This window comes from Zingiber officinale, chromosome 6A (genome assembly GCF_018446385.1).
Source record: "Zingiber officinale cultivar Zhangliang chromosome 6A, Zo_v1.1, whole genome shotgun sequence".
Lineage (NCBI taxonomy): Eukaryota > Viridiplantae > Streptophyta > Magnoliopsida > Zingiberales > Zingiberaceae > Zingiber > Zingiber officinale.
The window spans coordinates 39125720-39197808 of NC_055997.1; the positions used below are offsets into that span (position 1 = coordinate 39125720).

Consider the following 72089-nt stretch of genomic DNA (forward strand, 5'->3'; position numbering starts at 1 on the left):
TGTTGACTTTATTAGCACGGGTCTTCTGCTCTGGCTCATTTCGCCTCGGTCCGGGTCTTCCACTCGCTTGTGTGATCTCGGCCATCCGGAATAGGGCTCACCCGAACCCAACTTCCGACCTTCTCGAGCAGGCTTCCGTTCCGGCTTCTCATCCCTCGGAATCGTCACGTGCTTCTTCTCGTCCACCAGCGTACTCATCCACAGCTCTTCATCCCTCGGACGCACAGAGCCCGTCGACTCTCTCCTGTGCTGACCTTCTTGCTAGTTGTGTCTCTTGCTCCTTGAGCAATCTTCCGCTTCGGCTTCTCGTCCCTCGAAACCAGTGCACTCTTCCTTCTTATCCGCCGAGGTACTCTTCCGTGGCACCTCATTCCTCGGACACATCGAGCCTGTCGGCTCTCTCCTCGTGTCATCCTTCTCGCTAGCCACGTCTTCCACTCGACTTCCTGTGCTCCTAAGTTCCTGCACACTTAGACACAGGGTTAAAACACCATAGGGCCTAACTTAACTTGTTGATCACACCAAAACAACCTGGGGTTCCAACAGTTCCTACAAGAAAATACCCGGGTGTCGCTTGACATTAGCACCTTGACCCAAAAAATGAGTTGTTTCTACCTATGAAGAGATACCTACAGGAGATATTCCCCCTCCTCCAGAACTGGCTCTCTCTTCTTTATATCCTGCTCTTGTTTCTTTCTCCTCTCAATTACCAGAAGGACCTCCACTTCTGAATATTAGCTCCAATCCTATGTTTATGATGAATCTTTCTTAGCCAGTTTTCTTACCACCCTCAGTAACTAAGGGTTCTCCTATTCTTATTTTTTCCCCTCCTTCTCTACATAGTTCCTTATGATCCTCCTACACGTCTACTCCTACCTTCCCAATATTATTGGGAGGGGGGGGGGTTCTCTAACAACAGCTTGGGCAGAGGCTCATAAAGAAATTGAGAAACTTACTCCTGTTGAATGGGCTGATCAATCTTCTTTTGAGGAAACTAAGGTAACCTGCCTTTCATCCCTCTATTTTTATTGATGCATTCTAATAATAACTTTTGGATAGCGGTGGATCACTAATATGAATATGCATCAACACATGTATGAGCTAACCCAAAAAGTGGCTAGGCTAAAACTACAAGCTTCTGGAACTTCCTCCTCTCAAGCCTTTGAGGAATTATCTCGCTAGCTACAAGAAACTCGCTAGCTTCTCGAGGCAGAACTCCTACATTCAATCAAATGGAAAGCCTCTTCAGAAGATTTGAATCCAAAGTTAAGGTATAGACCCTTCTTCGCACTGAATTAGCGTCCAAACTGGATACATATGCTACCAAGAATGCCCAGTTGTTATCCCAACTACGTTGAAGGTGGAATTAACTGCTAGGGATGCTACTCTGGAATCTAAGAATTCTGAGTTAACTTTCCTAGGTTCATCCTTAGCTTCAATTAAAGTAGAGCTGGCTTCCAAGGAGCTTGAATCAAAAGCTTCCCAAGATGCTTTAGTAGCCTATTAGGCAGGGGAAGTTGAGCGATTTGAAAAGAGGACAAGAGTCCTCATGGAATCTTCTGAGTTTAATGCTCCTATTGCTACCTGCATCACTAAAGCTTTCACTCATGGGGCTGAGGGAGGTATAAGGAAACTAAAAAGGAAAGGACTTCTAGTTTCTGATCCTCCCACTAACTTTCTTGACCGTCGGGAACTACTCCCTACCATGCCTCCTGACACTTTCCCTAATTTGCTCTCAATCTGTGTTTTCAGTATAGAACAATCCTAAATGTTAATTTTTTCCGTATGATGTTATAACCATGGATTTCTCTTTCTCTTTATCTATGTTTAATGAATACCTAGTAATTTATATAGTTTTTAATATTGGCTTTGATTGGTGGGGTTTTATTGTTGGAGAGTTAAGTTGTTTGTTCAGAAATGTTTCATCATCTTTACAATTATCGTTTATTCATTTAACAACTTTTGCTTGGCCTTTTGTAACTAGACAAAATTATTCCTATGTTGAATTTCATCTGAACTTAATATTTAATCGACTATCAATGATCAATTAAACTTAGCTCTATATTTGATTTCACTTATGTTGGGTTTTTCGTGCCGCGGAAATCGCTTTTTCGCATCGCGGAAACCCCGAAACCCCCGCCACCGGATCCGTGCGAAGAAAAATAAAAACAAAATACGAGTACGAGTTTCTAAAGTCTAGATCTACACTAGATAAGAGCGTTACCCTCGACGCGATGCCCTTCGCTATCCCGCTAGTCCAACGGTTTGCTGGATCTCAAGATTGTCAAAGTAGACAACCCTCTAGAAGTATCCACACGAACAAAATTAGGTGGAGGGGACCAAACAAAGGTGTGTTAGCACCTAGGGTGTTCGGCCAAGAGAAGAGGGAGAGCAAGAAGAGAGAGCTCTAGGAGGAAGAAGATGAGAGTTACTTCACAAAAATGAAAACTCAATGGAATTCATGTGGCCGACCACATTAAGAGGAGTTGTAACCTCCATGGAATGCCAAGAGTCACAACTCTTGGTAACTCCCATGAGGTGGCATCCCACTTAAGCAACCATGATGATGTGGAGCATCATCATTGGCCCACTCAATGCCAACTCACCATTGAGGTGGCATAAAGTCAAGTCAAACTTGACTCTTCATCTTCCTCTCAAGTCAAGTCAAACTTGACTTAATCTCTCTCATAGTTGATCTAATCCAACCATTTAATTCAAGTCAATTTAATATAATGAATCTAATTCATTTAATTAAATTGATTCAATGAGTTATAATCTAAATTAGACTCATTAAACACATGAATCAACTTGAGCCCAACTCAATTAGCCCAATTAGGATTACTCTTAATCCAATTTGATTCATTACATGAATCTAATCCTCTTGGTTCATCATATGAACATAATCTTCATCTAATTGTCCTTAGTGTGTGAACCTATAGGTTCTTGTAACGTTGGTAATGCTCCTAAACCTATTTAGGAGCATAAGTAATGAGCGGTATCTAGCAACACATCATTACTACCCAAGTTACAAGAATATTGAGATCCAACATCACCTTGTGACTACTAATTGTGACTCCTCATAATATATGACAAGTGTCCTTCTATCCTAGACATCTAGATTGATCAATGTGAGGCATAGACCGTGTCATCCTCTGACCAATCTAAATCTTGATCTCCAAGTAGACTCACTAAATCCAATGAGCTCAATATCTCATATTGACTCATTTGGGCATGGCCATGCACTTCGTGGTCTCACTTTACAAGAATATCGATGTCGCTCCCGTCATATAGGAGGGATAGATCTCATCTACATCACTCACATCCCTCTGCATAATTCGTTATATACCCAGTAATCGCCTTTATAGTCCACCCAGTTACGGGTGACGTTTGACGAAACCAAAGTACATAACTCCTTATGTAGGGATCCATGGTGACTTCAGGTCTAAGGACTAGTAGTCATACTAATAGCTACATGATAAAGTATATGATACTCATATAACGATCCATGATACTTTCTCATGGCTGGGCATTCAGTATATATTCTCCAATGCATATCCATGTGTCAACTTGATATTTCTATATCCATGACTTGTGAGATCAAGTCATCGAGTTGACCTACATGCTAGTCTTATTGCATTAACATTGTCCCTGAATGTTAATACTCGACTATAAATGATTAAGAGTAGTGTTCCCTATATCATCTCACTATCGGTTCAACTAATCGATTGATATAGGTGAGAACCTTCTACTCAAGGACGCTATTATACTTAGTTTATTTGGCACCAATACAAGTAAGTATAATAACAAAAAACAAATGCCTTTATTTATATAAGAATATATGATACAACAAGTCCATAATACAATCATCAAAATGATTGGCTCTAGGGCTCTAACTAACAATCTCCCACTTGCACTAGTGCCAATCAGTGTAGGCTCTAAGCCCCAATGACCTAGTGTGACCATCATGCTTCCTCTGTGCCAAAGCCTTGGTCAAGGGATCTACAATGTTAGCCTCTATAGGTACTCTGCATATCTTCACATCTCCTCTCTCGATAATCTCTCGAATGAGATGGAAGCGCCGTAGTATGTGTTTGGTCCACTGGTGTGAGCGAGGTTCCTTCGTCTGTGCTATAGCTCCATTATTGCCACAATAGAGCTCAATAGGGTCAGCGATACTGGGAACCATCCCAAGTTTAGTGATGAACTTGCGAATCCAAACTGCCTCTTTTGCTGCCTCTGATGCAGCAATGTACTTGGCCTCTGTCGTAGAATCAGCTACTGTGTCCTGCTTCAAACTCTTCCAGCTCACAGCACCACCATTTATGCAAAATACGAACCCTAACTGCGATCGATAATCATCCTGATCGATCTGGAAGCTGGCATCACTGTAACCCTTTACAGCTAGCTCATCATTGCCTCCATATATCAAGAAATATTCTTTAGTTCTTCTTAAGTACTTAAGAATATTCTTGACCGTTATTCAGTGACTTTCACCTGGATCTGACTGGTATCTGCTCGTCATGCTCAAAGCATACGAGACATCAGGTCGAGTACATAGCATGGCGTACATGATAGATCCTATGGCCGAGGCATAAGGGATCTGATCCATGCGGTCTCTCTCCTCTCTAGAAGAGGGACCTTGAGTCTTCGAAAGACTCACGCCATGTGATATCGACAGAAATCCCTTCTTGGAGTTCTGCATGTCAAACCGAAGGAGTACCTTGTCAATATATGTACTCTGACTTAGGCCAAGCAATCTCTTAGATCTATCTCTATAGATCTGTATCCCTAGAATACGGGATGCCTCACCTAAGTCCTTCATTGAGAAGCAACTCCCTAGCCAGGTCTTGACAGACTGAAGCAAAGGGATGTCCTTCCCAATGAGTAGTATGTCATCCACATACAATATGAGGAAGACAACTATATCCCTTACAACCTTCTTGTAGACACAAGGCTCATCTTCGTTCTTGATGAAACCAAACTGTTTGATTGCATCATCGAATCAAAGATTCCAGCTCCGAGAAGCTTGCTTTAGTCCATAAATGGACCTATGCAGCTTGCATAGTCTGCTAGTATGCTGTGGATCTACAAAACCTTCAGATTGTGTCATGTACACATCCTCGAGCAGGTTTCCATTCAGAAACGCGGTTTTGACATCCATCTACCATATCTCATAGTCATGGTATGCTGCAATAGCAAGCATGATCCGAATGGACTTAAACATCGCTACTGGAGAAAAGGTTTCATCATAGTCAATACCATGAATCTGCTTGAAACCTTTAACTACCAAGCGACCCTTATAGATAAGTTCATCCATGTCAGTCTTTCTCTTAAAGACCCACTTACACCCAATGGGTTTTACCCCTTCAAGTGGATCAACCAAAGTCCATACTTGGTTGGTGTACATGGATTCCATCTCGGATCTCATGGCCTCTAGCCATTTCGTGGAATCTAGTCTCATCACAGCTTTCTGATAGGTGGTAGGCTCATCCTCTATGAGCACAACGTCATCATGGTCAGACAAGAGAAATGAGTATCTCTCAGGCTGACGACGTACCCTATCAGACCTGCGAAGAGGTATGTCTACTTGAACTGGTTGTTGTTCCTCAACTCCTTGTGGAACAACATCATCCACAACACTTTGTGGTTCCAGTTCAATTTCCATTGAGGCTTCAGTGCTATGGTCCGCATCTTGAACTTCTTTAAGATTGAACGTACTCTCACTAGTCTTTCTAGAAACAAAGTCTCTTTTTAGAAAGACCCCAGTCTTTGCCACAACTACCTTGTGCTGACTAGGAATGTAGAAGTAATATCCCTTAGTTTCCTTGGGATATCCAATAAAGTAGCACTTGTCGAATTTGGGTCCTAACTTGTTTGAGACTTGACGTCGAACGTAAACCTCACAACCCCAAATCCTCATGAAAGACACCTGGGCATCTCTCCCAGTCCATATCCTATATGGTGTCTTTATCACGGCCTTAGATGGAACTCAGTTGAGTATAAAAGCTGCCATGTCTAGAGCATAGCCCCAAAGGAATGTCGGAAGATCTGTGTGACTCATCATAGATCGTACCATATCTAATAGGGTACGATTCCTCCTTTCGGATACACCATTCCACTGTGGTGTTCCAGGAGGAGTGAGTTGGGATAGAATCACACACTCAGCTAGGTAGTCACGAAACTCATGGCTAAGGTATTCTCCACCTCGATCTGATCGAAGTATCTTAATACTCTTGCCAAGCTGGTTCTGTACTTCATTCTTGAATTCTTTGAACTTTTCAAAGGATTCAGACTTATGTGTCATCAAGTACACATAACCATATCTACTGAAGTCATCAGTAAATGTGATGAAGTACCTATAACCGCCTCTAGCAGCGACATTGAAAGGGCCACATACATCACTATGTATAAGACCTAACAAGTCAGTCGTTCTCTCACTGTGCCCACTAAAGGGAGTCTTGGTCATCTTGCCTAGTAGGCATGACTCGCACGTCTCATAAGATTCAAAATCAAATAAGTCCAGCAAACCATCCTTATGGAGCTGGGATAAGCGCTTGTCATTTATATGACCTAAGCGACAGTGCCAGAGATAAGTTTGGTTCATATCATTTGACTTGAACCTCTTGGTATTTATGTTATAGATAGGGCTTTCAAGGTCTAGAATGTAGAGTCCGTTCATCAGAGGTGCACTATAATAGAATATATCTTTTAAATAAACAGAACAATATTTGTCCTTAATTATAAAAGAGAAACCTTTCTTGTCCAAACAAGAAACTAAAATTATGTTCTTTGTTAATGCAGGCACATAACAACATTTATCTAATTCTAATACAAGCCCAGAGGGCAAAGATAGATGATAAGTTCCTACAGCAACAGCAGCAACCCGTGCTCCATTGCCTACTCGTAGGTCCACCTCGCCCTTCGCCAATGCCCTACTATTTCCCAGTGCCTGCACATTAGTACAAATGTGAGAAGCACATCCAGTATCTAATACCCATGATGAAGAAATAGATAGATTGACTTCTATAACATATATACCTGAAGTGGAAGTCTTACTTCGCTTCTTCTTAAGATCTTCCAGGTACACCTTGCAGTTCCTCTTCTGACCGCAGTGGAAGCAGGTAGCATCCTTGGCGACCCCTCCTTTAGGCTTCGGTGTCTTGCCTTTGCCCTTGGCTTGGGACTTTCCCTTGCCTTTGGGCTTGCCCTTGCCCTTGTGTTTCTGAACCATCAGAACAGAGTGGGGCTTAGCCTTCTTAAGGTTCATCTCAGTAGTTCTTAACATGCTAAGCAGCTCGAGCAGTGGCTTGTCAATTTCGTTCATATTGTAGTTTAGAACAAATTGACTATAGCTATCTGGCAAGGATTGCAAGATCAAGTCAGTGGTCAGCTCTTGGCCAAGCGAGAATCCCAACCTCTGTAGGTTTTCTATGTACCCAATCATTTTGAGTACATATGGGCTTATGGGAGCCCCATCTGATATCTTGCACTGAAATAGTGCCCTTGAGATCTCAAATCTCTCATGTTGCGCTTGTCCTTGATATAGTTGATGAAGATGTTCAACCATATCGTAAGCGCCCATCAACTCGTGTTGCTTCTGAAGCTCAGAGTTCATGGTCGCGAGCATTAGACAGGACACATCTAATGCGTCATCTTGATGCTTCTTGTAAGCATCTTTATCTTCTCGCGTGGCATTGGCAGGAGGAGCCACCGGAATGGACTGCTCCAGAACGTACAGTTTACATTCCTGGGTGAGAACTATTCTCATATTCCTGTACCAGTCCAGGAAATTTGCTCGGTTGAGCTTGTCCTTCTCAAGGACAGAACGCAGAGAGAAAGTGTTCGTATTCGACGTCATGGTTATCTACAACAGAAAAATGCAAAAAATAAATATCATATTCTTTTAAATCATTTAATTAGGCCTTTAACTAAATGATGCTCCCACTAAATTCTATAATTCATGTGGGACAAGATCCACATCATACTACGCCTTAAGTTAGCTTTGGCTAAATCGCCCAAGACTTAGTATGATCGGTAGGTAACAATTTACCAATTACATCTCTATGCAACTCTTGTTTATAGGATCATTATCCGCAGTTATATTAAAACTTGAGTTAGCTTTGGCTAATACGCCCAAGAATTAATATAAATGTAATTTATGTCCTATCTTTCCAACCATTGGAAGAATGCCTATAGTTGTACTCGATCCAACCGAGTTAACTAGGAATACTCAATCTAATTGAGTTTGTACTCGCCCATGAGTTGATAAGCGGGACCAAGATTGTCCCTTCGTACCTTACCAAGATAATATGTGTTGCTCTGCTTTGGCAGATTCAACAACACATGTGATCGAGGTAGTGATAGGTATCACGACACGGTAGGCATTAGAGTTGATGAGATTGAGATCTAATCTAATCGAGAGGGTGCATCTTGTACACGATTTAGATCTAATCTAATTATTAGGCACTAATTAATTACTAATCATGCATTACATACACACAAGCAATTAATTAAATTTATTTGTGATTAGTCATGGCCCTACTACGATCTTCTCAAGCCAATGAGAAGATCGGATGGTCAATCTAAGGTCAACAGCTTCTCAAGCTTCTCCCTTTGACCACCTTGTGTTGCTCGCGCCCTCCTCGTAACTCCGTCTCGTGTGGACTTTCCACGGCTCCAATTTTGTACATTACAATTTTGAAACTCGAGTTACATTCGAGTCTAAACTAATTTTACAACAAGAATAAATGGAGAAAGGCACGACGCGCAGGTCGCGTATCAAATATACAACACGCACAACACAAATGACGGTGCGCAGGCCGTAATATGAATTACAACACATTTCCAATCAGATTGGGTCGTTTTGGGCCATGACCATCACAAATTATACATAATTCTAAATTATGTAATTTTCATAATTTTCTGTAATTTTAATACTAATTTTTACAATATTTACGAGTAAAATTTCCCGATGGTCCCGTTTAGCGGTTTTCGGGCGCAATCGCGGAACGAATCCCCTTGCGGGGCCAGGGGCAGCGCCCCTACCCATGATCTAACCATCGCGAGTGTCCCTAAGCGATCCTACAGCGCCTTAGTCCGCTATCCCAAAAAGTTTTGGGGCGAAACCCTGCCGTTTCGGAAAAATCTTCTCGGTAGTCGAAGCCTACAAGTGTCGAAACACTTGTGCTTCGCTTCTACGAGAAAAATACCCATAAAAACTCTAAAAATCAGAAATTTACATAATGTTACAGTACTGAATTTTTGTCATACAAATAAAAACTAAACTCGTACAAGCTTCGCACGTGGCTCTGATACCACTGTTGGGTTTTTCGGGCCGCGAAAATCACTTTTTCGCATCGCGGAAACCCCGAAACCCCCGCCACCGGATCCGTGCGAAGAAAAATAAAAACAAAATATGAGTACGAGTTTCTAAAGTCTAGATCTACACTAGATAAGAGTGTTACCCTCGATGCGATGCCCTTGCTATCCCGCTAGTCCAACGGTTTGCCGGCTCTCAAGATTGTCAAAGTAGACAACCCTCTAGAAGTATCCACACGAACAAAATTAGGTGGAGGGGACCAAACAAATGTGTGCTAGCACCTAGGGTGTTCGGCCAAGAGAAGAGGGAGAGCAAGAAGAGAGAGCTCTAGGAGGAAGAAGATGAGAGTTACTTTACAAAAATGAAAACTCAATGCAATTCATGTGGCCGACCACATTAAGAGGAGTTGTAACCTCCATGGAATGCCAAGAGTCACAACTCTTGGTAACTCCCATGAGGTGGCATCCCACTTAAGCAACCATGATGATGTGGAGCATCATCATTGGCCCACTCAATGCCAACTCACCAATGAGGTGGCATAAAGTCAAGTCAAACTTGACTCTTCATCTTCCTCTCAAGTCAAGTCAAATTTGACTTAATCTCTCTCATGGTTGATCTAATCCAACCATTTAATTCAAGTCAATTTAATATAATGAATCTAATTCATTTAATTAAATTGATTCAATGAGTCATAATCTAAATTAGACTCATTAAACACATGAATCAACTTGAGTCCAACTCAATTAGCCCAATTAGGATTACTCTTAATCCAATTTGATTCATTACATGAATCTAATCCTCTTGGTTCATCATATGAACCTAATCTCCATCTAATTATCCTTAGTGTGTGACCTTATAGGTTCTTGTAACGTTGGCAATGCCCCTAAACCTATTTAGGAGCATAAGTAATGAGCGGTATCTAGCAACACATCATTACTACCCAAGTTACAAGAATGTTGAGATCCAACATCACCTTGTGACTACTAATTGTGACTCCTCATAATATATGACAAGTGTCCTTCTATCCTAGACATCTAGATTGATCAATGTGAGGCATAGACCGTGTCATCCTCTGACCAATCTAAATCTTGATCTCCAAGTATACTCACTAAATCAAATGAACTCAATATCTCATATTGACTCATTTGGGCATGGCCATGCACTTCGTGGTCTCACTCTCTCAAGAATATCGATGTTGCTCTCGTTATATACGAGGGATAGATCCCATCTACATCACTCACATCCCTCTGCATAATTTGTTATATACCCAGTAATCGCCTTTATAGTCCACCCAGTTACGGATGACGTTTGACGAAACCAAAGTACATAACTCCTTATGTAGGGATCCATGGTGACTTCAGGTCTAAGGACTAGTAGTCATACTAATAGCCACATGATAAAGTATATGACACTCATATAACGATCCATGATACTTTCTCATGGCGGGTCATTCAGTATACATTCTCCAATGCATACCCATGTGTCAACTTGATATCTCTATATCCATGACTTGTAAGATCAAGTCATCGAGTTGACCTACATGCTAGTCTTATTACATTAACATTGTCACTGAATGTTAATACTCGACTAGGAATGATTAAGAGTAGTGTTCCCTATATCATCTCACTATCGGTTCAACTAACCGATTGATATAGGTGAGAACTTTCTACTCAAGGACGCTATTATACTTAGTTTATTTGGCACTAATACAAGTAAGTATAATAACCAAAAACAAATGCCTTTATTTATATAAGAATATGATACAACAAGTGCATAATACAATCATCAAAATGATTGGCTCTAGGGCTCTAACTAACAACTTAGTGTCCTTCCGACTTGATATTCGGTCAATCGTTGACAATTGACCAAATTTACTTATATGTTTAATATTTTCTTAATTTAATACTTGGTTGGCTATTGATGACCGCTTGAGTCTTCTAAGATGTTTAATATTCCTCCACCTTAATATCCGATTGATCATTACTGAACGATCGAATTTACCCTTACTCATGCTTACTTTCAACCTTAACACCCGACCAGCCTTTAGTGACCTATCAAGTTTATATACGAATGTATTTTGAATTAACCCTAAACTTTGATCGACTAATATTAACCACCAGAACAAGGAATCCCTTTCGAGTTCCCTGAACTTTTTACCCTTACTTTAGTAATGATTTTAACGTCTTGGGAATACAACTTTTCATATCAGCTACCCATGCTATTTTCTTATTGGTAACACGCCTGCCTATGACGTTTGGCATGTACCTGTTTTACTATATCTGCCACCTTACTATTCCATCCAACGACTCTCCTTCAATCCCATTTTTCTTATAATCTCAATCCAACATTCCTTCTTGAAACGCCTTTTTTGATGCCCTACCCCGGCTTCTAAATGGAAAATAGAGAAAAAAAATCTCTAATCACTTCGGCTTTTTCCTCTTGTCTGTGTATCTTTTGTTCTTTGCTCTCCGTTAGCTATTCTTGTTTCTCTTATCTCTTTCTGTTAACAATGTCGACCTCTTATGAATGGTACATCCAGTGTGTTTCTGAGTTTTCTGCATCAGAAGCCTATGAGCTTCAATGGAATTACAACTTCCCTTCATATGTAGTCACTTCTGAGCCTAGGGATTGTCCCCATCTTCCTCCTCCCGAAAGCGTGGCGGTTTTATAGGAACAGGTTCTGTGTGGTTTTAGGTTTCCTATTCATCCTTTCTTCATTGAAGTTAGTATATATTTTGACATTCCCCTAAACCAACTCATTCTCCAATTATTTTCTATAATGGTTGGTTTTGTTATTGTTTCCCCTTTACTGGACTTTCCTTTGTCTGCTCGACTTTTCCACCATTTTTTCATTCCTCACCAAGTGGAAGATAGTGTTTTTAAATTTCAATCTCGCCCTAAAACTCTCCTGTTTTATAGAATTCCTCCTCAAGGGGAATGATGGGATAAGTTTTTTTTTTTATGCATCTTCCTTCTCCACCTCCATACCTCATAACTTGGTGTCGAGAGCTTTCCTCTATTCCTACATTAGGCAATGTTTTGGAAGATCCTGCTCTCTGTTCTTCACTGGGGAAATTAAAGGGCACAAAGTTTAATTTACCTGCTCTAATTGTGGAAGTCTTATTATTTGCTTTTGGTATTAGCACAGCAGAAGCGACCTTGGATGTTCCCTTTGGTACGATTATTCTCCTTACTCATGTTTTGAACTATTTTTTGTGTTGTTGTTAACGCAAATTTCTCTTTTTTTTTCTTTAGCTAATGCTATTCTTCCTGCCCTCAAGTACAAAAGTACTCGCTTGACGAAAGTAGCTTTAGCTAGACTGGGTGAGGAACTATTGAGAGATCGTTCTCTTAATCATCCCCCTTCTTCTCTTGGCCTACTACCCCTCTCTAACAACCTCATGAGTCTTCCAACTCCTCAAAGTCAGAGGGTCCCTTCACCGTGAAACGCCAGCCACCTCGTACCTCAACTCCTTGTCTCTCTTGCATACCATAACTGATTTTGAACAAATTCCCATTGTCCCTATCGAAATCTCCTATTCTAAAGGTATAGAACTTGCTCCTCCTACACATGCTCGTTCTAATTTTGCATTACTTATGATGAGACTAGGACTCCTCATTCCTGCCTCTCCTGTTATTCCCCCAGATGTTTCTTTATTAGAGGAGGCACCTATTGCTCTTGAGGGTGCATTGCCCCTTCTTCCAGCTCTACCTTCCTCTTCCACTAGGCCTCATGCTAAGAGAACTCCTTACAGGAGATCAGTTACTTCTAGATCTGCTATACTGCTATAGCACCCATTTAGCAACATCCTCGGTAGCTAGCCTCCCATCTCCTAATGCTTCTTCACCAGCCTCTGAACATCCTCCTTCCTCTTCCTTACCATTTGCAAGTTCTCCTCGTCCTTCTATTATATTTCAACAAGGCCATAGTTTACGATCTTTGCTTGGTCAAGCTCCCACCTCTACTCCGTATGGATTGTTACAACTAAAGGAGGCATTGGGGGCATTGGCTGAGTCTTGGTTGTAGTCTCAGGCACTTCTGAGAAGAAGCACCTACATTGAGCATGCCGACGACCATAATCGTCAAGCCACTGTGGTAAAATGATCTAACTTCCTTGTTTTGTATTTTCAAAATGTAATATTACTATTATTTCCTCTAGCTATATGCTTTGAGTCTGAATTTAGGCAAAATGGTTGTGGATCTGGAGAGGACTAACCAAATCTTAAAGAACAAGGTAGAAGAATTACAAGCTGCCTGCAACCTCCCCAACAATGAACTCCTCCAGCTACGGGATAGGGTGAAATCACAAGGTGAGTTTACTGCTAGTTTAGAAAAGACTCTACAAGACACCCTCTAGATGTTACAATCTAAAGAGGAGGGAAAAAGGAACTTGGAATTACAGCTAGAGGAGCTTAATTCTACCCTTAGCGTTGAAAGGGCTTTAAAAGATAAAGCCCTCTCATATGTCACTCACAATACCAATCTGTTAAACTAGTTACAATAATCACATGGTTCAGTATCTTCCGAGTTAGCCCTAGAATTGGCTTCTAAAGACTTTGTCTTGTTCCAACAACAGAAAAAATTACGAGCCCAAGATCTACAAATATGCTCGCTCCTACAAGAACTAGCAGAGGTCAAGGAAGAGAAGACTACTTTGCATGGGGAGAAAGTTAACCTACAATATGAATTTCAAGCATACAGAGCAAGCGAGGAAGAGTGATGACACAACAAACGCAAAGCATATTTAACTTCCCCATAATTTGGTGAGTATGCTAGACTCATTATAGGAACTCTCACTCACTCAGTTGACGGAGTAATCCAACAACTGAAAGAGGTGGATTGTTTATCTGAAGTCCCTTCTCTCTTGTTCATAGATCGTCGATGACTTAACCGAGAACTCCCAGAAGACCTTTTGAGAGAATTTAAATAGACTTGGAATTTTGTATTTGCATTTTATCGCAACTTTATAACTAATGTATATTGTTTGCTATTTATAAAATGTTACTGAAAGTTCATACTTACTTGCTTTTCCTTGTGTGATTTGCTTTTCTTCAGAACCACCCAAGCGTATGTATGAATAACCTTATTCAATATGTATATTATATGTAGAGAAATCTCATGGAAAAATTATAATCAAAGGAAGTAGATCCTCTAGTTATCTTCTGAGTAATATGTAATGATGAATGAACTTCTTTCCTGATGCTCTTCAGGTTCATATAATAAATTAAGTGCCTTGTCCAGATATGAGGTACTCCTGACTTGCCCCAGGGATCAATCGAATTTATATACCTGGGCGAGATTAATTATCTGCTATATATGTGCTCCTTTAGGCTTTCCTGGCTGTGCAGAAGACCAGTCGGGTTTGTTCATCCGAGCGAAATTGAATATATGCTATATAAATGTTCCTTCAGGCTTTCCCGCTTGCATAGAAGATCGGTCGGGTTTGCATGCTCAAGCAAAATTGAATATATGTTACATAAATGTTCCTTCGGGCTTTCTCGCCTACATAGGAGACCGGTCGAGTTTGCACGCTGGAGCGAAATGAAATATATGTTATATAAATACTCCTTCCGGCTTTCCCGCCTGCATAGAAGACCGGTCGGGTTTGCACGCCTGAGCAAAATAGAATATATGTTATATAAATGTTTCTTAGGGATTTCCCGCCTGCATAGAAGACTAGTCGGGTTTATACGCCCGAGCGAAATGAAATATATGTTATAAATGTTCCTCAGGGCTTTCCCGCCTGCATAGAAGACTGGTCGGGTTTGCACGCCCAAGCGAAATGGAATATATGTTATATAAATGCTCCTTTGGGCTTTCTCATTTGCATAGATGACCGGTCGAGTTTGCACGCTCGAGCGAAATGAAATATATGTTATATAAATGTTCCTTGGGGCTTTCCCACTTGCATAGAAGACCGGTCGGGTTTGCATGCTCGAACGAAATTGAATATATGCTCAAGTACTGTTAATGTTCAAACTTATGATTGATCTTAGAGAAGGTTTATAGTCTCCGATTCCCCTTAAGGAAGTTAGGACGGTCACTCCTTAAGGTCCCTGATCGACTAGATGGAGGTTTAAAGTCTCGGGTTCCCCCTAAGGAAGTCAGGTCGGTCACTTCTTATGGTCCCCGATCGATTAGATGGAGGTTTAAAGTCTCTGGTTCCCCCTAAGGAAGCAAGGTCGGTCACTCCTTAGAGTCCCTGATCGACTAGATGGAGGTTTAAAGTCTTTAGTTCCCCCTAAGAAAGTCAGGTCGGTCACTCCTTAGGGTCCCCGATCGACTGCTATAGAAGTTTAAAATCTCCGGTTCCCCCTAAGGAAACCAAGCTAGTCACTCCTGAAGATCCCCGATCGACTGTTATGGAGGTTTAAAGTCTCTGGTTCTCCCTAAGAAAGCCAGGCTGATCATTCCTTAGGGTCCCCGATCGACTGCTATAAAGGTTTAAAGTCTCTGGTTCCCCCTAAGGAATCCAGGACGATCATTCCTTAGGGTCTCCGATCGAATGTTATGGAGGTTTAAAGTCTCCGGTTCCCCCTAAGGAAGCCAGACCGGTCACTACTTAGGGTCCCCGATCGACTGTTATGGAAGTTTAAAGTCTCCGGTTCCCCCTAAGGAAGCCAGGCTGGTCACTTCTTAGGGTCCCCGATCGACTGTTAGGGAGATTTAAAGAAAAGTATGTATCTCTCCCAAATAATATTGCCTGCATTTTATCTGCCATTTGTATTAAAAAATGTTCAAACAAAATACATAAATGACTTACAGGTATTTTTATTAAGTTCTATATGGTTGCAAATGATTAGCACTCTAAGGCTGCTCGAGTTTTCTCCCTTCTGCATCCTGAAGATAATAGGTGCCTGATACAAGTTTCTGTATAATTTTGTAAGGTCCTCCCCATTGAGGTTCTACTTTGTTAACATCTCCTACAGGCTTGATACGCTTCCATGCCAGATCACCTACCTGAAAGAACCTTGGAATAACTCTCTTGATGTAATTCTGTCTCATTCGTTGCCGATAAGAAATAAGTCAGGTTGCTACTTTGTCCTGCGCTTCCTTCTTTTCTTCATATATAAGAGTGGGCGGCTTTTCATGAATAACGTTGATATCCATCCTCTGAGTTTTTCAGGCGGTATTAGCTTCCGCCTTGACAATCTCCACATAATACTTATGTGCTGTTGTTTGGTCTCCTTTGACTTCTCCTACTTGATCATCCACCGAGAATTTTATCTTTTGATAGAAAGTAGAAACGGTCGTCCTGAATTCATTCAAAGCTGGTCGACCCAATATAACATTATAGGTTGATGGGGCATCCACAACTAACTTTAACATGGATTCTATATTTTGATTAAATCATTTTTCTATTGCTGATAACTTCACTTGAATGACCATTTACAATTGGAATTTACTAACATGGATTTCTAGCATGCACCTTTAATATTTATTCTGTGTTCTTTTTCTGTTTTAAATGCAAGAAGAAGACAAACTTAGAAAATGTCACTATCATGACTGATTAATATCCTATAATAGGGGGCTTAACATGACTTGATAATATGAGATGAAAAACTATTTATGCCATATATTAACAGCATAAAAAAGTAATAGGTTCTGTCTCATTAAGATTTCTTGTTTGTATATTTAGTCTCTAAAGAGAAATGCCATGGAAAGAATTATTGATTTTTCACCTGAAGCATGTTGTAATGGCCTAATCTATTCTAGATGTACCACACCTTAATGAATTACTAATTTTTTTCATAATCAATTCTAGAGTTCCATTGGTAATGGCCTAACCAATTTCTTTGGCTCGAATTTACAATTGCTTTGCCAATGCTTTTTTGCTATGTCTAACTTCCACAAAACCTGAATGTTTTACTTATTATTGTGAATGAGAATTGCATATATAATTCCATAATATCTTCAGTTGTACTCATTCATTAGTTTCTTAGGTTGTGTGAAAGAATGGTGCCTCGTGTGTGAACTTGAGCAATATGCTTTACTGTTGAGTGAAGAAGGTGGTCCTTTGTCTCCCATCAAGATCCTTTCAAACATGACAAATATTGGGTGCCCTAGTTGATATATGTTTTTCCTGTGTGAAATAATGGGCAAGTTACAAGACTTAGAAACTTTTATATGTTTACCCTAGTTGCTATAAGTTTTTTGTCCTATGCAATAGTATCACTTTTAATCATCTACTTAACTCATGGAGTTGAAGTGAAATGCATTAGTTTTCTTTCAATTGAAATCAATAGATTTTTTTATCTATCGAATTCATTATTTCTTTTGGGAGTTAAATATCAAATACTGAGGTTGAGTATCCTTTATTATTTTCATTCTATTTTTTGTTTGTTTATTCTCTTCACTAGGCCTTGTTGAATAGTATTTTTCTTTATAGAAATTCTAGTAATTTATTATTTTGAAGCGGAAATTGGGGTTTTGAGAAGATGAATGCTAAGATGAAAATCTTGAGAATAATACGAATATTGGTGGCTAGTGAAATACTATTAAATGCATATTAGATTAAAACAGTGTTGGAACATTGTTAATAGTGAAATCTTTTATTGTTAGTGATTTATTATTTTTTAGATGATTTAGAGAAATTTATGAGCTTTGTAAAATAATAATTAGATAAATAAAAATTATATATACATTTTGATTATATTTTATAATTTTTTATTTCTATTAAAGTGATGGATGAATTATTATAATGTTTAAATTTTAAATTTGAATTATATATTTTAAATAAATATTAGTGATAATTATATGACATTTTAACTGTAGCGCATACCACGTGTTGCGAATATTGTTAACTACAGCATGCAGTGCTCGCTACGAATACTGTTAATTACAACACGCACAGCGCACTGCGAATGCTCTTAGCCGCAGCGCACGGTGCTCGCTGCGAATGCTCTTAACCGTATTATGCGATGCGCGCTACAAATGCTCTTAACTGTAGCACGTGGTGCGTACTGCGAATGTTCTTAATTGCAGCGTGCAGTGCACGCTACAAATGTTCTTAACTGCAACGCATAGTGTGCCCTGCGAATGCTCTTAACTACAACACGTCTTTTAATGTCTTATGACTTTCAACAACTTGTAGTCATATAGCGTACAATGCACATTGTAGATAGCATAATTTCATGCTGCGAAAAGTCAAATTTGTTATAGTAGGTGTCTATTGATATTTTTTTTTTTGTTTTTTGGAATTGTCACTTTAGGCTATTAGAGATAATGAGTCTAGAGTTTTTGGATATGGCAAGACTTAGGGGTGTGGAACGAACCAACTGGAATAGATTTGGACTAAATCTGAATATTTTGGGCCCATTAATGTATTTTTTTTAATTAGAACTCATTGACGAACCAATTTCTTTGGAATCTTGAAATTTTAGCATAAACAATATCAAGGGAGTTCAAGGAAGCTATTGGTGTTATCGCAGAGTGAATCAGGTATGTTTAAGTCCAAATATACTATCCTGTCAGAAATCAAGAAGGCTAAATTTGTTTAAAGGGGCCACAAGTTAAGAACTTTTAGGCACATTGAGACATAGGAGAGTGGAAGGAAGGCAATGGACCAAGTTTGAACTACTTCTAACTTATGAGTTTTGATTAAAACTTATTGATCTAATAGCTTTGGAATTTTGAGACTTTAGCATGAATAGATCAAACAAGTGCAAGAAAGTCATTGATATTATTCTAGAGTGAATCAGATCGGACTAACTTCAGATATAACATTGTTTCAAAATTCAAAATAGTTTATTTTTTAAAAAAATAATTACTTTTGACTGAATGGGGTCCTGATAAATATGCATATCAAATGAGGAAAAGGAAAACTAAAAAAGACTTGGTTAGCAACAATAAAACAAGATAAAATTTATTTAAATATAGATGATGATATAATAGGAGATAGAACTCAATGGCGTAAAAAGATTCATACAGCCAACCCCACCTAGTGGGAAAAGGCTTGGTTGTTGTTGTTGACTAAATGGGGTCCTGAGTTAAGAGGTTTAGAGCATAGTATACAAGGGGAGTGGAAGAGAGACAATGGATCATATTAGAACTAATACCTAGAGTTATAGTTTTAACCAAAACTTATTAATAAACCTAGTAACTCTTAGATTTTGAAACTTTATCATGGATAGGTATAAGGAAGCCATTGATATCATCTTAGAGTAAATCAATGATGTCAAGAAGTCATAGTTTTAGGAATGCGGTAATCGTGACCATCAATGAGTTTTGCTAAAATATCATTAATGAGTTAATTAAGAAAACAGTAAAAATTGACATAGGAAGATAATGTAAAGTCATTGGAAATGGATTTTTAAACATCCTTAGATAATAAAAAATATTATTTAATATAAAACCCTATCATTGTATCAGTTGATGATAAAGACTTCAGGAGTATTAATACAAGATCAACAAAATCTTCAAATAAATAAAAACCCTAAAAAATTCACGTATCAAAAGCAAGCAAGAAAACCCTATAATATATCAACTACGACATTGCACTCAGATGGCAACGACCTGAACAATATTGTGGCAATGTCAACAATTCACGTATCGATGCACTTTGGAGAAAATGATTTTTCTTCTGTTTGTTTTTCCTCTCCCAGCTTCTATGTCGTCCTAAATAGAATGTTGGGCAGCGATTATTGCGTGTAAGACAATATCCCTCAGTCAGACACCCTACAAAGTATTTTTCTATAATAAATTTAAGAAAACTAACTGCTACAGACGGATGGGTCCTTCCTGATTTTTTTATAGGTGGAATGTTAAACCAGACCATATATCTATCTCATAAAGGACTGGATATCTGATAAAAAAAATAATTATTTAAATATTGCTTTATTGTGGGCGATTCAATTTTGTAAATATGTCGTATGATAATTAACTCAGTTATATCCTAAGAGCTGATGTGAACTATTCCAGTGGCAAAAGATGAATATACTCACCTCTAACGCCTTCGTCAGTTCGTCCCAGAATTAATACGAAAAAGATAAATTATGATAATTAGGAATATAAGTGACAAGTGGGATAACCCCGCCAGTCCCGAGATTCAACCCCCAAATTACATGTGACAATCAACCTGTCACTTACCAATTCAACTACGTCCATGGGAGCAAAATTAAATCATCGTGGACGAGTTTACTGCTTGGAGTTTGAGATGTGTCGTAATAAGAGATGCAACTCGAATATTAGTACAACGAGTCATGTTGGACAAGATTCACCCTAAATGAGTCAAACCAAGCTCAGTACAGTACAAGCACGCACCGAGTCATGTTGAGAGCAACACCAACTCGGGCCAGTAGATCAGGTCCGACGTGTCAAAAACGACCTAGGTCAGGATCACCTATTCATAAAAAATTGACGAATATAATTCAAAGAAAGTTGCACTTAAACAAACGCATTTTATGAACAAGAAAGACTGCATCTAGATGCTGTCTTCATTCAAGAAATTTCAACCATGAAGTGGCCACGATTTATGTCATGATAATAAGAGAGGCGAAGATTTCACCACACGAGGAAAGAGCATAAATGGTATTAGACGATCATGTTCCGATCAAGGAAAGAACAAAAGCATATATCCAATACACAGAATTAAGGCCCTCTTCACCACACTCACCACACTTCTGAAAGAATCTCAAATAGGTTATAATACAATGTCTTCATCAGAGAGGGCACAAATAATTAAAAAGAGATGTTGGATATATCCTGGTACTCATGCACAGTATGTCATACAATAGCAACTTCCAAACACATTCACGATATACAACAATAAGCCATGAACCCCGACTATTTGGTGTAGAGTGGGGATGTTCACCGTCTGCGGTCTGGCAGTAATGATTCATTTTCAAGATCTGTTTACTTCTTGCACCACCAAAAGCAACAACTCTGTTGAAGCAAAAAAAAAAACAGATGTATCAGAATTAAGCACCCTAGATTCGGGCTCCGAATTCAAACTCTTGATCACATAACAGAGCAGTAACTAGGTCATAAATAACGAGGAATACAGCATTTGTACTCCACTTACCTCAGTAGCTTGTTTTTGGTGTACATAAAAGTTGTTTACCACACATAGTAACATTATCAATACTAGCAAGCGATATACTCGTATCATCTTAATGCTGCCAAGTTTGTAGTTTCGGTGAATGTCATGCCATTTTCAATTACACAAACAATGCAAGTTAATCCAACTAGATGATTCCATTTTTATAGTGAGATATTGACTAAAAGTTACAGCAAAGTATAACCAACAATTTCGCCAACACAAACATCATTACCAGTGTGTCTGTGTGAACTAGATGCAAAAGTAAATGCTGCAATGATAGAAAAACTATATACATTAACATAGAAAGAATGAACAAGAACCAAACTAGATGAGATTCACAATTCACAATGACAACATCCAATGAGATCATGTACCAAGGTTGAAACACGAGATATGAGTGCTTACCGTAGACCCACCACTATCACGATCATTCACATAGATAATATCATTAGATATCATGGGAGATTTTGCTGAACCATGCTTTTTCTCCTCCCTCACTTTCTCAAATATTCCTGTGAAACTATCAGCTGAAGCAGGATTGCTCTCATCCCACTCACCAAATTTCGGTACAGATGACCCTTTGTCTGGCTGTTCAAAATAATAATATGTTAATAAGTACAACTTACTCTTTGTTACTAAAGAATAGGCTGTCGGAAGAGAGGACTTTACTGTTTCATCACCTCGACCGCCTGTCCTCATTCTCGATGTACCTGCAATATTCAGAGTAAGTATTAGAGATTTGTGTTCAATAACAAATATTATGAATTCCAATCTTTTATTTACCTTTGCTAAGACCATGACTTGTCAATTAACTTGTGATCATAACTAGGAATCAAATAAGAAAAATTGTGACCATCAGGATATATTTGATCTCTAGGAATTTAAGATCGATTTAATTCGTTAATTTTTTAATACCATCATGTAGGTTCATAGAGATTCAGTAAGGAGCATTATTTAATCACTCTCTTTATTTCAAAGAGAGAAGATATAAACTCTACCTTGTCTAAGCGATAACTTCTGACCTCCAAATATATATATATATATATATATATATATATATATATATCAGATTTCAAGGTCAAAATTTTGAATCATGGAGCTTTGGCCGTTTTGAGCAGAAGGAATATGTGGAGAAGCTGGGAAAATTTTCCGCAGCCTCCTCGCCCCCCATTCGTAGGAAATTGGGCCATAAGGAAAATGCCTAAACATTCCTTAAACCCAAAAGCTTTAACATATTGAGTACTTGATGAATTAAGATAACCCTACCTTTTTTTTTATCACATTAAATATTTCATATCCAATAATAGCTGCATTACCACCTTCTGAAGAACCCCTGAAGGGAGATGATGCATCAGTTCTACTTGATGCTTTCACTTGATGAGGATGAAGTGGAGAGCGTTCAACTTTATCCTCTGATCCAATCCCTGTTCTTCCGCCCCTCTTTTGCTCGCTAGAGGTCAACTGATACCCTTGCCCTTGAACAGGAGACTCTGTGGTGACTCTATGAGGAACAGGACCTTGACGTAATGGTGACCCGGAGATTTGATGGGATTCATCCTTGGAATTAGAGGGCTCCATGTTAGTGCGCAAAGCTTCAGGGTATTCAAAAGGACTGCTCAGTACAATTGCTTTCCCTTAGCTTCTACTTTTGTGTACAACCTTAAAATGTTGTTCAAGGGGAACTTTGTCAACCTAGTTACCAAGTTTAGGAAGATGGAAATTCAGCTGCAATCAATAAAAATTCAAGTTAATAAAATTTACAGCAGGCAATCTGATAAATATGAGCATATTGAATCTCATCCACATTTAGAAAGAAAATGTGCTTTATATCTATCAGGAGGAAGCTATCTGATGAGCATTACCAATGCAGAATCAATTATAGAGAATGCAAGTTAACAAAGCTTGGAAATATCTTAAGAATCAACGAAACAAATGCCCTGGAGAATGTTTAATTTAGACAACTAACTAGCTATGAGGTTCACCACATTGGGGAAAGAAATCAATCTTAGAAGAACTTAGTGTGAACCTTTGGAAGCAGTTGATTACCGACTTAAACCAACGAGACTTAAGTTTTAATAAGCGCCTAAACAATTTTAGACATTGATCAACATAATTCAATAGCATTAATTTTACTGTTGGTATGGACTCAGATAGAGCTCAATCCGGGAAACATATCAATATATAGACCCTAACAAGTATTGCAATGTGAAAAACATTGCAATTATTATTTCTTCAAACCAAATCGAAGGATATCACTGACATGAAGGCCCCTTTCATGCATGATCATATGAAGGCATGCTTCTTTATTTGCATATGATCCCTGAAGTGGATTTATGAACAAATCTTAAAGCACTATTTTGTGTGCATAATCCAGAATGCTAGTAGACTGCGTTGCAACAAGTTCTACAAAAAAATTTAATTATAGGTGCTACTAAATTGTACTAGGAGCTGCTAAAGTAAATGTAGGTGCTACCAAATTATTTTTTAAATACTACCAAATTGTATTATAGGTACAACTAAAAATGCATCTTAAAAGACATCAAGTCAGATTATTTATGCAATCAAATTATATCATAAATGTTACCAAACTTTATTGCTATCAAATTTTAATATACACTCTAACAAAGTATATTGTAGGTGGATATCAAAGTATATTGTAGGTGCTACCAAATTGTAGGTTTAGTGTTGCTAAATCAAAAAGGGAAAGAAATAATGTTTGATTCATACACAAATAATGTGCAAAAAAGGCACTTTTTCATATGATCAATCATGAAGGGGGGGCTTCACGCTAGTCTATTCCAAAAAGAAGAAAATCGTCAATTGATAATACTTAGCATAAGTTCCTTCCCTTTATTACCATAAGACGATATTCTAGTAGGTACAGTTTGCTCGGGTATGTTTGACCGAGATGATAGATAAGGCTAAGCATTCAACTAAAATCAAACCAAACTAACCAAACATTTTTTTGGACAAACCAAACTGACCAAAGTTTGCCACTAAAGCCGAACAAATTGTACCGATGTAAAATTGATTAATTCAGTCAGTTATCTAGTGGACTGATGTTGCATCATATTGATATGTGGACGGTCAACTATGTCACTTGACTACATGTTTCTTCAAACTGTCACAACTCACAAACCTAGACCAACAGTCGACTAATCATAACTCATCAGTTGACTGCTGGTAGTTTGGTTTAATTAGTTTAACCAAATTCTGAATTTCATAACAGAGACCAAATCGAATAAACCGAAATAACCAAGATTTTTTTTTAAAAAAAAAATCTGAATTAACTGAATGAATTTCTAAAATAAATTGGTTTGGTTGGTTATTTTGATTTAACCGAGATTTTGCTCACCCCTAATGTTAGAGGGGTGAATACCACCTTTTTGTGAGGTTAGCATTCAAGAAATAATGAAGTGGAAATTAATAGACACAAAAAGGAAAATGATATGACACAATGGTTTAATATGGTTTGGCAACCCATATGGTCCTAGTCTATATTCTATGATCCTTTAAATGGATCACTCCTAAAAACACCTCTATAGTTTCTCCTTGTCGGTAGCATCAGAGGTGAAGAAACCTTTTTCAGTTGAACATTCTCAGGAATTACAAAAATGAGAAGATAAGAAATAAAATGAAGCTTTTTAGACTAGAGAAGCAGAATATTGGCGTTGTTTGCACTTGAGTGTAAGTCTAGCTCCTTTTATAGCCTTCTTGAATTCAAATTTATCTTGTTGTTATGATAAGGCGGTAGTCATCAGTCAACAGATCTATTGTATCTTATCCGAATCTTGTCGTTGCTTTTTCTATCTTTGGCTCCGTTTGATTCGATTGTCGACTGGACTTAACGTTAATGGATTGATCGGTCCTTAATGGATTGCTAAGTTGACTAAAAAACATTCTGCTATCAACCCAAAAGATCTCAATTGACTTGGTCAATTTGCCAGATAGTCTGAGCCATCAATTGACTAAATCTTACAAATCAGTTGACTCATCCAAACTCCAAACACACCAACTTGGGATTTTGATTTATTAATCAAATAACTGGTTCATCAATCGACTCATCCAAGAGTTAGCTAGATATTCCACACGAGTCAACTAGTCAAACATAATACCCTAAAACACTTGGGGTATTGAGTTTCTCACCCACCAATCAGCTGGCTTCCCATACAAGTCAACTAGCACCCTAACTACGACCACATCTAAGGTTGAGTCCACCTAAGTTGGTATTTAATCTTATCCCTTGTATATAGGTCACTCCACTCACATCTCTCATGAAGCCTTTCGAAGCATTGAAGTCTTCTCACGTCAAACTACTCGTCTCTCAAATGCACAGAACGCTCAGCTCTTTCTTGTGTCATCCTTCACACCTTCGCTTACATTATTCATCTCCTCGGCTCTACCATGCCCCAATGCTCCTTATTCTATAGTCCTCAAATGCTTGCACTATACTTCGCCAATCTCCATGGATCTCGAGCCATTGAGCCATCAACCACTTTGGACATGCCAAGTCAAATTGTATACATGGTAGATCCTACACAACTTCACACACCAAAATGGTAGATCCTAATCAAGGAAACACACCTTTTGAGCACAATCAGATGTAACTAAAAACACTAGTAGAAAAAAAAAACAGACTGGATTTAAGTATTGGAATGACCTACATTCACTGATCAGAAGATATGTGCTTAGAGTCTACTGTCAATTGAGGTGCCCAATAAAGTATCTATCACCTCAAGTCTAATTCCAATCTGCCAGGCCAAGCTGAAGTCAACGATTTAACAATATGAACAAAAAAAAATTTAGCAGTACACATCTACCAGTTGACTACAAACTTCTGAAGACTATCATGTGATTTGGGTTGACTATCAATTGAGGTATCCCAATAAAGTATTTCTCACCTCAAGTCTATTTCCAGTTTCCAAGAGAGAGTATAAGCAATTAACCTAATAAAATAGCTGAAGAAAGTCAACGAGTTCATAATATGAATGATAAAAAAAAAGCTTTGGTAGTACTAGATGACTCATCTCATAAACTTCCAAAAACCATGCCAAATATGTATCACCATGATATATACATGACTGGTTAGCTGCAATGTCACAAATGTTAACACTACATTACAGTCTGAGGAACACTGACTTATATTTGCCATTTGACTTCTTCCTTAAAAAACTAGAGAGTATTTTAACCAGATTCATGGAAGTCAAAATTACCCAGAAAAAAGAGTGCAAATGAATCCACTTAATCAGCATTGCATTTAATGCACATTCCGATAAAAAATTTCGGTCATCTTGCCTAAAAAAGGAAAAAAAAAAAAAAAGGGGAAGTAAGAGAATTTAGTACTACAATATATACAGTAGCAATTAGAGGGGGCAAATTCAATAAATTAAAAAATTTAATACAACACAAAATATAAGCCCTTGGTCCCCAGACCTTATCTATGACTCAAAGTCGAAAAATCATTTATTATCTTGCTTCATCATAATATTTAGCATTCATACATATGAGACATCCATTCTGATCTAAATAACCATCCTAACTACCAACCTAATAAAATAAAGTATATACTTTACAATTCTCGTTTAATTAATGAAACATGAAAGAAGAAAGGAGCAACTTACTCCTCTTGTTGTTGCTGTGGTTGGACAAAGGGGAAAAAGAGTTGCTTGTAAAGGATTGCTTGCTGGAAAAGATAAAAGGAACACCATTGCTTTTGAGAAAAAGAGAGAAGAGAAGAGAAGATAGGGAGGAAACAAGTAAAAGCGGAGAGCTTTACTTTTTTCGTTAGCAACCTAGACAGCTTTGGTGAGCTCGGTAACGATACAAAGAGAGCAAGATAAGGCAAAATAAGACTATTCTTACGGCGCCAACAAAATCCTTGAAAACACAAGAAGAGGAAGAAGATGCAATGGTCGAGGGCTGCTCTTGTTATAGGAAGAGGCCAGCAGCTGATGGTGTGTTTCTTGCTTGCTGAAGAAAAGGAAAGAGAAGAAAAGAGAGCTCTTGTGCTTGAGAAGAGGAAAGGAAAAAACTGCAGGTTTACTATTGTTGGAGAAGAGGAAAAGAAGGAAATGGGGATGAAGAGGAAGGGAAAAATAAAAGAGAGAGATGGGAGAAGGCATGGCGTGACATATGACATGGCGGGAGCTGTAATGTGCGTAAGGAGAAAAGGGAGAGAAAAAAAAAAGAAACGATAAGGTTTTTCAAAAATACCTTAATTCATTTTAAATCAATCGAACATGTTTAAACCTTAAACTTAGTTCGACCATAACTTGACCAAATCAACTCCAAATCAATCATAGTTTGAACCAACGCAATCCTTATCTCCGCGCCTACTTATTGGATTTAGTTCGAACCCGATCCAATTTTAATTTAGCGCACTCGCTTCATGTTTTACAATTTAGTTCATCTGTTTATTATTATTTTTATTTTAAAATTCAATACTTAATATTCCAAATCACGATATTTTCTCATAAAAGTAGTATAATTGATAGCTTAGGTCGAGAGCTTTCAACATATGTGGTCAATTTCAATTTCTGACGATGAACGATGGTCAATCAGTCAAAGTGACATGGAGGTATACGCCCGTCTGCACTTGGCTACGCCCCTGAATATATAAGAATCATTTTCCACATAAAACATTACACGCATACCGACCCTCTAGCTCCTTAAGAAATCCCAAAATGTGTGTGACTCATACCAAATTAAGCCCGACCTTTCCAAACAATTTGAACCTTCTTGCCATACAATTTCATCTCAAAGTATAGGAAGTAATCAGATTGAACTCTTGGAACCAACAACTTTAAAATTAAGATATAATGGCAATCCAAATTCCTCATCGAACCTTGTATTATACTGTGGCAACCAAATATCTAGAAGCCTTCTGTTGCACGGTAGAGAATAGAGATGGAGAGGCAGACGTCAATTATCAGACAAAACACACTAAGTTCATCCCAAAAACAAATTCGAAACATCAACAAACATAATTGATACAGAATCTCAAAGCTCATAACTTCCTCATATCTTGTAGCTCGAAGAGATAAAGAAGGGAGGCAAAACGAGCTAAAAGAAGGGGGAAGAAAAAAAAACAAAAAGAACTCACCGCTGCCATCTCCACGCCTTCAGATCCCCAAAACAGCGGCCCGAATATTGATCGAGGGAACTAAAGACGCCTTCTTCTTGCTTCCGCTAGGCTCCCACCGCCGCTCCTGGACCACAGGAAAATGGGTTGCCCTAAAACTCTACTTCCCGGCGAGACCATAAAAGGAGGAAGGCGAAAAATCGAGAGGTTAATCGGGGAATAGACACTAGGAAGATCTACTCACAGAGGAATTGGGCGATGAGGGATGACGACAGAATGGGAGAAGCAATCGTCTCCTCCACAGGAAGCAGCGGACTTGTTTGACCCAAAAGACGTCGGCTTGCTCCCTCTCATCCTCGGTAGAAATACTGCTCGGTTTGCTACAATTTTACTGTCAGCTCCCGGTGTGAATTCAGCGGACTTGTTGCAAACTAATGCCTAACGGGTACTATTTTTCCACTTCAAAAGTAAAAGAAAAAAAGTAAAATAGATTTAAAATTTCTAGCAAAAATATTCAACAGCGAAAAGAAAAGAAAAACAATATTTGGAGGAGGAATCTGATGAATTTAAAACGATCAAGATTATTTATTTATTTTTTAAATAAATAAACTTTGAGGATGAAGTAAAATCTCCCTTAAAAATATATTATATGAGTAAAAATCGGAACAAATATTATATATATAATTTATATATAAAGCCCACGATGGCAATACAAAAGAAAGCTCGGATAACCCTCAGCCTTTGAAGATCGCCTCTTTGCTCGACCTGTGGCCGCAGGAGGAGAGAGCAGGGTGAAGAGTCATGTCGGAACAGCAGGAGGAGAAGCTGACCGATATGGACGCCCACATCAATCTCAAGGTCAAGAGGCAGGTTCGATTTCTTCCAATTCCACTTTCTCTGATTCGCTTGCGCTAGGGTTTGGAGTCTTTACTGTGTTTGTTTTATGATGTAAAAAATTCCATTTTCTTTCTTTATTTTTGATCGAATTGGCTATGTGATCTTTACTGCAAAAAACTTGTATAATTATATTGTAATGTGGCATCATGGAAGTAGTTGATTAACTTGTCTAAATCCTACCTACATATTACTATTTTAAAGTGGTGAAATGGATTCATATACACTTCACATATGATGAAGGTGATAATGATCCATTGCATCTCTGTTCTTCAATATTTTTTTTGTTTGTTTGATATGAACCGGCTCAGAGCACAAAACAACTGAGCTCAAGATGCTCCAAAGGGTCTCATTCCATTGGGGAGTCTGGTGTATATTTCTTCACATGTTCAATCAACCAAATTGAAATAGTAAGTTATGTTAGCTTCTATATAAACATCATAAATTGGAGGGGGAAAACGATCTAGCATCTACAACTATTGATTGAACTCTGCAGCGATGATTCACTTTGATTGGTGAGAATTACACCATAATTATAATTGTTTTCAATTTATACTTCTTTCAGAGCTTTATTGAAGTAGTCTTAGTCTTACACTAGAAATCAGATGTACAACAAACGACATGCACAGAGTTGGAGTTGGCCTCCATCATATTGCATGACAATCCAAGTTGTGTTCTTTCCCCCTTCTTTATTGTCGGTTTGTTGTTTCACACTGAAACAATTAGATTGAACTGGCGCATTTTGAGTTGGGGAAGACACCCGTTACTTTTCATGGTTTCTAGTCTCAATGGGTATTATCGGTTGGCATCCAAAATGTCTCGTTTTGGTTGCTGATCAATACTAGAATTGTATCTGCATGGATAAATGTCACTGGCGCCTGTGCTAATACTATTTTTTTGTAAAAAGCCGTATCAACCAAGATAAGCATTGGCTCGGCAGTATTGTGCAGAACTAACGAAATAAGAAGATTTCCCCAACTTACATTCTTTAATTTTGATTGTCAACATGAGGAGGAGATGAAGCATTAAAAAGAGTGGGTGTGGGGAGGAGGAGAAGTGCTAATTGATGGTACTGACTGGTTTTCCTATGACTAATCTCTCAATTTTGTTCGTTGGTTATGAGGAGGAGATTAAACAAAGGCGAGAGAAGGGGAGATAAACCAACTAGAACACTAGCATTAAAAAAGAGTGGCACCAAAGACAGAAATTATCTATATTGTGTACATGTACTTTTCGAGATTCAGCCAATGAAAAATTTTATGTGCAATACCCAGTTTAGTATTAGAAAGGTGATTCATTTATCCAGATGCTTGATATTTTTTGTTTCTAAATTCAAATTTAATTGACTTTATAATTGATATGGATCTATATTTGAGATAAATAAGCTAAGTGAAAGGATATTATAGAATTAAACTCGTCTGGTGAATTTTAGAATGCTTTCTGATTAAAGACCGAAATTCTAGCACTAACCCATATTTTAAATTTTGCTACTTTTAACTATCATTGATATGGAATTTGACCTCTGCTATTTTGAGTGAATTCTAAGTTTTAAATCTTACAATAGGATTCTAAATGATAAATGATTTTGGGATCTTAATGGTTTACTAACTGCGATCTAGCTATATTTTAATGGTACTTTGGCTGTCTAGGATGAAAAGGAGGTCTTCTTCAGGATCAAGCGGAGCACTCAGTTGCAGAAGCTGATGAAAGCCTACTGCGATCGTGAATCAGTCCATATCAACTACTTTGTTTTCCTGTTTGACGGCCGTAAGTTACGAGGGGAGCAAACTCCAAATGAAGTAAATCAAACATGTTTCTTTCCAAATTGCTTCTGCAGTTTTGAGATTTTATTCTCATATTCCAAACCCTAAATCTATCTCCTTTTAACGGTTTCGTTCCTTGGCAGCTTGAGATGGAAGAAGGCGATGAGATTAATGCCATGCTGCACCAAGACGGTGGTGGAGAGGAGCTTAAAGAGTGCGTACAAAATGTTAGTAGCAGTGATTGTTAGAGTGCAAAACAATGTCTTGCATCTGATCGAACCAACTCTCTTTTTCCCATGTAAATTGAATGTTTAAGAGGATGGTAGGAGAGATCATGAGAATTTCTTCTCATTTTAGCTTATGAGTCCCTTTCTATTCTTTAAGATTACAATGTGAAATGAACTTGATCAAACAGCTGTACGTGTTTGCCCAGAAAAGAAACGGTGAGCATATTTTGCTACTATAGAGTTTCATTTTTGTTTAAGTTGGCACCAAGTATTGAGCGTACGTTGAAATTTTTAACTGGTCATCGGGCTCGTTACAATGTCATCTGTTCATTTTTATAAAATTTATCTATTAATTCGTTGAATTTCGTTTTGTCATTGTATTATTGCTCCGAGGGCTTCTCTATAGGGCTATAAATAAGTCAAACTGAGCTTAATCTTAAATGAACTAAGTCTTTGACATGGTTGTTTAAGTTTGACTTATTTTATTTTTAATGAGCCTAAATTGAGTTTGATTAGTTTAGATATTATTGAGTTTTCAATTCAAGTTTGGCTTGAGCTTAGTTCGTTTAGATGTTATTGAACTTTCAATTCAAACAAGGTCCAATCTTGACTTGGTTTATTTTAATGAACTTGAATTGAATTTGATTTGTTGAGATGTTATCAAGTTTTCAATTCAAGTTTGGCTTGAGTTTAATTTATTTAAATGTTATCGAGCTTTCAATTCAAACATATTTGATTGTTTAAAATTTTTACTTGTTTGATTATTTATTAAATTTGTTAATTTAAATTTATTTATTTATTTCAAAAGTTTTTTGTTTGTCTATTTAACATATTGATAAAAATTTTATTAATAAAATGATTCACGAATATTAACGAATTGAACACATATATATTTAAATTTATTTGTTTAATTTAACAAGTTGTTCAAATTTATTTATTTAATCAATTTTATGTATTGAATGAATATAAATAAACTCTTATTAAACTAAACACCAGAGTTATTCACATACGTTTGATTCATTTAAGCCCCGCTTCTATAGAACTTGTCGAGAAAAGTGTTGATCATGTTAGAAATATTAAATGAACTATGATATTCATAAGGAAAATTCTTAAGGATAAACACATAAATGATAGGACCCACCATTTCACTTTTTGTGGGTCCCATCATGTGTCTATCCTTAAAAATTTTCCTTAAGAATATCATTTCTCATATTAAATACAACTATCTTAATATTCAGTAAAATAGCATATAATTATTATAAAAAACAAAATGATGAGAACTATGATTTGTTTTGGGGAAAGATGTGTTTCGAGTGAACTGAACCATCACTTGGTTCTCGGACCAAAAAAGTAGCTTCGATTTTGCTCCTCAACGACTCCTAGAGCTCTTGAATAGTGCATTAATACATAACTTCTAGGAGAAACGTCACTATTAAAAGAGATTGAACTTCATCTCTCGTTTTTAATACGATGCGGAAAGACTTCTTTAGGGAAAAAACATCAAGAGTTCAGGAATTTGAATTAGTCTAACAGTAATATTCAATATTCTAAAACCAAAGAAAAAGAGACTACCATCATGGCAGAATATTAGCACAGTTTAATTCAACCAGAAGACAGCATCCACATCCAAGTTTGTCCAATTCTCACTTGCTATGGTTGTAAAACTTGAATCGAAGTTAAAGCCTATCTTACTCAGACTTGGTACGAGTGGCCGATGCGGGTATAGATCCAAGTGCCCAACAAAGCTATTTCTAAAATACTAAGTGCTGGCATCATTAAAAAAAATACACAGCATAAGATACTATCACATTTAAAGCACTGCATATATATAAAACTAACTTCTAAAGAAGCTTGTAAGTGACAAGAGTCTTGTAAGTTGTAACCACTATGTAACCTTGGTGAAGTGATAATTAACTCCTAAGGCAGCTTTAAGCGATGAGTCGTGATAAATTATAAACAGTATGTAGATTACCCTCAGCGAGGTGACTCTACTTCCAACGGCAACATTGGTGATGTGGCGCTGGTGCTTGTACCACTTCTTGGCTGCTCGCAGATTGTTCTCAGACCCAACTGCTGCAGTTGATGCACCACGTGCGACATCCTAGGCCGAACAGAAGGCACAAGCTGGGTGCACGCATATACAAGATCCACAACCTTTTGTATCACCCCAACATCTGGGATGTCAGAAATGAGTGGATCCAGTAGCTCAACATATCTGTGGGACTGAACTAGCGGCGTTGCCCACTCAAATATTGTCTGCCAACCCACAGATTCAATGGCCTGGCTTGGTCGTCGGCCGCTGATGATTTCTAGCAACAGCACGCCAAAACTGTAAACATCACTTTTTGTTGTCAATTCATTTCTATACATGAACTCTGGAGCAAGGTATCCATAGGTTCCTGCTGTCTTTGTCCTTTCGTGCATCACTTCCCAGGGGACAAACTTGGAAAGGCCTACACCCATCAGATGAGACCCAAACTCTTCATCAAGAAGGACATTGCTTGCTCGTATATCGCGGTGTACAACTTGGGGCTTCACCTTGTCATGCAGGAATCTGCAATTGTGAAGATCAGTTTGTATATGAACTGAGTTTAACACAACATCAACAAAAAAACCATGATTTGGAGTCCACTGCATGAGGTGGTTTACCCTCCATTTAGCAATACAAGATAATCAATAACGAACAAAAAAGATAAGTCTATTAGTGTCAACTATTCAAGATCAGCTACATGGACCTTATCTTTCTATGATATATCCCATAGAGATGGGACAAGTCAGAGATTGAACACTTATATCCTTAATCCTAATTTGTCTTTCACACATTCACCACATCCGATAGCCGTAACTAGATGAATCACCAATGAATAAGATCAAGTAGAACAGACATCAAATTCTACCAAAAAAAACAAAAACTCCCTTTGTACCCATGCTAGACAGAAATATACTGAGTTGACACTCAATTTATTCACATGTTCAAACACTTAGATTCACACGTGTGTAAGATACTCATATGTGAGTCTGCATTAGACACTTAGACCAATATCCATGTCAAATTCTCATTCTTGAATCCAGTGGCATGGGCTTAATGGACCATTTCCCAAATGAAAAAAAAAAAAATTCAAGAGTTCCTTGCTGGTCTGCATTCAAACTCATAGAGCATATACCCCTGAATCCCTTGAACAACAGTTACTATGAATCTCACTCCTCTAGTGTAATTATTTCATCTGATATCTACAGAACGGCACTATCCATCCATAATTTATAATTCACCTAAACAAAAGAATTGTCTTCTGATTAAAACAGCACTGTGTAGGTACCAAATGATAGAACAAAATTTTACAGTTAAGAAATGATTATATGCATGTGCTTATCTTGAAATTCAGTTTCTACTATACTTACGCAATTCCCTGAGCAAGAGTTGTAGCTACTCTCATCCTCATGGCCCAATCTAAGCTTCGACCGCCTCTTGGCATGTGGTGCAGCCATCGATCCAATGGTCCATTGGCAACAAATTCGTAGATAATAAAGCGATCACCATGATCATAGCAACAACCTTTTACAGCAACTAGATTAGGATGATGAAGTTTGGCTACCCTTCCAACCTCAGAATAGAATTCCTTCTTCCTTTGAAGGCTATACCTCTTCAGTCTCTTAACAGCCACTCTCAAGCCATCAGGCAAGAAACCACTATAAGTTCCACCAGTTTTCGCATCACCAAGGAGTCTATTTCCTTCACTGAAGTTCTTTGTGATTAATCTCAATTCTTCACTGGTAAATACTTTCCATGATGGAGGAACTAATGCAATTGCTGAAGGACTAGAAATTTTACGAGAGCGTCTACGCTTCTTGCTTCGCCTATATACTAAGAGCCATATGACAACAACCAAAGTGATGAAAAGGATTAATCCACTGACAGCTGCAAGGGCAATCAGATACTCCATATGACAAAGCTTGTGGGGACATTGGTTTTCTGCCAGACCAAAATTATCACTCGGTTAAATAGTGGCATCACACATCAAATTCTATTGGCTAACTAGGAATAGGGGATAAATCATGGATAAAATGCTTAACTGCAAATAAGGGATAAAAATTAATGGTCTTGGTTTCAGCAATCAACTAACAATATTTACATGATGTTGCTCTAACACTTTTTGACATAACAACAAAGATTATAAACAGGTCAAATTTAGGAACTTGAAAAAAAAAAAAGATTTACTAAGTCAAGTACTACCTCGAGCAACCATGCAAATATATTCATGTGATGTATTGCAGCTTTCAGCAACCAGAGCAACCCGACTATTAGGTATCAATGTACACAAATCAGGCAGGCTGATTCCATTGCACGAATCACTTGAACAATTGATATGAGAAGGTTTGCTAGAGAAAACAGATTCGTTCCATCTAGACATATTGTCAAACCATTTCCAGACGAATTCAAGTGAAGAATTATAACCTCGTCCACCAACCCAGCATCCTCCAATGCTTCCCACACATAGGCTTTGTGTGAAATTCAACTCACCAACTGAAGTGAGGGATGCTAAATGACCATTATAACTCTGGCAGGCTGTCTCTGATTGAACCCAAGGGACAGAACTAGCCATATGCATGAAGCACTTATCCTTACTAGGACTAACGAGCCAACCATCAGGGCAGGACACTGTTGCAAGAAAAAATGTATTATAAGTATAACAAATCTTCAACTTCCAGAGTTTAGAGAAATATCTTCGCAGAAGAGAAAGAATAAACTGTAACTGAAATATAAACATCCTCCTTACATGGACCATATATTAGGACTCAATGTCCTTGGCAAATAAGAAACAGCATTACCATTCCATATTTGCATTTATACAGAATTACAAAAATCAGGTGAATGTCATATTCTTAACTGGTGACTGTTCAGGAGGTAGTTCCCAGATTGATGAGCACTCAAATAACAAATGATCCAACCCTGTTTTATTCAAGAGTAGCTATATTTGTCCCATTTCTTGTTCATTCTCTACTGACAAAAGTTATAGTGGAATTATATTCCAAAGTTATCTAGTGCGGAATTTGAACTTTATATCCTTAACTTGCACTTCCAATTTAGATTCCTCATGGTTACCACTTAAAGAAACTTTATTTTTCTAAGAAATTACATTTGTTTTTCCAAAGAAAAAAGAAGTAAGAACTCATATGATGTTTACATACCAATACTATGAATGTTCTGGCAACATATAGGTAAAACACAAACCAGGAACTTCTTATGGAAATTATGTTATTACTTATATGAATAAATTATATGAGAGTTCCTAGTTGTTAATGTATAATGCTTGCTTCTTCACTCTTTGTGACACATGAAATGATAATGCATGGACAGATAATAAATATGTTCTTGATTGTGTGATTGTAAGTTTATGTTAGTTGTTAACTTACCATGATATGATTCCTTACTTAAATTCGCAACTTATTTAACAAAGGAGCACTAACGCAAAGAAAGATAATCTTGATTACGTGTCCATAAATATATGTTAGTTGTTAACTCACAATCATGGGGTTATAATAAGCAAAACAAAATTAATTCATTAATCACGTGTCTTTCACTGATTAGCTCGATGTACACACCTCTGTAGCAAAAAACAACAAAAAAACAAAGGCAATTTTTTCTGGGCAACATTAAACTGATTCTAAAAAGCACACGAAATACCACTACGCTACAAGAGTAGTGACGCACCAGTGCTACCCTCCCAGGCACTTAAATCGTTCACCAAATTCTAAAAATATTGCTCATAGCTATAGAACCAGAAAAAAGAAAACAAACAAACAATTCATGACTCCAATAATCGAGTAAAACCTAAACCGATCTGGCAACTAAAGAAGCCAGGCAGCTAGAACTATAAGCAATGTAACGGTGCCATCATTTTCCAGCATCAACGTCACGCAATAAAAGTAGGACCTTGAGAAAAAAAAAAAGGTTAGGGTTACAACTCACAGTCTTGAGCTGAGACGGGAGACACCAGGACAGCGAGAAGGAAAACAAGAAAGAAGCAGATGAGGAACGAGGAGCTGAAGCTACCATCCCTAGTCATAGTGCGACCACCTCTACCATCCTCCATGGCCTGCTCCCCTCACCAAAACCCCAATTTCCGCCAACGCTTCGGTGGCCACCGGAGGGAATCAGGTGGCAGAGGGACAATGATGGGATGCCGGGATAGGAAGTGAGCAGATCGCCTTCTCAGCCCTTTCCGCGAGCCTCTTATCCAATCTCGATCTCTCTCACTTCTGAGTCGAATCCCAAGTCAAAAAGACAACGGTGGTTTTTGTCGATCAAGGCAAATTTTCTCAAATAATAATAATAATAATAATAATAATAATGGACAAAAAAATATATATCAAGGGTAAGTGTCTCTCTCGCATGTGTTTATAAATGATTAATTTATATGAGTTAGGGATTGGTGTGAAAGTTTTCTAAGTAATCGGGGTTTTAAGTTTTTTTTTCCCTTATCAGTTAGTAAAAAGTGATAATTTTATTATAAGTCATTTGGCAGTTGCATATAAATGTTCATGATTTACCTTCCTTCCTTCGTATAATTTGAAAATAAATTATAAAAGACACTGTATGAACTTAATTACAAAAAAATAAGTACATATATTATAAAAGATCTAAAAGGTTATATGACATAGACAATAGACACGTGACATCTCTGACGTAATGGTCAATGATTAATTTTTAAAAATTGACGATATGAAATTTATCTCATTATATACCTAACATTTATGTATTTATATGTATCTTTTTTTATATTCATGAGATCGACATTAAAAGAATTATTGATGTAGTAAATCTATATTCAAGAGGTTACAACCTCAAGCTTACAATCCAAGCTACTAAGTCAAACCAACCCCAGGACATGAGGTGACCACGGTAATCACAACCATACATGCACCAATCACAAGCTTACATCACATGGTGACAAGCAAGTAACACAATGCACACTATCTACATGCACCAATCACATGCTTGCATCAACATGATGACAAGCAAGCAACACAATGCTCACAATCTTGCACTCACACGTTATTAACCAATCCACACATGCACGGTACAACAAGCAAGCACCACAGATTGCATACAATCCACTAAAACCAACGGACGACACAAGCACCACCAAAACCAAGGGACTATCCAAGCTCCATCAAAATCAACACGGATAAACATAATTCATCCATGAAATGATTTGGATCTAACGTAGCATCCCATCAACATCAGACAACATCTTCTCATAGCATCACTTGTTATGGACTTTTCATATAACATAGATCATACTAGAAACTTCAAAATATCAAGCTTTCATTCACCAGCTTGCGCCTTTATAGTATTGGCCAAGAATGTCAAATAATTCCACCATTGAGTTAACTTCATGACTTATTTCTAATCATCTCCTCACCTTGTTTTAAAGAGCACAAGTTATAGGGCACTTAAAGAATAAGTGATTATTCGACTCATCTTGACATTGGCAAAAGCATACAAGTCTGATTCTCCTCATATGAAAATCTATTTGTCATCCGTAACTTTTCATGCGCTAGTAGCCACATAATGATCAAGTGCTTTGGCATAATCTCTAGCATCCATACCACGGAGGCCCAAGTTACCGCCAACCCCCTTGGTTTGAAGAAGTCATAGGTATTAGCAACCTCTTTCTTTTCACCCACAAACCATTCAATCATCTTCATGTTTGCCTCCCCAATACCTTGTGAACCCCTTTGAATTTTGCATTGAATATCCACAAGTCTTTTAATGAGAGGTGAGTCCTGTTAGGACAAGTGTGGCAGGTAAGAGGAGGTAAATTACCCTGAAAAATAAAATCAAACATTTCTCAATCTAATAGCTTGATTTAAACAACCACTTTATTAAAATAAACTAAAATGAATAAATTAATAAAGGCTACTGATTTTACTTGGTTACAACCGGGGAGGTTATTAATCCAAGATATTGAAAGCACTAATCAAATTCTCCTTTCATCGTAGGCAGAGAAGCCTCTTATAAGCATTGGAAGCACACAATTAAAGAAATAGAATAGAAAATAAACTCGTGTACAAGTAATTGTTTAAACTACTGAGACCAGTGCTCTATTTATAGCCTGCTGGTCAAATATGATCGTTTGCTGACGTAGCAGCTTTGGGCACCTGGAAAGGATCCAGGCACCTGGGTGTGGATAAAACTTTATCCACATTGCAACTTGATCAAGATAAATTCATTCTAGTCCGAGCGTCTGGACCAAGTCCGGGTGCCCGGACGCCCTTGCTCTACGAGGCAGGCATCGAGGCGTCCCTGGGCTTGCCTAGGAGATCTGGGCCCCTAGACCCAGTCTAGGCGCCCGGAGCATCCGAGTGCTTGGACTTGGTCCAAGTGCCCGGATAGTCAACATCTTGTTGACTATCCGGTTCTCCTCCAATCCGGCTCCGTTCGCTTGGGTGATTTTGGCCATCCGAAATTGGGCTCACCCGAACTCATTTTCTGGCCTTCTCCTCGAGCAAGCTTCCGCTCCAGCTTCTCGTCCCTTAGAAACATCGTGTGCGTCCTTCTCATTTGCTAGCGTACTCTTCTATAGCACCTCGTCCCTCGAACGCACCGAGCTTGTCGGCTCTCTTCTGTGTCGTCCTTCTTATCAGCTGCATCTTTCACTCGACTTCATGTACTCCTAAGTTCCTGCACACTTAGACACAATATATCAAATAAACATAGAACCTAACTTAACTCGGTTGACCACATCAAAACTACCTTGAAATATTAACAATCTCTCCCTTTTTGATGTGCATCAACCCGAGTTAGAGTTAGGGTAAAAACATAGAATTAATAAAATAATAGTTAAAACTAAAATTTTACAAACTATAAAATTATAAATATAACCTCCCCTAACTTAAGATCTCATCTCTCATTCTCCCCCAGTAAAAATAAAATGGGGGAAAAACAAAGTTAGATACAAAATTTGAAACTTTTCTAGGGGTTAAGGAAACATAATTCAAAGTAAATTTTTTTTTACAGAATATTTGTCTAAAAATTTGATTTTTTATGATTTAGTAATCATATTTGAAAATTTAATTTAAAAATAAGTTTAACATTTCAAAAGAAATTAAAAATTTGCTTAACGTTCAACAGAAGTATCTAAATATGTAGAAAAATTTTCATGAAAAATTTATAAGTATTTTAGCACAAAAAAATTATTTTGCACAGAAACATAGGTTTTGCAAGTTAAATTTAAAATTTTATTTTTATTAAAATAAATTCTTAAAAAAATTTCAAGTATTGAGAACAGAATGTCTAACTAAAAAAAATTAAAATTTTCAAAAATAAGTTTTTGTTAATTTTTAGTTTAAAAATAATATGTTCGGTAAATAATCAATAGAAAATTCATTATTTATCAAAAAATCTATTGAAAAATATTTTCAAATAGAAACTTGACGGCTTTATCACTATAAAAAATTTAGATAAGAATTTCAAAGAGAAAGATTATACGTAAAATATTTTAAACAGACATGATTCTTTTTGAAAATGAATATCATAAAAATAGTTTTATTAACCTAAAAATCAAGCTGATTTTTTTCTTTATTCAAAATATAACGGTAATTCTCCAAAAAAAAATCAGGTTTGTCAAAATACATATTCAAAGAATTTTAAAATTTAAATTATGATTTTTCAATAAAAATTTGTTTTCTTAATTTTTTATTTTCTTCTTTTAATTTATCATACATTTCTAAAGGACATGTATTTGCTAAGATTATTTTTAATTCAAAAACTTCCTTTTTCAAATTATTATTTTTAAGTTTGAGTTTATATAAGGATCTACTTATGAATTTAATACATGTATATAATTGGTCAAGGGTAGTAAACATACCTCACTTACCAGATCTGTTGTGATGTTTATTTCTTCCTCCTCGCTGCAGCTTTCTTCTGAGAAGCCTCCCCTTACATCTATACTCTCCTCCTGGTGACTTGCATCAGTGAAAGTCTAGCATACTCATCCAGATCAGATTCTGATGGTGACTCGTCCCAAGTCACCTTCAGGGTTTTGTGCTTTGTTGTCTTTTTTCTTCAGTTTTGGGCAGTCATCCTTGATGTGTCCCTCTTCATTGCAGTTATAAATCCTTATCTTCCTTGCTCTTCTTTTCTTCGCCTATACTTGATTAAATTTATTAGATTGAAAGAATTTTTTAAATTTCCTTACCATATATGCTAATTCATCATCGTTGAGGGAAGTGCCAGTGTCTAATTCATCCTTCTTAACTTTTAGAGCAATATTGTTAGATTTTCTATTTCTTGATTATCTACACAACAATACTCGTGAAGTTTAAAAATTGAAAATAAATTTTCAAGAGTACTTGCCTCGAGATCCTTAGAGATATAGTAAGCATCTACTAAGACTAACCACTCTTGAGTTCTCAAAAAAATATTAAGTGCATACCTTAAAAAGTCACAATTTGTTACCTTTTCTCCGAGGTTGTTGAGTTGGGTGATCAAATCTTTGATCCTTGCATGGAGTTGGACTACCTTCTCTTCCTTGTTCATCCGGAGGTTTGTCAGTTGGCTTCGGAGGATGTCCTGCTTTGTTAGTTTAGCTTCCAAAATACCTTCGTGAAGCTCTAGGAATTTTTCCCAGAGATCTTTGGCGGAGTCATAGCTTCCGATCCGACTGACCTCCTGGGGTGGAACAACATTAATCAGATGAAACTCTGCTTTCCCATTAGCCACGAAGTCAACTTGTTCCTTCTTTGTCTATATGTATTATTCTTTCTCGGCTCCGTGTTGATCTGTTGGTGTTACAAAATCATATTTTATAATTAGTAATATTTCAAAATCGGTCTTGAAGAATACCTCCATGCGCTTTTTCTATGTTGAAAAATCTCCCTCAAATTTTAGTGGGTAGATACTGGATCCGACCATTTTTTTTTACTTTGGATGGTGATTGTCCTTCTAAAATGAGCCTAGCTATGATACTACTTGTTAGGATCCTTGAGACCGGTAAAAGGGGGTGAATTACCCTGAAAAATAAAATCAAACCTTTCTTGATCTAATAGCTTGATTAAAACAATCACTTTATTAAAATAAACTAAAATGAATAAATTAACAGAGGCTACCGATTTTACTTTGTTACAACCGGAGAGGTTGTTAATCCAAGACGTTAAAAGCATTAATCAAATTCTCCTTTCGTCGTAGGTGGAGAAGCCTTTTATAAGCGTTGAAAGCACACAATTAAAGTAGTAGAGCAGAAAATGAACTTGTGTACAAGTGATTATTTAAACTACTGAGACTAAGGCTCTATTTATAGTCTGTTGATCGAATATGACCGTTTGTTGACGTGGCAACTCGAGCGCCTGAAAGAGGTTCGAGCACCTAGGTGTGGATAAAACTTTATCCATGTCTTAATGACTCGATCAAGATAAATTCATTCTAGTTCGAGCGCATGGACTAGGTTCGGGCACCTGAACGCCCTTGCTTTGTGAGGTGGGCGTTGAGGCACTTCTGGGCTTAGCCAAGGGGTCCGGGCGTCTAGAGAATCTGAGTGCCTAGACTTGGTTCAAGCACTTGGATAGTCAATAAGATCCATTCGCTTGAGTAATTTCGACCATCCGTAATAGGACTCACCCGCACCCATTTTCCACCCTTCTCCTTGAGCAAGCTTCTACTCTGACTTCTCATCCCTCGAAAATGTCGTGTGCTTACTTCTCGTTCGCCATCATACTCTTCTACAACACCTCGTTCCTCAAACACATCGAGCCCATCGACTCTCTTTCTTGTCGTCCTTCTTGCTAGCTGCGTCTTTTGCTCAACTTCCTGTGATATTAAGTTCTTACACACTTAGACACAAGATATCAAACAAACATAGAACCTAATTTAATTCAGTTGACAACATTAAAACTACCTTGAGTCACTAACAAGTCTGAATGCCTTACCTCCAATTGCTCAAAATTCACACCTTTGATGTAGTGTTGGTGAATCTATCTCACCCATACTGAGTCCTTCTTCAATTGAATCTCCCATAACATTTTGTTTTACAAGGCTTCATTCTATATATGAAGATCCCGAAGTCCATATCCACCGTCTTCTATAGAAAAGTAAATGGTAGCCCATGATATCGGGGGAAGGTTGGAAGTCCACACAAATGTCTGACATATAGCCTTTATCTTCTCTATAACTCCATCGGGAATAGGAAGCATAGTGAGCCAATAACACTATATTCCTTGAAGCACCGATCTTACCAACTCCAACCAGCCCGCATAGGATAGGGAGTGCTTCAGCCAAGCACTTATCCTTCTTGCAATGACATCAAGGAAATGTCCATAGTTAGCTATTCTCAACTTCTCCGCTGCAAGTGGAATGCCCAAATACCAAAAGGGGAACGTACCCTCTTGGAAACCAATAATCCAAAGCAACTGAGCTTTCATACTATCATCAATCCCTACCATATATATGTGTGATTTCCATGGATTTGCCTTCAACCCAGACTCCTCACCAAAATGCTCCAAAACATATGCTACAAAGGGTTTGATTTAGTGATGAGTTTTTAACAAAATGTCTTCTTTTGATTTGCTTAGCTCATTCTCTACCACCGTAGGCATTCTAGGTGCATCAACTCCCTTGACAAGATCATCTCTTATATCCTTCATGCTTTCCATTGAATCTTGCAATACTTTTCCACTCCTTAAATTTATGACATTACAATGTTCTACGAGATTTGTCTCCGGTTGTCCTAGAAATTTTTCAGGTATGACTTGTAAAAGTATCAACCGAAGTCTTCAACTCTTTAATCATGAGGACAGTTGATAGCTCATGGTGGTGTTTCCACCATGAGGTCTGTGGGTCAAATTCTGACTAGTAGTCGAGTGTTTGTCCTCCCCCATGCGTTATTCAATTATCCAAGGCTAGTAGCCACTCATGATTTACCTCTTCTGCATTGGCCTAGGAATGGACTGACGAAGGTGTTGAGGGTGAGTGAATTATCTTTTGCCACCATGATCTCATGGTTAGAGTGTTGTTGTTGAAAATTTTAATTTGCTTCAAATTAGGTTGCTATAAACTACTCTATCATCTTCTCCATATTGGACTTTTGTGATTATTGTTGAGATTTAGAACTTTGATCATAACCCTCTTGAATCTTAAATTAACCTTAATTTTATCAGTAAAAAAAAGTTGGGTGGTTCCACCATCCCAGATTGTAAGTGCTAGAATAAGGGTTGTTTAACCGTGAGTTGAAGTTGTTAATTGCATCTATATGTTCCACACGACCACTTTGCGTTGTTTTAAAATTGAGCAATTTTCTCTAGAGTGTCCCAAAATTCCACAAATAACATAAGACACATTTACAGATTTTACTGGGCTTACACTCAATGAATCTAAGCGTTGCACATAACATCCAATCTTGCAGCCATGAAATCCATACAATTTACTGAATGCATCCCTAGAGTTTTCATAAGGATACTTCTCTCAATAACCCATTGATGATGATTGAATGTTATACTTTCAATAATATCTTCAACTTTTTCTAATATTTTATTCATAATAGCTCTCCCAATAGCTGAGTCAAGTGAAACCTTAGTTACATAATAAATCTCTGAAGGATTGAAAGAAAGCATTAGAGGAGGGAGGGGTGAATAGCACGGCCACTTTTTCATGATTTTCGAAAAATTTGAGAGTATGCAGCAGAAAAGAATAAACAAAAACTAATACTAATACTATTTCTTTTTTACTTAGTTCATAGCTTGTGCTGCTAGTCCAAGGCCTACGATCATTGATCGCTTTCAATGGGAAAATTCATTATAAGTTGGCAGTGAGGTGTTTCGGAGTTGTAGCAGAGTTTCAAAGCAGCTTGAGAGTTGTTCAGCATAAAATAATGGTATCCAAGAATGTTAGTCGAAGCTACTTTTATAGGTCATTCCAAGTGCTTGGAAGGGATCCAAGTGCCTCCACTAAGGCTTTTATGATCCACCTTCATTGCTAACTTATATACTTCCAAGCACCTAGACCACTCCCAAGTGTCTAGACCATTGACATGGCAACACCTCATCGAAGCTCTATCCTAGCCAAGGTTATCCCATCCCAAGTACTTATATCCCTTCCAAGCACCTGAATGTTGATGTGCACTGACCAGTTAGAGGATGACACCTCATCCTACGGTGAGCCGAGGTGATCAAGGTGCTTAGATCCCTTCTAGACATCTATATCAACTTAGGGCGCCTAGATCAGCATTTCCAGACTTTTTAATTTCTACATCTAGAGTTAACAAAAAAAAACACAATAATAATATGAGATGAAATAGTTTGACAGTCTTTGAACTGTCCAATCCTAACTTTCAGATTTCACTAAAACCATAGGTAGAACCGACGTCTACTGTTTCCTCAACGGAGAATGTGTACTCACTTATTCTTCTCAGGAGAGTTTATATGTTGCCAAACATCCGGTCCTCCTCTGTTTGGACTTTTGTTCAGCATCCGATCTTGACCTTTGGGATTTCTGACTGTGCATCTATCACAAGTGCAAATCAAAATTAACAAATTATAATTAATCGAAACCCCTTATCTACACTAAGACAGTATAGTAGAGGATCTTGGGTGGTCTCTCTTACGGAACCACTGGCAGGACATTCGTTTCTGGACAAAGTAAGCTAGGGTTTGGGGTTTTGTTCTCTAAACCTAATGCAATAAACAAAATCCTATCTAACCATCAATGATGAACCCACAACGGATTGTCACCCTACTTTAGACATCGCCATTAACAGAATCAATAGACAAGATATGAAAACAAGTGAAATTACAAAGATAGTAATTAAGAGAATGTAACGGAAATAAATCAATATGAAAAGCAATTAAATCCTAATTAACCTGTTAGGGAGCCCGATGCGGTGCATGCTTAATATGTTTCATAAAACATGTACATGAACTAATAAATATGATAATAAAACTAATTTTATTGCAAGACACACCACATACATGTAGGATCTAACTTACGCAGACATAATTGTAAAATAAAAACTTTTAAGAATAATAATTATTCTAGGCATATCTTACGAATGATGAGAAAGTAAAAGGGTATCAACTTAGAGATGTCCACGGACCTTGCCTCTATTTATATCCAAGCCAAGATCTTCAAGACAACTCCGATGAGCAATAAGTTTCACCTTCAATTGATACTAACCAAACATGGAGGTGATGTGATCCAAGAGAAGGAAGAAGAAGCGAAGAAGCTTGAGGAAGAAAACCTTCTTTGGCTTCTTGGTGGGTGGCGATAGAGAGAAGAGAGGAGAGGAGAGAGAGAGAGGCTATGTTTCAAAAACCTAAACCAATAAATAATGAATTGGTTCATATTAATTTCTCTTTACCATATCAATATATAGTTCCTCTTGATGAGTTGAACTAAAAAGCTCAAACCCAGCCCAAATTTCTTAACCAAAATTTGACTCATTAACCTCTTGGTTTGGTTTACAAACAAACCAACTTGGTTTAAACCAAACTGATTTGGTTCATTACTAAATTAAATAGAGTCTAACTCTTCCATAAGAGCTGTGGCCCATTCAAGCTTTCGTTCTGATAAAAAATCTTCCATATATTTCTTTCATATTATCCAACCAAACATCTTATCTCTTGATCTGAAAATCAAATTCTCAAACTTATTTTATGTCTTTTAGATACTCATATGTGTGTGACTCAATAGATTCCTGATTTATCTTAGTCATTTATAAATAACTACTTAATTATGGATCGATCATGAGTGACACCTAATAGTACATTATGATCCCCAATTAACCAAAAAATTACAATTGATTCAAGAACTAGTTCTAAACCGTTCAGCAGCTATATTGAGTTGTGTCTTGCTTCTTTTACTTGTCTTATACCCACTTGATTTAGAACATGATTTATGTGTCTATCCCCACTAGACTGACTATGTCACACCTAGGCCAAGTAATATTAACTCGTCCTGTGGATTCAAATTACTCCTACTTGTGTCTAAAAGTCTTATACTCTTAATATGTGATGATTTGCAAAGAGTTTGAGTAACAATCTTGATAAGTAGCCATATGGTATACATCTCCTTGCAAGGAGAGATGAATCCTTTATGGACTATCCAAACACCTTTAGGTACTTCAACTTATACCCAATCATCTCGGGTTCACATCTCCAAGGAGATGCTTTGCTTAAAATGTCAAAATATAAACCTCCATGACCAAGGTGACTTGTGTTGGTGCAGCGGAGACCGATAAGAGGGGGGTGAATTGCCTGCAAGTAAAAACTAAAACCCTCCTCAACCAATTTAAACTGAAATAGATGCAATAGCTACAAGATGAAACAAAACTTAAAGTATGAACAGAAAAGAAAGACTCAGCTATTTTAACCTGGTTACAACCAAGAAGGTTGTTAATCCAGGACGATGAAAGCGCACTAAGAAACTCCTTCTCTGAAGGCGGAGAAGCCTTTTACACTTTGTAGAGCACAAAACTATTGCTTAACTAGACAGTACAAGAGTTGAAATTCGTTCGTATTCAGTATTCTGTAAAGCTACCCGAGACCCTCTTTATATAGGGGTTCTCGAGCTTATCAGATCACCTGATCCTTCGGGATCAGGTTTGACTCGAGAGGGATCGGTCGACCGATCCCCAGGTTCGGTCGACCAAACCTACTGTACCTGCCAAGCTTTCCGTCCAGGTGTAGTCTCTGTGGATCGAGCTCAGGTTCGGTCGACCGATCATTGTGTTCGGTCGACCGATCGGCCAACGGTCTTCCTCTGCGCTGGCCCGATCAAAACGCTCGACTGAGTCTCTGGATAAACGTTGGTTCGATCGACCGATCAAGGGGTTCGGTCGACCGATCAGTCCCCCAACGGCTTGCTTGCTGACGTGGCTTCTGACGTGTCACCAGCGGTTGGTTTTCTGAGGATTGGTGTTCGGTCGACCGATCAATAGGTTCGGTCGACCGAACCGTTGACAAGTCAACTCCAGTTGACTTGCTCCGGTTAGCTCCTTGGGTGATTGTGGCCCACCGGAATAGGGCTCACCCGAACCCAATTCCCGGCCTTCTCCTCGAGCAGGCTTCCGTACGGCTTCTCGTCCCTCGAACGCCGCGCACGTTCTTCTCGCTCCACCGGAGTACTCTTCCGCAGCTCTCTCGTCCTTCGGACGCACCGAGCCCGTCGACTCCCTTCCCGTGTCGTCCTTCTCGCTAGCTGCGTCTTCCGCTCGACTTCCTGTGCTCCTAAGTTCCTGCACACTTAGACACAGGGGTCAGACAAAACGCAGGACCTAACTAACTTGGTTGATCACATCAAAACTACCACGGGGTCCAACAATCTCCCCCTTTTTGATGTGCATCAACCCAAGTTCAAGTTAGGGTAAAACAGACATAAGAAGTAATTTTAAAGAAAAATTACTAAACTAGTATATTAAGCATAATTTTTGCAATAAGTAAAATTGCAACAATATTTAGAAAGAATATTAAAAATTTAAAGCTTCCTAACTCCCCCTAAACTTGTACTTTTCTTTATTCTCCCCCTTTGATCACAACAAAAACGGGGGCAAACAAGTTACAGAAGTTGAAGTAGGTTTTAACTTAAAAAAAAATTCTAAAAAAAATTCTAAGTTAAGATGAATTTTTTCAGAATTTTCAAAGGAAAATTTTTAAGTTAAAATTTCAAGAAACAATTTTTCTAGAAAAAAGTATTTAAAGAGTTCCTAAGGATATGTTTAAAAACTTTTTAAAGCATTGTTTAATTCTAATATTAATGCTTTTATCAGAAGGTTAATTAAACATTTTTATTTCGATATTTCGGCTTCCAGGTCGTGGCGAGGCACTAGGCCTTCTTGGTTATTGGAGCAACAACCACTTCCTTAGACAAAGCTTCCATAAAGAAACTCAAAGTTTAATTTTATCACTGTAAAATTAATCAAGTACAGATTTTGGAACCCAGTAAAGGTTCCTTCCTACAGGATTCTTTAAAAACATAGAGGGTATATAACTTTTAGGAATTTTCCTAAGTTGACCCTGATGTTGTTTAATGTACCAATTCAATTTTCCATAAATTCTAACTTTTGATTTTGGAAATCTATTTAAGCATGCATCAGTTTTTAATTTTTCAATTTCTAATTTTAAATTATCATTTTCTGATTTTAGATGATCATACATTTCTAACGGGCATGCTCTTACTAGGTTCAACTTTAGTTCAGCATTCTCTTTTTCTAATTGATCTAACTCTCTAGAAAGAGACTTGATAAATTTAAAAGATTGAGTTGGGGTTAGATTGCGTACCTTACTTACTTGTTCTGGTGACGCTCCCCCTTCACTGCTGCTTGCTTCTTCTGATGTTCCTCCCCCTTCATCAATGCTCATTTCTGAGCTAGATGTTTCTTCTAGCTGATGGTTGGCTATCAGTGCTAATCCCGAGAATTCTTCGACTTCTGACTCGGAGGATGAAGAGTCGTCCTATGTCGCCTTCAGATTTTTGTGCTTGGAGGAATCTAGTTTCTTGTACTTGGTCTTTGTCTTCTCCTTTTGCTTGCTCTTCAATTTCGGGCAGTTATCCTTGATATGCCCTTCTTCGTTGCAGTTGTAGCAACGAATCGTTCTTCTTTTTCTCTCATGCCTCTGCGATCTAAATTTGTTAGATTTAAAAAATTTATTGAAGCGTCTTACCAGTAGTGCCGCTTCTGATTCATCGACCGAGGCTTCGGAGTCAGAACTGTTGATTTTTGCCTTTAAGGCAATGTTTTGACTGATCTTCTCTACTCCATTGAGCTCTGAAACTCGAGATTCATGAAGTTCAAAAGTGGGAAATAATTGTTCTAAACTACTTACCTCGAGGTCCTTAGAGATGTAGTACGCATCTACTAAGGAGACCCACTCTGGAGTTCTGGGGAAGGCGTTGAGTGCATACCGGATAGGGTCACGGTTCGTTACCTCTTCTCCAAGATTAGTTAGTTGCGTGATCAGCTCTTTGATCCTTGCTTGGAGCTGCGCTACCTTCTCACCTTGGTTCATTCGGAGGTTCGTCAACTGGTTCCGGAGGATGTCGCGCCTCGCTAGCTTCGCTTCGGAGGTACCTTCGTGGAGCTCCAGGAATTTCTCCTAGAGATCTTTCGCGGAGTCGTAACTTCCGATCCGATTTACCTCCTGTGGTGGCAGTACACTGAGTAGATGGAACTCAGCCTTTCCGTTGGCGACGAAGTCTACTTGCTCCTTCTTACTCCATGTGTTTTCTTCTTTATCTTTCGGCGCTGCAAAACCATATTTCATAGTAATTAAAATATCAAAGTCTGTTTTAAAGAATACCTCCATTTTTTGCTTCCATGTAGTGAAATCTCCGTCGAACTTCGGGGGATGGATGTTCGTGCCGGCCATTGTTCTGATCTTTGTGCTTCAGATGGCGGTTAGTCCCTCTGAGACTGTTGGGCTCTGATACCACTTGTTGGTGCAGCGGAGACCGGCAAGAGGGGGGTGAATTGCCTGTAAGTAAAAACTAAAACCCTCCTCAACCAATTTAAACTGAAATAGATGCAATAGCTACAAGATGAAACAAAACTTAAAGTATGAACAGAAAAGAAAGACTCAGCTATTTTAACCTGGTTACAACCAAGAAGGTTGTTAATCCAGGGCGATGAAAGCGCACTAAGAAACTTCTTCTCTGAAGGCGGAGAAGCCTTTTACACTTTGTAGAGCACAGAACTATTGCTTAACTAGACAGTACAAGAGTTGAAATTCGTTCGTATTCAGTATTCTGTAAAGATACCCGAGACCCTCTTTATATAGGGGTTCTCGAGCTTATCAGATCACCTGATCCTTCGGGACCAGGTTTGACTCGAGAGGGATCGGTCGACCGATCCCCAGGTTCGGTCGACCGAACCTGCTGTACCTGTCAAGCTTTCTGTCCAGGTGCAGTCTCTGTGGATCGAGCTCAGGTTCGGTCGATCGATCATTGTGTTCGGTCGACCGATCAGCCAACGGTCTTCCTCTGCACTGGCCCGATCAAAACGCTCGACTGAGTCTCTAGATAAACGTTGGTTCGGTCGACCGATCAAGGGGTTCGGTCGACCGATCAGTCCCCCAACGACTGGCTTGCTGACGTGGCTTTTAACGTGTCACCAGCGGTTGGTCTTCTGAGGATTGGTGTTCGGTCGACCGATCAATAGGTTCGATCGACCGAACCGTTGACAAGTCAACTCTAGTTGACTTGCTCCGGTTCGGCTCCTTGGGTGATTGCGACCCACCGGAATAGGGCTCACCCGAACCCAATTCCCGGCCTTCTCCTCGAGCAGGCTTCCGTCCGGCTTCTCGTCCCTCGAACGCCGCGCACGTTCTTCTTGCTCCACCGGAGTACTCTTCCGCAGCTCTCTCGTCCTTCGGACTCACCGAGCCCGTCGGCTCCCTTCCCGTGTCGTCCTTCTCGCTAGCTGCGTCTTCCGCTCGACTTCCTGTGCTCCTAAGTTCCTGCACACTTAGACACAGGGGTCAGACAAAACGCAGGACCTAACTAACTTGGTTGATCACATCAAAACTACCACGGGGTCCAACAACTTGAATACCTCAAGTTAAAGGAAACTTACACTTGAGCTGCAATAAGAACTTCATAGACATATCCATGTATGTAGAGAACCATATGAAGTCTTATAGCAGGTCACTCCAATGAACTAGTTAACATAACTAGCATTTATGTTTAACTCTCAACATTCCAATGTGTCAAGCTAGTGAGTAACAGCTGCTTGATTAGATCAAGAAGTATAACTCGTGCTAGTCTTATAGAATTAATAATGTCTGAATATATCAATTCATTGACTAGGGAATGTTTTAATACTTTCATAATTACACATGTAGAGATACTCACTAGTTGTGATCTAATCACAAGTTCTCTCATGCTATGAATTGTATTATGGATATTCAATAAATGAGTTTAAGATCATTCAAAAACATAAGCAATGCACACTTAAATACTAAATCTTTATTTATCAAAATAAATGGTATAAACCATAAGACGATTGTCTTAGAAGACCTCTCAAACATAACATACTCCCACTTGGCCTAATGTCAATCGCTACGATGTCCCAAACTGTAAGCCTGGATGTGACTCTCAAACTTATTTTATGGTAGAGCCTTTGTCAAAAAATTCACTAGGTTCCTTTTGGTGGGAAGTTTTTTAAGTTGTATTTCTTTCTTACTTATGATCTCCCTGATTAGATGATAGAGGTGAAGTACATGTTTGGATCGCTAGTGAGACCTGGGTTCCTTAGCTCCAGTGTTATCACAGTAGACTGGTAATGCTTCAACAATGGTCACAACCACTCTTGGTTTAGTGATGACTTCTTAATCCAAATTACTTCCTTTGCTTCTTCCAAAACTACAATGTATTCCACCTCACAAGTAGAATCTGCTATGGTATCTTATTTAGTACTCTTTTAGCTAACTACGTCTCCATTCAATGTGAATATATATCTAGACTGGGACTTGGAGTCATCCTTGTTTATTTGGAAGCTAGTATCCGTATACTTGCGTATAATTATATCACCATCTCCATATACAAAGAATATATCCTTAGTTCTTCTCAAGTACTTAAGGATTATCTTAACAACCATCCAATGATCTTAGATCTGACTGGTATCTACTTATAACACTTAAAGCATATGATATATTAGACATTGTACATAACATAGCATACATGATAAATTCTATCTCAGATGCATAGGAAATCATATTCATGTAAATCCTCTCGTCTTCTGTGCGTGGGCACATAGATTTTGAAAGGTGAATTTCATGTCTCATGGGTATAAAATCTTTCTTAGATTCAGACATACTAAACCATTTTAGTACTCCATCTATATATATAGACTATGAAAAACCAAACAACATTTTTAGTCCATCTCTATAGATCTTCATCTAGAGGATGTAAGTTGCTTCTCCTATGTCTTTCATCGAGAAAATCTTGGACAACCAAATATTAACTGACTGTAGAACTGGCATGTCATTTTCTATGAGTAATATATCATTAACATATAATATTAGGAATATGACTATACTCTCACTAACCTTTTGGTATACACAAGGTTTGTCAAGATTTTATGAGAAATCAAACTCTTTTATTGCCTGATCAAAATGAATATTCCAACTCCTAGATGCTTGATTTAGTCTATAAATAGATCGTTGAAGCTTGCATATTTTATTTCTGTCAATAGATGTGAATTCCTCGAGTTGTATCATATATACGTCCTCAAGCAAGTTTCCATTATGAAACGTTATTTTTTCATTTCCATCTTCCATATCTCATAATCATAATGAGCTAATATGGCTAGGAGTATCTAAATGGAATTAATCATAGCTACTGGTGACAATATTTCATCATAGTAAATTCCTTGCCTTTGACGATATCCCTTACCACAAATCTTGCTTTGTAGGTAATTACATTATCATCTATGTCAATTTTTTTCTTGAAAATCCACTTGCATCCAATGGGTGTAATGTCATCAGGTCGACCCACCAAATTCCAAACTTAGTTTTCAAACATGAAATCCATTTCGGACTTTATGGTTGTACGTCACTTGTCCTTTTGTGAACTTTTTAGAATTTCTTCATAATCAATAGGTTTCTTATCCTTAATGAGTAATATATCATTCAATTTACTTATGAGAGATCCATATCTTTCAAGAATATTGTATTGGGGAGTCCGATGCAGTGTGTGCTTAACACATTTTGCAAAATATACAGCTGAATTAATAAATATGATAATAAAGCTAATTTTATTACAAGACATACACCACACACTTGCAGAAAACAACTCATGCAAACATAATCATAAAACAAAAACTTTTATGAATAATAATTATTATAGGTGTACCTTACAAATGATGCGAAGGAAAAAGGGCATCAACTTAGCGATGTCCACGGACCTCGCCTCTATTCGTATCCATGTCAAGATCTTGAAGACAACTCCAATAAGCAACAAGATTCACCTCTGATTGGTACTAGCCAAGCGTGGAATCAATGTGATCTAAGAGAAGGAAGAAGAAGCGAAGAAGCTTGAGGAAGAAAATCTTCTTTGGCTTCTTGGTGGGCAGCGACAGAGAGAGGAGAGGAGAGATAGAGAGGCTAGGTTTCAAAAACCTAAAACAATGAATGATGAATTGGTTCATATTAATTTCTCCCTTCTATATCAATATATAATTTCTCTTGATGAGTTGGATTATAAAATCAAAATTTAGCCCAAATTCCTTAACCAAAATTTGGCTCATTAACCTTTTAGTTTAGTTCACAAGCAAACCAACTTGGTTTAAACCCAACCAATTTGGTTCATTACTAAATCAAATAGGGTTAAACTCTTCCATAAGAGATGTGACACATCCACGCTTCTGTTACAATAAAATAGCTTTCATATTTTCCCTTCATCTAGTATAACGAAACATCTTATCTCTTGATCTGAAAATCAAATTCTCAAACTTATTTTATGTCCTTTAGATACTCTTAGTATGTGTAACCTAATAGATTCTCGATTTTTCTTGTCCATCAATAATTAACTATATAATTATGAATTGATCATGAATAACACTTAGTAGTATATCATGATCCCTAATTAACCGAAAAATCATAGTTGATTCGAGAACTAGTTCTGAATCCTTAAGTAGCTTTAGTGAGTCATGCCTGGTTCCTTTCACTTATCTTATACCCATTTGATTTAGAACATGATCTATGTGGCTATCCCTACTAAACTAACTATGTCACATCTAGGCCAAGTAATATTAACTCGTCCCATGGATTTAAATTACTCCTTTATGTGTCTAAGAGTCGCACATTCTTAACATGTTTTGATTTACAAAGACTAAGTAACAATCTTAATAAGTGGTCATAGGGTATACATCTCCTCGCAAGAAGTGATGAATTCTCTATGAACTATCCAAACACCTTTGGTTATTTTAACTTATACCTAATCATCTTGAATTCACATCTCCAAGGAGATGCTTTTCTTAAGGATCAAAGTATAAAACTCCATGACCAAGGTGGCTTGAATACCTCAAGTCAAAGGAAACTTCTATTCGAGTTGTAGTAAGAACTTCATAGACATATCCATGTATGTTGAGAACCATATAAATCCTTACAGCAGATTACTCCAATAAACTAGTTACCATAACTAACATCCACGCTTAACTTTTAACATCCCAATGTCTCCAGCTAGTCAGTGTAGTTACTTGATTAGATCAAGGACTATAATCCATGCTAGCCTCATAAAATTGATAATGTCTGAATACATAAATTCAATAACTAGTGCATGTTTTAATACCTTCATAATTATACATGTAGAGACACTCACTAATTGTGATTCAATCACAAGTTCTCCCATGTTATGAATCATATTGCAGATATTCTATAAGTGAGTTTAAGATCATTCAAGCACATAAGTAATGTGTGATGTGCGTAGATTATATACATTTTTATGCATGTTTTGACACACATCTACTTATATTTCATCAGCATAATTTATGTTTATTGCACCCTATTTCATTATAATGTCGTATTTTTACTCCTTTTATTGGAGATCTACTCTTTGGTTATTTTGATTGATAGGACGTGATTTGGAGAAAAAACGAAGCTTAAATAGAGTCTAGAGCTTCCAAAGTGTCCGAGCCATATGGAACTCACATGGGCATGCGAAAATCAAATTTTTCCCATGTTCTGGCCGTGTGTAATCCACACGGCCATGTGAAATTTTTAGCACTGTAGACTGAAACTAAAATGGACATAACTTTGTGCTCGGTTAGAGTTATGGGTTGTTCTTGTAGATAACCTCAAGATATACAATTTTTCTGAACACTTCAACTAGAGAAAACCCTATATTGATGGTCTAAAAGACATTGCAATGAGACATAGCCATGTAGAGCCATGCCAACGGCCATGCAACGAGTGTGTGAAATCCACACAGTCGTGTCAATCCACATGGGCCATGTGGAAGTTCTAGAGAAGAAGAAGACTTTGACTGTGTGGACCATACGACCGTGTCACATTTTCAGAGAAGAAGAATGTTAGTATTAACCCTAGTACCAATTATGAGATGATTGTTAGGGGCTCCTTTTGTATTATATTTCACTTATTAATAAAAGATAAAGTTGGTTATTATATTTACTTCATCTCAGTATCGAATGGATAAGTATAATAATGTCCTAGATTAGTAGGTTATAGTCTATAATGTATCAATTGGTTGAATTGATAGTGGGATATTGTGGATATATAAAACACTACTCTTAACTATTCCTAGTCAAGCATTAATATACAAGGATAATATTAATGCGTTGAGACTAGTATGTATGTCAACAGATGACTTAATCTCACAAGTCATGGATATGAGATATTAGGTTGACACATGGGTATATATTAGAGAATATATACTGAATAACCCGCCATGAGAATGTTTCATGGAACATTATATAAGTGTCATAAACATTCTCATATGACTATTGGTATGAATACTCCTTAGACCTGAAGTCACTACGGTTCCTTACATAAGGAGTTATATATTTGGTATCGACAAATGTCACCTACAACAGGGTGGATCATAAAGTCGATCACTAGATATGTAATAAGTTATGCAGAGGGATGTGAGTGATGTATATGGGATCTATCCCTTCCATATGATGGAAGTGATATCTGCAAATCCCTTGATTAGTAGGATATAAGAATGCATGACCATGCTTAAATGAGTCAATATGCGATATTGATCTTATTTGATTGAGTGTGTCTACGTAGAGATCAAGAAACATAAAGATTGATAAGAGGATGTGTTACGATTCCGCAAGTGTACAGATTCGTCGTCAGTAATATATAAGATTGTCGAACCACAGGGACTGTTGATTAAGCACTAAAGATGTCACAATGTAAGTTATCTAGATGGTCGAAAGTTGACTTTGACGCTTACAAACTAACGAGTGTGATTAAAGAGAGGGAAAGAAGGTTGAGGCGAAGAGAGAAAAGAGAGAGAGAATTGATCTTGGAGGGAATAAGGTTCGGGAGATGGATTCTAGGATTTCGATTTCATTGTAATACTAGGAGATATCACATAGATTGCTTAGTTTCTACCCTCTATATCTATGCTCTTGCAGGAAGTTAAATTGGTCAATATCCCTAAGTATCGAATAGAGACGATTCCTGTGAAATCCTGTAACGGTTAACCCCTGTCACGAGGGCACCTCGGTAGATCACGGGAATATATGTCTAGTAAATAACAATAAGGATAAAGGTAGAGATTTGGTACGGTTTCCTACTTCCATATGGAGGAACTGCCTCTCCTTTCAAGAGAATGTCCTAGAAGTCCGTGAACGAGTTACCCTTGTCACCAGGGCCTCTCGGGTATACGATTTAGAGCACTCTTTCTACGAGAGTAGCTCCTTTAAAGGGAATATCCTAGACGTCCAGAAAGGGTTACCCCTGTCACTATGGCACCTTGGTCAATATGCTCTAGGACATCCTCTTTGCGTGATTAACAATCCTCCACATCAATCAACTAAGCAAAGAAATATAAATATGCATAAACAAGGCATTAACAAGTCATTGAATAGAAATATGACAAATCTAGATAGTTCCACATCTCCATTACATTACAAATACTTCCTAATCCTAGAGGAGGATATCTACTCCATTGTGAGGGAAGAACAACCCCAAAATATATAGTAAAACATACTTACAACTCTTGATGTGAGAAGAAGGGGAAGAAGAGATGTTTGCCGAGATTTCCGATGTCTTGGGAATGCCTCCTTGCTTTGGAGATGGATGGAACGTCAAGGGACGACGGTGGATGAAGCTCTAGGGTTTCCCCTGAAGGGGAGAACCCTTTCCCAAGGAGAGGGACGAAGTCCCGAACCAAAGATGCCCAAAAATAGAGTTCTTGACCCTTTTATAAGCTAAGGCACGGGCGTCGCACGACCCTTGCCACAGTCATGCGAGATCCGCACGACCAACTACCTTCTCCCTTCGGGTTGAGTGGCACGACCGTGCGAGATCCGCACGGCCGTGTCTTCTTTTGCCTCTGGCCGCGCTGCACAGTCGTGCCTTCCTTCTGCTCTAGTTACACCGCAGGGTCATGCAAATTGACATGGTTGTACCTTCCTTCTGCTCTGGTTACGCCACACGACCATGTGAATTGACACGGCCGTGCCTTCTTTCTGCTCTGGTTACGCCGCACGACCGTGCGAATTGACACACCTCTTGCGCACCCCTTGCCTTGGCTCTGAATGACTATATTTCATTGCAATATCTTTTACACCATCAAGATGGGGTTTTCTCTAGTTGAAGACTTCATCAAAGTTGTAGATCTTGAAGTTATCTACAAATCAGTATAAAGAACATCCCAAAACTCCAACCGAGTATAAAGTTATGGCCATTTTACTTTTGGTCTGCAGTGTTAAAAATTCTACACGGCCTTCACACGGCCTCAACATGCCCCCCACACATCCTTCACACGGTCGTGTGGTCTCCGCACGGCCAGAACCTGCAATAACTTAGTTTTCGCATGCTTGTGACACTCTGGAAGCTCTAGACTTCATTTAAGCTCCGTTTTGCTCCAAATCAAAACAAGCAAAGAGAAGATCTCCGAACAAAATATAATAGAAGTATGACATTATAAAGAAATAGAGTGCAATAAACATAGATTATTACAATGAAATACAAGTAGATGTGCATCCAAACATGCATAAAAGTGTATATAATCTACGCACATCACACTCCCAGACTTAAACCTTTGCTTGTCCTCAAGCAAAACCCGCAATCTAGATTTATGTGCGTAGATGACATGTAATAATCCCTAATGAATCAATATAAACCTATCATATAGTTTCATTGATGAGCAGCATGATACAAAAATTATTTGAGTGTGGCCTAGTAAAAGTTCTCCCTGCTCAGTGTAATAAGTGGCTTAACTTTTTCAAGTATCAATCTCTAAGCCTAGTCAATTTTTCATTTAACCGTGTTCCTCATACTTCCGGTGATAGGCACTTATCTGCCACACGCAAGGTTCGTTCCACTCAAAAATGTTATGCATCGTCTACACAAGGTCTCAAAGGAATACTCAGTATCTAGAGAAATTTAGCATTCATTTCCCCAGTAACCTAACTCGGTCCCAAAGGGATGAATTGCTAGTTTCCACTCATGATAACTATTTTTTATCCCTTATTTTTATTATTATTTTTTCTTTTTTTTTATATGTTTGCAAAGTATCAAACTTGAATAAACTTTCATTTTTGTTTTTTTTTGGATTAATTTTTTCAAGTGAGCTTACATGATCTGAGTTTATCTAGTAACCAAAATGTAGTTGAGAGGTCACCATAGAAGCAAGAGTACTAGTCCGGTTCTATGAATCATGACTATTTTCAAAAATATCTACCATCAAAGTCAAGCATAATGTGAAGAGATCCTAAAACTATGCCAACATTCAAATTCTTCTAGTAATAACAATGCTCACTTCATGCTACTATGGATAGGAAAATAAATATCAATAGGCATATTAGCATACCAAATTACACAACATAAATATCTAGATGAAACATGCTAGTATTTTACATTAAGGAACAAACAATCATGATGTGATGAAGGATGCAACTAGTAAATTTTATTAGACAAAAAGAAGTATGCAAAAGCAAAAATTGAACTAAACCAGATGCATCTAATGCATCCCCCCAGACTTAAATTTTTCATTGTCCCAATGAAAACTAAAACAATGTGGAGGAGATTAAAAGTAAGAGAAGTTACCAAATGACTCATGTCAAATGCCTATGTCATTAACTTCTCCATCATGAAATTGCACTCCTCCTAATCTTTGAGTCCTATAAAAGAAAATTGACAACAAAAATTAAGTAGAGAATACATGCTTATTATGAGGAAAGAAATGAAAGCAAGAAATAACTAAAGACAAAAATAAGAAAGAACTTGGGTTGCCTCCCAAGAAGCGCTTGTTTAAGGTCATTAGCTTGACCACCTCATTAGATTCATCGAATTCTCGCTCTTGGAGGGGTAAGATATTTCAACACCCTCCTACCAAGGGTTCTTATTATGGAGAGAGCTTTCATCAAAGGAGCTACAGAGTAAAGTATAACTCTCTCCATCTTCGCCTTCTTTGAAGTTCTTTCAGGTGGTCAAAGATGGTGTAGATCGATCTTCCAATTATAGGCCCCATGAAAATCTGCACACCCAAAAGAAAAGCATACATCTCCCAAGCATGCTATATTAGATAGAACTAGAACCTTATTAAGATAAACTGAGTATATATCACAAATTGAATCACATCCAACAAAATCAATTATAAGTACCTCTATAAAATTTTCCAAAAGATCATTAAAAATACTAACCTTGCATTGTTGAGATGTACCTGAAAGTTCTAAACAAGTGGACATGACCCCTTCAGAATTAAATGATGGCTCTAGCTCTGGCTCAGGTGGTGGTGCAAGTAAAGGTGGTGATTCCTAGGATTCTGCCATATCTACGTGAGTCCCTACACAATGATCCGCAACATGTTCAACCCTTGCAACTCTTACAACCTCTAAGGGTTGTGTGGACAAAGGAGGTGATCCTTGAGATGTTGCTTCCACAACACAGCTCCCTACACATTCTTCTATATCATCATCATCAATACGAACACCAAAAAGTAAACCAACATCAATATCCTCAATAGGAGAATCAATTACAAGAGGATCAATAACTTTACTTGTAGTTTTAAGTTGATCTACCACATCACATTCATCATTTGAAAATTCAATTTCACTATAACATCCTGTAAAATCTGGAGGTAGATCTGAAAACTTGTTCACCACTGCATTATCAATAAAATCCTCATCCGAAGAGTCTTCATCTTTATATACATCAAGAAATCTGCACTCAACCGTATTTGGATCACAGAATTTGCCAAGATCTTCGTCTTCATTGACCCTCACTAGCCTTTGTGAAAAAGGAACCCTTAGTGAAGGTCTTGGGAAAGGTACTTCCTTTTTTTCCATATTCCATTTTAGCTTACAAAGGAGGTCCAACTTGCTTATCCAGTGTTGGTGTGATCAATCGTCGAGAAAAAGGTACTTGTGGCCTTTGGGAACTTCCTAGAGTAATGAAATTGAGTTCTTGTGATCTTCTATTGTTCTTCTCCTCAATTTTGTACAAGTCATTTCTCAGAAGTTCTTCATGATTCTTGCCACTTCTCAACTTAATATCGCTATCATTTTCACTAGATCTTGTCTGTGTAGGAGGAAGGTCTTCTTTGAACCATTTTGAAACTATGCTATTAATCTTTTCCCCCAAATGTTTGAACTCCTTGTTCTATGTATAAAATACCGAAAATAGGCGAATATTAATAAGAGAATTTTCCAGAATTTTTGGAAATTTTTCAGGAATTTTTCGGAGCTCGTACGGACGAGTTGACGGGGATAAAAACGGGGCCCGAAAAAGCCTGTTTAGGCTACCCATTTAAGCGAGGAAAAATTTACTTTTTCTTTTACTTCTTTTCTTTATTTGTTTTTCTTTTCCTCCGGTTTCTCTTTGTCGCCGTTTCCCTCTTCCCCTGCCGAAGCTCTTGCGCGCCCGACGCCGTGCCCTAACCGGCGGCGGTTACTTTCCTCTCCTCCTTCTACTTCTTCCCTTCTCTTCATTTCTTCTGCCCGACAATACTTTCTCTCCTTCGCCCGACGCCGAGCAGCGCCAATCCTAGCATCTCCGCCGACTCCCTCTCTTCGCCGGCACTCCAGCCCTCACCTGTGCCCTAGCACCACCGGGTGTCGCTCCTCCTCAGCCTCGTGTCGGCCCTCCTCTGGTCCGATGAGACACCGCCGGCCTCACCTTCATCTTCTTCCCTCTGTTCTGCCCTAGCCGACTTCACTCTCCGCCGCGCCGATCTCCCATCGCCAGCCACTCGAGCAACGCCGGTCAAGCCGAGATTTCCTCAGCCCTAGCGCCGACTGCTACCCCGTGCCCTAGCCGAGCCTTCTTCCCGCACGAAGCCAGCACAGCGGTGCCAGCCGATCGCTGACCTCCTCTGTGCTCGTGCCCTTAGTGTCACCTCCCGTGCCCTAGACTCAGTATCAGGCCGACCTTTTCCATCCACCAGTTGCCGACAGGGGGAAAGAAGGGCACCGGTTCAGGTAACGTCAATAGGTTGGCTTACTAATCGCTGTTCTAGGGCTGCCGATTTCAATGTCTCTGATCTGGGTGATGTCTTGTTGCAGTGACCTTTGCTGGAGCAAGTTGCAACTGTGACAAGCACGATTGACCACTCTTGTTGACCACCAGGTTCTACGGTGCCACCATCCTGTTTTCTTTTGGTTCTGACCGGGTTGCAGATTGGGGTTTCCTCAATTCCAGCCATCCCATTGCTGATTGGGTCTGTTGCCATTACAGAACGGCTGAAGAAGAATTGAGGTAAGAAGTAGAGAGTTGTATTCGTGTTGTAGATTGAGTTGGAATTAAGAAATAGATTGTTATGTGTTGATTAGGGTTCATTAATTGTGTTGGATGGATTAGTTGGATCCAATTTAGAACTTCTTAAATTGGATTAGAATTTAGTTTGGCTAATTGTGGTATGATAGAATTAGCTAAACTAGACCTTGTGTTTGATATACAGGACCTTGACGCGAGACGAGTATCTCGATTATCGGATTGGACCATTTCTTATTTGGAGGCGGGTACTTTGACTTATGTCTTTTGATATGCATAATAATGTGTTTAACATATAGCAATGATTGTGTTATCCATTTGTTCCGGTTGGTCACTACATGATATGTTACATGTTTGCTTGTTTACTTATTATGCACCGCATGTTATTATTTACCTGATCATACATGCTTTAGGTAGTGACCCAACCATATGATACATTATGTTCAGGACCTAGGGTTTATTTGATACCCTATCTGTTTGTGTACCTTCCATTTGATTCATTATCTTGTAGTACACATTTTATACTTATGTATAGAGCATGCTATGCTATTCGTGATATTGCCATGTTTAGTGTCATGCATCATCTTGCATGATTGCATGCTGTGCGATTGTCTGCTCCATTATTGTTGAGCACATCGCTAGTTACATGTATCTGTACACACCACCACTCATGGGTTAGTGGTATATCAAACAGGTGTGTGGCAGTTCTGCTGTTTGACTCCGTTGGTCTGGTGACTCACCGTGGTAGCTGGCAGACAGTTCCGCTCTGTTTGGCTCCGTTGGTTTAGTGTAGCAGCGTTGTAGCCGGCAGGCAGTTGGACTTTGTTTGGCTCCGTTGGTCCGCTCATGGGTAGTATGACTCAGCGTGGTAGCCGGTAGAGAGTCCTCCCCGTCATTGTGTACTGGGAGATGAGAGCATTGCGCTCCCCCATTTATTATTTCGGGGTAGGAGTATATGTGTACTCCGACAGCATCCTGTCCACTCGGTCACTCATCAAGGGCAGTGATGTCAGAGTGCACGGTTGTCACAGCTCTACCCACTCGGACTCACCATTGTGTGTGAGATGGCTGACTAGCGTCAGGGGTGACCATGTCATTGGCATCATATGCACGATGCATTTATTGTTTGTGTTTGTTGCATTTACTTGCTGCATTTATATGGATGCATATGATTGACATGCATATAGGATTATGACACCCTCGGTTTGACGACCCTGTTACCTTTATACCTTGGTCATGGTTAGTACAGTTTTCTCCTGTTTTTGTTTTAGTTGCATTTATTCTTCTCATATTCAAGAGACTGTACGCATGATTAGTGTTGTCTATTATTTACTTTATTATGTATATTAGTTGTACCTACTGAGTGTTGGACTCACACCCTTCTCCATTGATATTTTCAGGTTGAGGCTGTTCGGAGCAGTTCCAGTCGCTAGTCCCCATTGCACGTAGTGCTAGTCTTCTGATGATCACGAGTTGTTGTTTTAGTTTTCTCTATCAGACTATGTCTTGGTCTTGTAATGTTTTATTTATGGATCTTGTATGGATTCTTACCATTGATGGATTTTGGTATGATTTGGATATGTTTTACTCCATGTTTGCCTGGATGGCAAAAGAGGTGAGTTTGTCAGATTTGTGTTTTATGAGTGTAGTGGAGTAGGAAAAATTGGATTTGAGCTTTACGAGTGTAGTTGACTAGGGTTGTTTTCGAGTCATCGTATTACTGTTCTATTTGTTTACTATTAAACTGCATGGTTGTGTCAGCCAGAGGCTGAAATTGATATTAACTGCGTGGTGATTGTTTTATTATTGTTATTATTCCAGCCGCATGTGGCTGAGGTATATGGTGATTGTAGAAAGTTTCAGATTGTCCGCCGTACAGGGGAGATGCTGCCGAAATTTCTTCGGACAGGGACTCCTCCGGGGCGTGACACTGTGACTTGTGAATTTCAATATTTTTGGGTGGCTGAACTACATTTTGTTTGACAGGCTCTCTTGCATTTATGGCTTGTGCTTCTTGAATTTTTGAGGGAGATTCCATCCAACTTTTGTTCGATCATTCATGGAGGTTCAATATTACTTGATCAATTAATGTATATGCTTCATCTACACTCTTGTTCATAAAAGAACCTCCAGCTGATGAATCTAACAAACACTTATCTGAGAAAGGAATTTCCCTATAGAATATGTGTAGAGTCAGCCATTTTTTCAAACCATGATGAGGGCACTGTTTTTGTAGACTCTTGAATCTGTCCCATGCTTCAAATAATGATTCTTCATATGCCTGAGCAAAATTTATGATGCAATTCCTCATGTAAATCATTCTACTTGGAGGGAAAAAATAATTCAGAAATTACTTCTCCAATTGTTCCCAACTTGTAATACTTTGAGAATGGAGAGAATATAACCAAGTCCTTGCTTTATACTTGATACTGAAAGGAAATGTCATCAATCGAACTGCATCTGCTAACACTCCTTCACAGTTCACCATATCACAAAGATCTAGAAATATCTCAAGGTGCAGATAAGGACTTTCTGATACTTCTCCTCCAAATTTGTGACCTTGTATCATGAAAATTACTTCTGGGTCGAGTTAGAAACTTTCTGCTTCAATATGAGGTTGCACAATGGGAGATAAAAATTTTACAGAAATGAGTGTAGAAAAAATCTCTTAAGGGCTTGCTTGACATGTTAGTGCTCATGGATATCTAAAACAAATATAAGAAAAAACAATAATGAAGAATTAAATGTTGGTGCAAGTTGCACCAGAATCAAACCTAAGTTTTGATGTTGTCAAAGGTTAAGTCTTGTTATGATCTAACAAGTTGACTGAGTGTGCAGACTGTTTACTCAACCAAGAAAGACCTAGTTGGAGGGTAGGCAGGAGAAATATTAGCAGATTGTGGAACCCAGGTGAAAGTCCAAGAGGGTCGAAGGGACCCGAAGCTTGGCGGTGCGATCGAGAGGTCTGGAGGACCGAAGATCAAGAGAAAAGTCCTGGGGAGCCGATCAAAGCTAAGTGAAAAGTCCGAACTAGATCTGGAGGATCTAAGTTTGGCAGGTAGGTTGAGGTAAACAACTGGAGGAGCGACAATGAGGTCGGGTTCCCGATGGGAACAACCTTAGGTCGCTGATCCAACTGAAGAAACTGGGAAGGTTTCTAAGTTGAGATCAAGATAGTTCTACTGTCTTTCATATTACTCTTGCATTATAATATTGTTGTTCTAACATCTATGTTGCAGGAGATTTTTGTCTAATACTATTTTGCAGGTCCGGCTGGATCGGTCGACCGAACAAGGCAGAATCAAAGTAGCATTCAGTTCAGACCAGATCAGAGCCCGAGTCTGATCAAACAATGATCGATCGACCGAACAGTAAGATCGGTCGACCGAACCCTGGTGACTCAGTACAGATTAGGTCACAAACATCGACCAGAAGTAAAATGGAAATGAGTTGATCGATCGACCGAACTGGAGGACCGGTCGACCAATCCAATCAGCATTAAATACAGCATTAAAAGAAGATCTCAGCTAATTGTGACGAATAGGGAAAAGATCCTGTTCGATCAACCGAAAGGCATGATCGGTCGACCGAACCCTTAAAGAGCATTGATTGCCGGAGATCGAGCTAGCGTCAAACTCCAGCCAGGAAGGAAGGGAGTTGGGTTTGGTCGACCGAACAGAGGGATCGGTCGACCAAACACCCAAGGCACCTATAAAATGAGGCTCGAAGTCTGAGGCCAGAATAACTCTTCTGATCATCTCAAAAGCTCTTCTTCACGTACAGATTGTGCTACACATCTTCAACAGCCCAGCAAGTCACTCCGTCCGGAAGTACCGACCAAGCGACATCCTACGCATACTATTGTCGGTATATTTATTTTCATATTGCACTTAAATTAAAATAAGATAGTAGGATTGTTACTATCTTATTTCATTGTACTTGTACGATCTGCTTCTTTCTGAAGATTTCGGAAAGAAGGGTTTTAGTGCTTTGCCCATCGGTGCGGTCAAGGATCGTGGGCCTTCGAGTAGGAGTCGAGCTAGGCTCCAAACGAAGTAAACGACTTTGTCTCTTGTCTTATTTCCGTTGCACTATTCTGATTTAAAAATAAAAGAAAAGTTTTAAAAGAAGTGATATTCATCCCCCCCCTTCTATCGCTCGCATCCGATCTATCATTAAAGACAACAAATAAAATGCTATATGAAAAATAAGAAAAAATAAAATAAGAATTTCAAGACAAGAAAGAAAATGCAGATTTTTTTTTGAATTATGAAAATGGAAAAATAAAAACTATTCACAAGTCTAGATTGAATAAATTGCTAATCTACTAATATTAATGTGAACAGTCTCCGGCAATGACGTCAAAAACTTGTTACGATTCCACAAGTGCACGGATTCGTCGTTAGTAATATATAAGATTGTTGAATCACAAAGATTGTTGATTAAGCACTAAAGATGTCACAATGTAAGTTATCTAGATGATCAAAAGTTGGCTTTGACGCTTACGAACTAACGAGCGTGATTAAAGAGAGGGAAAGAAGGTTGAGACGAAGAGAGAAAAGAGAGAGAGAATTGATCTTGGAGGGAATGAGTTTCGGGAGATGGATTCTAGGATTTTGGTATCATTGTAATACTAGGAGATATTACATAGATTGCTTAGTTTCTACCCTCTATGTCCATGCTCTTGCACTAAGTTAAATTGGTCAATATCCTTAAGTATCGAATAGAGATGATTCCTGTGAAATCCTGTAACGGTTAACCCCTGTCACGAGGGCGCCTTGGTAAATCACGAGAATACATGTCTAGTAAATAACAATAAGGATTAAGGTAGAGATTTGGTACAGTTTCCTACTTCCTTATGGAGGAACTGCCTCTCCTTTCAAGAGAATGTCCTAGACGTCCGTGAACGGGTTACCCTTATCACTAGGTGTTAGTTAGAGTCCCAGAGTCAATCATTTGATGATTGTATGGACTCATTGTATCATATTCTTGTATATTAATAAAGGCATTTGTTTGGTTATTATACTTATTTGTATTAGTGTCAAATAGACTAAGTATAATAGCGTTCTTGAGTAGAAGGTTCATACCTATATCAATCGATTAGTTGAATCGATAGTGAGATGATATAGGGAACACTACTCTAAATCATTCCTAGTCGAGTATTAACATTCAGGGACAATGTTAATACAATAAGACTAGCATGTAGGTCAGCTCGATGACTTGATCTCACAAGTCATGGATATAGAGATATCAAGCTGACACATGGGTATGCATTAGAGAATGTATACTGAATGACCCGCCATGAGAAAGTATCATGGATCGTTATATGAGTGTCATATACTTTCTCATGTGGCTATTAGTATGACTATTAGTCCTTAGACCTGAAGTCACCATGGATCCCTACATAAGGAGTTATGTACTTTGGTTTCGTCAAACGTCACCCGTAACTGGGTGGACTATAAAGGCGATTATTGGGTATGTAACGAATTATGCAGAGGGATGTGAGTGATGTAGATGGGATCTATCCCTCATATATGACGGGAGTGACATCGATATTCTTGATAGAGTAAGACCACGAAGTGTATGGCCATACCCAAATGAGTCAATATGAGATATTGAGCTCATTTGATTGAGTGAGTCTACTTGGAGTTCAAGATTTAGATTGGTCAGAGGATGACACGGTCTATGCCTCACATTGATCAATCTAGATGTCTAGGATAGAAGGACACTTGTCATATATTGTGAGAAGTCACAATTAATAGTCACAAGGTGATGTTGGATCTCAACATTCTTGTAACTTGGGTAACAATGATGTATTGCTAGATGCCGCTCATTGCTTATGTTTCTAAAGGAGTTTAGAAATATTGCCAACGTTACAAGAGCCTATTGGGTCACACACAAAGAACAAGTGGATGGAGATTAGATTCATATGATGAACCAATTGGATTAGGTTCATATGATGCACCAAAGATTGGATTCGAATTAAACTTATTGAGTTAGACTCAATTAGATTCAATTGTTGAATGAGTCTAATTTAAATTTGATTCATTGAGTCAATTTATATTAATGAATTGAGATTCATTAAATTGAAATTGACTTGAATCGAAGGTTGGATTTAACTCAACAAGGAAGAAATTGGTCAATTTTGACTTGACCAAATGGAATTTGAAACATCAAGTTTGACTTGATATATTGCCACATCATAAGGATGACTCATCCTTGCCACATCACCTCCACCTCATGAGGTATGCCACCTCATGGGGGTTACACTCTTCCCTTGGTTTTAATGTGGCCGGCCACATTAATGAAAGGGGTTACATTGTGTGGCCGGCCACATTAATGAAGGGGGGTTTTGATTTTGTGGAGTTATGTGTGCATTCATTCTATGATCTTCTTCCTTGCTTCTCCCCTCTCTTGGCTAGATGTTTCCGTGACTTCCATGGTGAGGAGAAGGTGGTTGAGTGAGTTAATCCAAGAAGTCCAAGAAGAAAGGTAATATTTTTAGAGGAGTGTATTGTATTCTCTTCTTTGCTTTCCTTTCTTCTTCCATTCCCATCCGAGAGTCCTAGAGAGAGTGCTAGCACACTTGGGGTCTTTCTTCTCCATCCTTGAGTGCTAGAGAGTACTCCTTGTTCGTGTGGATATCACTAGAGAAGTATCTATCTTGATACTTTGGAGATCCGACACGTACCTTGGACAAGCGGGATTTTGCGAGGGCACGCATCGAAGGTAAAATATTTTCTTTGTAGATCTACTGTAGATCAAAGTATTAAAACTCGTACTCGTGTTTTTCGGAAATTTTCCTTGCACGGATCTACGGCTTTGGGTGATTCGGGGTTTCCGCGACGCGAAAAGCGGTTTTCGCGGCCTGAAAAATCCAACAGTGGTATCAGAGCCACGTGCAAGGCTTGTACGAGTTTAATTTTTGGTTTTATGAAAACTAAAGTTTCTGTAATTTTCTGTAAAATTATGATTTTATAGTTTTTATGGGTAATTTTTCCGTAGAAGCGAAGCACAAGTGTCTCGGCACTTGTAGGCTTCGGCTACCGGAAAGGTTTTTCCAAAACGGCTTCGTTTTGCCCCAAATCCGTTTGGGACAGCGGGCTTGGGTGCCATTAGATCGCAAAGGAGTAACTCACGATGGTTAGATCGTGGGTAGGGGTACTACCCCTAACCCCGCAAGGGGATTTGCTCCGCGATTGCACCCGAAATCGCTAAAAACGAACCTGTCGGGAAGATTTTTCCGAAACGGCAATGTCTCGACCCAAATCGTTTTGGGACAGCAAGTTTGGGCGCTGTTGGATCGCAAAGGAAACCTCGCGATGGTTAGATCGCGGGTAGGGGCGCTGCCCCTGGCCCGCAAGGGGATCCGTTCCGCGATTGCGCCCGAAACCGCTAAACGGAACCGCCGGAAAATTTTACTCGTAAAAATTGTAAAAATTATTTTTAAAATTATAGAAAATTATGAAAATATATAATTTTGAATTATATATTAATTTTGTGATAGTCATGGCCCAAAAACCCAATATGATTGGATTGTGTTGTAATTCATAATACGACCTGCGTGCCGTTATGTGTTTGCGCGTGTTGTATGTTTTATTTTTCCGCGACCTGCGCGTCGTGCCTTTCTCTTATATTCTTGTTGTAAATTAGATTTAGACTCGAATGTAACTCGAGTTTCAAATTGTAATGTACAAATTGGAGCGGTGGAGGGTCCACACGAGACGGAGTTCCGAGGCGGGCACGAGCAACACAAGGTGGTCAAAGGGAGGAGCTTGGAGAAGTTGTTGACCCTAGGTTGACCATTCGATCTTCTCATTGGCTTGAGAAGATCGTAGTAGGGCCATGACTAAATCACAAATATATTAATTAGTTAATTGCTTATGTATATGATGCATGTTTAATAAGTAATTAATTAATTAGTGCCTTACGATTAGATTAGATCTAAGTCGTGCACATGATGCACCCTTGCGATTAGATTAGATCTAAGTCGTGCACAAGATGCATCCTTTTCGATTAGATTAGATCTTATCGAACCAACTCTAAATGCCTAACCGTGTCGTGATACCTATCACTACCTCGATCACATGTATTGTTGAATCTGCCAAAGCAGAGCAATACATATTATCTTGGTAGGGTACGGAGGGACAATCTTGGTCCCGCCTATCAACGCATGGGTGAATACAAACTCAATTAGATTGAGTATTCCTAGTTACTCGGTTGGATCGAGTCAACTATAGGCATTCTTCCAATAGTTGGAATGATAGGTCAAAATCACATCTATATTAACTCTCAGGATTAGGCAAAGCTAACTCGAGTTTTAATATAAATGCGGATATTGATTTTATAAACAAGAGTTGCATAGAGATGTAATTGGTAATCGTTACCTACCGATCATACTAAGCCTTGGGCGTATTAGCCAAAGCTAACTCAAGGGTTAGTATGATGTGGATCTTGTCCCACAAGAATTATAGAATTCAGTGGGAGCATCATTTAATTAAAGGCCTAATTAAATGATTTTAAAAGAATATGATATTTATTTCTGTAAATTTTCTATTGTAGATAACCATGACGTCGAATACGAACTCTTTCTCCCTGCGTTCTGTCCTTAAGAAGGACAAGCTCAACGGAGCAAATTTCCTGGACTGGTACAGGAACCTGAGAATAGTTCTCACTCAGGAACGTAAACTGTACGTTCTGGAGCAGCCCATTCCGGAGGCTCCTCCTGCCACTGCCACGCGAGCTGACCGGGATGCTTACAAGAAGCATCAAGATGACGCATTAGATGTGTCCTGTCTTATGCTCGCAACCATGAACTCTGAGCTTCAGAAGCAACATGAGTTGATGAGCGCTTACGATATGGTTGAACATCTTTGTCACCTATATCAAGGACAAGCAAGGCACTGGAAGAGGAACTCCAAAGAATACCTGGAAGATCTTACGAAGAAGAGAAATAAGATTTCTACTTCAGGTATACATGTTATAGAAGTCAACCTCTCTATTTCTTCATCGTGGGTATTAGATACCGGATGTGCTTCGCACATTTGTACTAATGTACAAGCGCTGAGAAATAGCAGGGCATTGACGAAGGGTGAGATAGACCTACGAGTAGGCAATGGAGCACGAGTTGCTGCTATTGCTGTAGGAACTTATCATCTATCTCTTCCCTCTGGGCTTGTACTAGAATTAGATGATTGTTGTTATGTGCCTGCCTTGACTAAGAACATAATTTCAGTTTCTTGTTTGGACAAGAAAGGATTCTCGTTTATAATAAAGAACAAATGTTGTTCTGTCTATTTAAACGATATGTTCTATTGTAGTGCACCTCTGATAAACGGACTCTATATTCTAGATCTAGAGAGCCCTATCTAT

General features: G+C 38.4%; 3 protein-coding genes and 1 non-coding gene across 6 annotated transcripts; 2 read left to right on the forward strand and 2 right to left on the reverse strand.

Annotated features, from left to right (window-relative positions):
- Positions 1-20820: 20820 nt before the first annotated feature.
- On the reverse strand, positions 20821-28842 carry LOC121996305 (RPM1-interacting protein 4-like). 3 transcript variants are annotated; one of them, XM_042550226.1, is made up of 6 exons: positions 28686-28841; positions 28463-28568; positions 22680-23085; positions 22030-22070; positions 21766-21948; positions 20821-21203 (listed from the first exon to the last, which is right to left on the reverse strand). In XM_042550226.1, exons 3-6 carry the CDS (start codon positions 22936-22938, stop codon positions 21174-21176), a joined length of 513 nt encoding a protein of 170 aa, XP_042406160.1. In that variant the 5' UTR covers positions 22939-23085; positions 28463-28568; positions 28686-28841; the 3' UTR covers positions 20821-21173. The 3 variants fall into 3 exon arrangements, with proteins under 3 accessions (XP_042406160.1, XP_042406159.1, XP_042406158.1); XM_042550225.1 differs by having other exon boundaries at positions 22677-23085; XM_042550224.1 differs by having other exon boundaries at positions 21766-22070; positions 28686-28842.
- A 299-nt stretch (positions 28843-29141) lies between these two features.
- On the forward strand, positions 29142-31529 carry LOC121996306 (small ubiquitin-related modifier 2-like). The gene is made up of 3 exons (XM_042550227.1): positions 29142-29311; positions 30985-31134; positions 31242-31529. The coding sequence occupies exons 1-3, from the start codon at positions 29243-29245 to the stop codon at positions 31344-31346; spliced, it is 324 nt and encodes a 107-aa protein (XP_042406161.1). The 5' UTR covers positions 29142-29242; the 3' UTR covers positions 31347-31529.
- A 1605-nt stretch (positions 31530-33134) lies between these two features.
- LOC121996307 (C-type lectin receptor-like tyrosine-protein kinase At1g52310) lies at positions 33135-37625 on the reverse strand. Its single transcript, XM_042550228.1, has 4 exons — positions 37294-37625; positions 35557-35982; positions 34725-35295; positions 33135-33879 (listed from the first exon to the last, which is right to left on the reverse strand). Exons 1-4 carry the CDS (start codon positions 37415-37417, stop codon positions 33300-33302), a joined length of 1701 nt encoding a protein of 566 aa, XP_042406162.1. The 5' UTR covers positions 37418-37625; the 3' UTR covers positions 33135-33299.
- Positions 37626-64924: 27299 nt separating this feature from the next.
- On the forward strand, positions 64925-65030 carry LOC121998839. The gene has a single exon (XR_006116630.1). It is a non-coding gene; the product is annotated as a small nucleolar RNA R71 (small nucleolar RNA).
- The last annotated feature ends 7059 nt before the right edge of the window (positions 65031-72089 follow it).

Excerpts from the sequence above, each read along its gene's own strand:
- LOC121996305 (XM_042550224.1), bottom strand. The coding sequence starts at position 22,938 with ATGGAGCCCTCTAATTCCAAGGATGAATCCCATCAAATCTCCGGGTCA. Across the intron at positions 22,071-22,679 it reads CTTCAGGGGTTCTTCAGAAG|GTACATCGAGAATGAGGACA; the intron begins GTGGTAATGCAG and ends TGAATATTGCAG. Across the intron at positions 21,204-21,765 it reads GTGATAGTGGTGGGTCTACG|AGTTGTTGCTTTTGGTGGTG; the intron begins GTAAGCACTCAT and ends TTGCTTCAACAG.
- LOC121996306 (XM_042550227.1), top strand. The coding sequence starts at position 29,243 with ATGTCGGAACAGCAGGAGGAGAAGCTGACCGATATGGACGCCCACATC. Across the intron at positions 29,312-30,984 it reads ATCTCAAGGTCAAGAGGCAG|GATGAAAAGGAGGTCTTCTT; the intron begins GTTCGATTTCTT and ends TTGGCTGTCTAG. Across the intron at positions 31,135-31,241 it reads GGGAGCAAACTCCAAATGAA|CTTGAGATGGAAGAAGGCGA; the intron begins GTAAATCAAACA and ends GTTCCTTGGCAG.
- LOC121996307 (XM_042550228.1), bottom strand. The coding sequence starts at position 37,417 with ATGGAGGATGGTAGAGGTGGTCGCACTATGACTAGGGATGGTAGCTTC. Across the intron at positions 35,983-37,293 it reads TCCCGTCTCAGCTCAAGACT|TGTCCTGCCCTGATGGTTGG; the intron begins GTGAGTTGTAAC and ends TTCTTGCAACAG. Across the intron at positions 33,880-34,724 it reads ACTCTTGCTCAGGGAATTGC|ATTCCTGCATGACAAGGTGA; the intron begins GTAAGTATAGTA and ends TCACAATTGCAG.